General features: G+C 31.7%; 4 protein-coding genes and 1 long non-coding RNA gene across 5 annotated transcripts in view; 3 read left to right on the plus strand and 2 right to left on the minus strand.

Moving 5' to 3' along the window:
• Window positions 1–502: 502 nt before the first annotated feature.
• On the minus strand, window positions 503–7142 carry LOC134719820 (uncharacterized). The gene is made up of 3 exons (XM_063582772.1): window positions 7005–7142; window positions 4520–4702; window positions 503–3706 (listed from the first exon to the last, which is right to left on the minus strand). Exons 1-3 carry the CDS (start codon window positions 7039–7041, stop codon window positions 1569–1571), a joined length of 2358 nt encoding a protein of 785 aa, XP_063438842.1. The 5' UTR covers window positions 7042–7142; the 3' UTR covers window positions 503–1568.
• Window positions 7143–23291: 16149 nt separating this feature from the next.
• LOC134719821 (perlwapin-like) lies at window positions 23292–26725 on the plus strand. Its single transcript, XM_063582773.1, has 5 exons — window positions 23292–23407; window positions 24560–24674; window positions 25003–25053; window positions 25902–26051; window positions 26620–26725. The coding sequence occupies exons 1-5, from the start codon at window positions 23360–23362 to the stop codon at window positions 26652–26654; spliced, it is 399 nt and encodes a 132-aa protein (XP_063438843.1). The 5' UTR covers window positions 23292–23359; the 3' UTR covers window positions 26655–26725.
• Window positions 26726–30501: 3776 nt separating this feature from the next.
• On the plus strand, window positions 30502–34337 carry LOC134719822 (uncharacterized). The gene is made up of 4 exons (XR_010107711.1): window positions 30502–30554; window positions 31574–31592; window positions 33268–33381; window positions 33995–34337. It is a non-coding gene; the product is annotated as an uncharacterized LOC134719822 (long non-coding RNA).
• A 3765-nt stretch (window positions 34338–38102) lies between these two features.
• On the plus strand, window positions 38103–44710 carry LOC134719823 (whey acidic protein-like). Its single transcript, XM_063582774.1, has 7 exons — window positions 38103–38255; window positions 39295–39394; window positions 39852–39889; window positions 41043–41154; window positions 42194–42252; window positions 43954–44047; window positions 44646–44710. Exons 1-7 carry the CDS (start codon window positions 38109–38111, stop codon window positions 44702–44704), a joined length of 609 nt encoding a protein of 202 aa, XP_063438844.1. The 5' UTR covers window positions 38103–38108; the 3' UTR covers window positions 44705–44710.
• A 21113-nt stretch (window positions 44711–65823) lies between these two features.
• Window positions 65824–72089, minus strand: part of LOC134719824 (perlwapin-like) — a 15839-nt gene continuing 9573 nt past the window's right edge. The window contains exons 4-7 of the mRNA XM_063582775.1: window positions 71848–71937; window positions 69605–69715; window positions 68896–69021; window positions 65824–66236 (exon numbers count right to left, since the gene is read on the minus strand). Coding sequence (XP_063438845.1) covers window positions 66082–66236; window positions 68896–69021; window positions 69605–69715; window positions 71848–71887 — 432 coding nt within the window. The 5' untranslated portion in view covers window positions 71888–71937 and the 3' untranslated portion in view covers window positions 65824–66081. The remainder of the gene's footprint in view (window positions 66237–68895; window positions 69022–69604; window positions 69716–71847; window positions 71938–72089) is intronic.

Here is a 72089-nt window from a genome sequence, read left to right on the forward strand (position 1 = left end):
GATGGATTGTTTGATACTTGCATAATTATTCATCAAAGGTACCAGGCCTATTAGCAGACTTATCAGTGACGCTCAGATCAAAATAGTTAGACAACATAACAAGTACAAAGTTGAAGAACACTGGTGATAATAAATTCCAAAAAGTTGTTTATAAATGACTGCAATATTGGTACAAATGATTTAAACATTGTGTTTGTTTTAATGAAGAGTTCCAAAATTAATTTCTATACTTAAAATACTGAAATGACACTAAAAACAATAGTTTATATATCTAAGAATGATTCGTATAACAAAGTATGTTTCACATATCAATAAACATTCATCATATGTGTATGTCATATTAGAAAATACATTGTAGTTATATTCTTGCATCATACATGTCATGAATAAGTTAAATTTTGTCACTTTTAATTATTTAAATGATGAGACTTACATATTTTTAAAGAACACATCATCAAAACATACCAAATTAATCCTATTACTCCTGATAAAGCAGATATAACATATATAATGACACAACACAGCCGATATATATTGTAAATGTTGTTACTCTTTTATACCTGCTATGAAACAGAAAATATGAAACTAACACGCATTTTGATATATCCAAATCAGCCAAAGCACTTCTATATAGTATTATATAATCGTAGGATTTGCAATAAACAACATTTATAGCAAGTCATTATAAATCCCTAACACTGTCCACTGGTTACTTATTACATGAATATACATTGAAGACCTGTTGGTGACCTTCTGCTGTTGTCTGCTCTATGGTCGGGTTGTTGTCCCTTTGTCACATTCCTCATTTCCATTCTCAATTTTACAATTCATTAATTTTGTCATTAAAAAAAAGTTATCCGCCATCAAACACTCTTGACGGAAACCGGCTAAACATTTTTGTATAAGTGAGATTTTCAATGAAAAATAAAACCTTCATCAGAGTTGATGAAGGTAATTGATAGAGGAACACCATTTCAATTTGGTAACGAGGACATTATACTGAGTACATGAACAACTTATTTTGTATTCCTATTCGTCAAATTTTTATTTTTATTTTCGTAAGGTAACAGAATCAACTTTAATTTAATTAATTCATACTGTTTATAAAGTGAGAAACTGTAATGCAGAACTAGAATCTGCCAAGTTAGAAAAATACATTAGGAATGACACTCGGATATGAGATATGACAACTTTGATATACGACGTTCGTACAGTTTTCTGAATTTTCTATTGGTAAACGTGCAATAACTTTGAAAAAGTGTTGTTGTCAGTTATTTAGTGCATTTTAGGTCTATTGTAAAAATGTAAAAAAAGAAACGAGAGATTTAATACACAATAGTTTGGTTTGTGGAATTATTTGGGTTCTCTACTTCTTGTTGTAAAGATTAAACACTCAATACAATCCACATTTCATTTGAAGCTAGTTAATTTACATGGCTCTATATAGCTAAAACTCAGGAACTCCTTCAATTATATACAAAATTAAATTCGATACATGTTTGTAATTTTGTTCAAGCAAGATAACAATGTAGTCATGTTAGTTGTACATAGTAATATATATGCAAAAGTCAAACAGTATGGTACTTGCTCACTTCTTTACAAACAGCTTCATGAATCTTCCTGTTTATTTCTTGACATTTTTCGGAACAATATGTGGCTGTTTTGCATTTGCTACATGTTTTAAGGTTTATATTACTATACAAAAAACACTGAGAGCAGAAATTGAACCTGGATAACTTTCTGGTGAACCACGTGTTGTACAATATAACCAACGCATGCAAGTTTGCTGCATTTGATTGGTTATTTTTATAATTAATTTCACTGTTATTAACCTTCAAATATGCTATCAAATAACGCAACGGATTCCATGACATTGTTAATTTTTCTAGCGCTAAAGGTGTAAACCCAGCAGTGAAGTAACTCCAAGCCAACAGATTATAGGCTACTTCAGGATGTCTAACATTTCTTAAATCTTTAATTTGGAAAATATTATGTATATCGTTCGCGGACAAATTGACCCCACTAAATTTCAGTTTTATTAAGAATTTGAGCAGACAATAGTAAATATTCCTATCAACAACAGCTCCATAACTCCAAGGCGTTTTAGGAACTTCTCTTTCGCTTTTCGTTAATGAAATAGTAGAGTACTTGAACACTTCAAACTTTACAGCGTCAGGAATAATTGGTAGTTCAGTTGGCATAAACGAAACACATGAAGATTTACTTAATTGTGAAATGCCAATGCTATTTACAGCCATCGGAGATATTTCAGCGTAAATACTATCATAACTATGGCCAATACAGTGAGACCGACTATTTTTTATTGTTTCTTCGTCGAGTTGATCTAAAAACCATTCGCAATCTTTATAACAACCAAGAGCGTACAACACAGATACAAACTTCAGATATCCAGTTATTCCACCTTTCATGAAATATGTGTAAGATCCTAACAAAAGGAAATTACGACCCAGAATATTTGGTTGATAAATACACATTGCAGAAATATTACTAGCCAAGCTCATGTAGATGAAGGGTTTTAAGATGGATAGAGAAAATCGTGTTTCTTCTGTTGTGTGCTCAGTAATATGTTTTTTTTGTTGAATACGATCTAACATAAGCCAAAGAAGTTCTATTAAATTTGTGCGTTTTTCATAGGTTAGATATAGACAGAATTCACACATTGCAGCTTCGACAATTCGTATGTTCAGCTTGCATATTACGTTTTTATATGCATTAATGCTATCTATCCGAAGACTTTGAAACAGTTCGGGCGACCTCCGTGCTTCGAAATATTCCCACATATTGTCAGATTTTATATGCCTCAAAAAACTCCATCCGTCACGTAAAAGTATAACTAATTTGTTTTCTGACAATGTTCTCAAATCGTGAGGCAACTTTCCTTCAAACATATTTTCACTGAGAATAAAGTAGTTAGGGCAGAAACCTTGTCTAACCCAATCTAACATTCGCCTAATACACAGCTTAACACATTGAAAAAGATTTTCTTGTCGCCAAACATCCAAATTATTCTCTTCTATCACATAAAATAAACATGTCTTCCAATGGTATGAACTTATACATTCCACATTAATAATATCACGATTAAACATTTTAAGAACAACATAACATTTAAATTGGACATCTGTAAGATCGAATATTAGTTTCCGTTCTTGTAATGAGAGAGATATTCTCCATTCGAAATTTTGTTCGATAGACAAAACGTGACCTTTTCTCACAAGAAAATACCCAAGCGATTTCAGCTCATTGATCACATCTTTTGTTAACCATCCATTGCATCTTTGTCTGGTCAGCCATTCATTTGCCTCTACAGGCCACTGTTTGGACCTGTAACATGTGACTACATCAATACTTATACCATTATAATTTCCAATGGTTGCAGCAGGCTTGTTCTTGGGTCTTGGCATGTACGGTTGTTTATCTTTATGTTCACCTATAATCTCAGTCAGAAGTATTCGCTTACAATCATCAATTTCAAACAAACCTTTAAAATGACTGTCATAAAAAGACAAATTGGTAATTGTGCCAGGTTTTTTTCCCCTTACGATTTGTAATTTAACATACCCAGCAGGTGTATGAAGATCTCTTATGATTAATAAGGAATATCGGTTTAGAACAGCTTTTGATATGTCCTCGATGACACTAACATTGTCATCACACCAAATAACATCAAAGTCAGTCTTAACACCTGTCAAAATAATAAATATGATTGTAATACATTCTTAAACCTGTGAACTCAACCTCAAGTGTTTTTGAAAATACCTATAGATTAACACTTACACTTAATCAGTCACCGGGATATTTTTATTTTTTATTTTTATATCGAAAAGAAGTACAGTATCTATCTGAACTCCTAGCATAAGGTAAAAAAAACGAACTCCAATGAATATTAAAAAATGAAAGTCCCTTATCAAAAGGCTAAAATCAAATGTTCAAACATATTACACAAATGGAAAACAACTGTCATGCTCTCAACTTGGTGCATGTATTTCTATATTTCGACAATGGTGGATAAAACCTGGATGTACTTGCAGCTAGTTAAATCTCCCACCTGTAGAATAACATTGTATATGGGTTGCACTTATAATAGAATGAATTGTTGTCTTGTATGGCCCTATAGAACATAGGAATAAGGTTTGTAATTATATCAAAGAAACCAAATCATATTTAATGTAATATATGATATTCGCATGTCTAACCACCGTGTCGATACTATTGTTAATCGCTGATGTGTTGACCGGCATTATCATTGACATTGTCATTTTCTCGTTTTAATTGTTTTACATTGTCTTATCGGGGCCTTTTATAGCTGACTATGCAGTATGGGCTTTGCTCATTGTTGAAGGTCGTACGGTGACCTATAGGTGTTAATGTTTGAGTCATTTTGGTCTTTTGTGGATAGTTATCTCATTGGCAATCATACCACATCTTCTTTTTTATATATTAATAAATTTACTGATTATAAAACTGATCAGTTTTCGAAAAACAAAAGAATGTTTACCTGGTGTTAATGTACCTTCCCATTTACCGCCAACTTCATAATTGGCCATCTTTTTATTTTCGGATCCAAAAGTACAAATAATCTCAAACGTAATGCCACATTGTTGAATACTCTTCCTATACTCATCGTTCGCTCCAATACCATCAAGGACTTCGTATAACCAGGCGCTATCCTTTTCATCGTCTGAAAATATTTTGGTTGGTCAATGTATAATACAATGGTCATCACCTTAAGTTTGACTTTAAGATACCTTTTATATCAATAAATTGTTTATTCATGAATAGGATGATGCATACATTTTCAATTTTGGTTTTCAAGCGAGTTCGATGAAACTGTATAAATAAAGTGATAAACAAACTGTTGTGTACAAGCGAAATCAAAACTTAATTGTTACATACTTTACAAATAACACTTGGAGAGTGACATTTTTTAGGCAAAAATATTTGGACTCGAATTAAGTTCCGATGATTTTTCTCAACATTCTTACATTAATCATAGAAATGTATTCAATGCTTGTACAAAGGTAGGACTATGACAGTTATTGTCCTTTCGTTTTTATGTGTTTTTGTCATTTGATTTTGCCATATGATTATGGTCTTTCCGATTGGATTTCCTCTGAGTTGAGTATTTTTGTGATTTTACTTTTTTTGTAGGGCGTACCTTGAAAATCCCCTACTCGTGTCTTTGAAGGATAAAACAGCTCATATTACATATAAAGACTGGAATGTGTTCACTGGTTTTTTTCAAGTAAAACAAATAAACTTTGTAAAGTCTTTTTGGAGCTTTTTCCAACAAGAAATATTATTATACCTAACACAATGTCATCAATATACTGTTGTTTTTTTGTCATCAATATACATGTACTCGAGTTTTGACGAACATTATATGGATTGACACATTTCAATGATACGGTTCTTTTTTTTCTAATTTGCACTAATGTGGCAGCCTTTGCAATGTGTTCGTACACATATGCATAGAAACAGAATAAATACAAACCCTTTTTAAAAACTATATAAACAGTCATTTTCCTAAATCTTTAGATTTTATTAAATGTAAACATGTACCATCATTTGCAATTGTAATTAGTATGATTATCTATATGTGCCTTCTTTGTTTTGTTTACATAGTTAGGATGGGACCTATGTATGGATGTATCTGTTTGTTCCCCCAATAATAGTACCCTTTCACATAACAGAAGCTGTGTTGGCTTTGTCCGAGGAAACTTCTGTTGGTGTCTCGCAAAGGATGAATTGAGATTGATATACAAATTAAGGACGCTTAAACTCTATAAATAAGACATTAATGGTCTTGCCAATGACACCCTAGGCTGGATATACAGACTTGACGTAATATCTTGCAACATTTCTACTCGCAAAGACTTTTTGTTTTCAAAGTCTATACAGTCCGACTAGGATTCCTATTCCAGCATGTCGTTTACCAATTATTGATTACTCAGTAGAGGTAAAGTGCGTATCATCCAGAAACTCAAGGTGCCTAAGAACGTTTTCATCAAACATTATAAAAAACATGATTAGACCATTATCTCTTCAATTTGACAGGGACTAGAATGATGGTGTTTATGTTCTACTTGTTGCTGTCAAAGCGGCTGGTAAAGAAGTCTGTGGTTTTAAACTTTTTGAATTGATGTTTTGTCATAGTGTAAGGTTACCATTGAGATTTGTTAAATACATATGGCTTACTGAACCCACTGGGCAGAACTTTGCGTCTAGATTTTAAGAAAACATAATTATGTACAGCTTGTTGTATAGTTAGAATGTTTTTTTTAAACATTTCAGCTTAAGGGAATAATATTGTATGCTGAATATACAAGGAACAGTTTTTTTTAGTCTCGAGAAAAAGTACTTGCACTTGTAAGATGTCAATATAATAAGAATGTGACCTATTTATACTTGTTTTGAAAATGTGTATTTAAGAAATTACTGGAACAATCGTAGATACTGATGAATTTATTTTATCTTTATAGTTCACTTGATTATAATTCAATAATTATCTTAATTTATGGTGAGTAATTAACACTTCTACAGTGTTATAGAAGCTTACTTCTTAAATGTTTTAGAAGCTTTTCTTCTACAATTTCCCTTATGTTTTTCCTTCTTCACCGTTCTGAAGGTTTATGTGGTAACTATATATACAGACAACAAACTGAGACTTATTCAGAAATATAGAAGTATTCTCAGAAGATCTGTTTAAGTGTCGGATTGACACTTTTGATGAATCCTAGATAAAGCAAAAAAATATAGAATTATAAATTCAGATAGTGATCAGTTATGGTTATATGACTATTTGTAAGATATTTCTTACTTGTTATTTGACATTGCTTTTTTGTCTTTTGTAGGCTACAATTTAAAGATGATCTTTGACCGAAATACAGTTATTAAGGCATTTTGAAAAGACATCTTATGTATTGCTTCATATCAAATAGACAAATATTGACCATTTCAAACAGCTTCTATGGAAAACGTACCGATTTCAGTAGTACTTTTTCCATTTGCTTCTTCCATTTCTTCTTCTTTTTTTTCTTCTTTAACTTCTACCAAATATTGAACAGCTTCAAAAAGAGACAGATACGTTAACTCCACCAACAGTCATCCTTTTCAAAATATCTTATATCCTCTAGCCTGCAACAATAAAATGAACTTTAACTTATACAGCCTTGGATAACAGACATACATATTAACAATACTAGAATATATTACGTTTAAATTGTTTCATGTTGATTTAGCTAATTGTTTTTTGTTATACCTTTCAAAATACTTATCATACCTTAAAATCAAATTATAGATACACAGTTCTCAATTTATAAAATGTGGAATGAGTTTTAGACCCTACTAACAAAGCCCATTAGTACTCACGTTAAGTCATTATTTCCAAAGTGAACATTGAAACACATACACATGAACTTAGTAGTTTTTCTGTTCGTCAGCAGATATGAGCTGTATGTTCCCTTTTTATGAGATGTAAGCTAGTGTCATAGCTTGAACAATGTTTTAATTAGTCTTCCAAAATCTTTAAATGCAAGACTACTGAATGCCTTTTCTAACTATCTATAATTAACCTTATGCTTTACAATTGTACATTTCGTGTAAAGCACGATAAAGTTATGTTGTCCTTTAAACTATCTATAATCATCTGTATTCTTTATAAATGTATTGTGTTTCATTCACGTATACCATGAATAAATTATATTGTATTCTTATATACTTACCTGTTGATTGTTTTATTTATTAATTTAAAATCACTAATGGGGCATATCATAACTAAATTAAAAGAATTTTATGAGGGATAAAATACGATTTAGTTTGTCCTTCAGAAAGTACATATTGATTTACTATTATGCTAAGTCCTGTCATACTGCAGTCATTAGTAACAATGTCAGCGAAGATATGTGTAGCAAACATGTGTGTAGCATAATTATTTTTTAACGCTGATTTAAATCATAATGAATACAAAGCGAATTTAACCCATATGTATATGTTATTTGAATGATGAAGAACGCAATTAGACTAATTGTATACTTAGACGTGTCAACAATTTAAATTGACTACATTTGTAGTTTTTGTTATTACAAAAAATAAAAACGTTTTAGTAACATCACTAGAATTAATCAAGCGTAACTTAACTTCAAATGATCTACCATTAATTGAAATGTATAATTAACTTGTCTTATGTGTACATAATCATGATTCTTTCAAGTACATGTCATGGTTATTGTGGTTTTGAATGATTTTATATTTTGTTCTGTTTCAGGTGTCAAAAAGATAAATATATCAAAAACTGAATTAAAACTGGTCCACTACGAAATTAATTAAACTGTAATGTTCCGTATGGAAAAAATTCAAAACCTGAATGATCAAAATGAAATAAAAATATATAGAAAGCTAAATTCAACAAATTCTATTTGGTTGAAACATTATAATTATTTCCTGATCAATATATCCCAACTTACGGCGTTATTTATAAATATGTCCTTTAGTTATCATATTTGATAAACATAGGTTGGTGATAATATTAAAACTTAAAGCGATTTGAAATACTTTTAATATGGCCGGAAGGATGAATATGGAAATTAAAAAAAGTTGTGAAAGTCGTCAATATCTAATGGTATAACATTAAGTGATTGATCGATATAGCCCATACAAGAGTCAATTATTGATTAAAAGATGCAAAAGTTAATTGATGGTTTATTGTGTACTTTTTGTGAAAAGCAATATTCATATAGAAAAAGAAACACATACTACCTATAACACGTTATTAAGATGAAAAACAAAGTATGTACCAATAATATATACTTCATGACCAACGAGTAATATTTGTGAAGTTGTTACGGAATATTTATATGAAAAGCGTATTGGGACCTTCCGATGAACTTTTTAAAACCGGACTGTTTTTTAATTAATAATATAACACCCTAAAATAAATAATATATGAAATAGTTTCATGCCCACCTGGATATACAGAAATGACACCACCAATTTTTTAAATGGACGAAATTTAACAGTGCAGTAACTTCTACAGCAATAATAAGAAAGGAAACATGTTCACATTTTATCTGGCAAATTTTAAGTTGGAAACATAACGGTTATTTTTTCGGCTTCGTATATTTTGGCATACAAACAAAAACAAATTTTACTTAGCAAATGTACGACTCGGTCGATATTTGAAAAGTGAATAATTAAAAAGAAACGAAATAATTTTAAAAACAAGATTCATTTACAATGATTTGGTCATACTTTCGCTTTAAGGGTGTTACACAAATTTATTTTTGCTAAATCGAACTTATTCAGAAATAACATATTGACTTATTATGATGCTAAATCGTATGATGATTATTCAGCGATACTGTTACTTTTACTTGATTGAATCCGGCAAGAAATGAATACCGCAATATTTTTATTTATGAAATTTAATGTAGTTTTTACTTGAAATATGTTATGTTAACATCTTAATATATGGTTGCATTTGAAGTACACTGGTTGAAAAAAATCTAATAGTATACCTTTCTAATCTTTTCTGCTTGCATGTTGTTTAGCGTTGACTGCTCATTGATAGGTCTTTTATTAATGTTATGTATTCCTTCATAATACTAGATTCAGGTAATCTATGTTCTGTGCAATTACAATGCATAAGTATGAATGTGGTTTTACATATAATTCTATAGTTCCAAAGGTTAGAAGTAAAATCTAAAGCAAGAACAATTAACAACTTTTTTTTCGTTTTGACAGCTCTGCAATGTTTATAAACGGTTTTGAAATGCACTTAGATAGAATTATTGATCAACAAAACACAGTTGTACTTCCTTTATTGAAAATATATCCTTGTCGATCGTGCAGAACACTTTCAAATATTATTTCAAAATTTATTTTCTTTCGATGGTTGTTTGTTCTGAGTTATAATGCATAATCTATTAAATAACAGATAATTGAGCGGGGGCATATTTGTTTATAGCAACTTTAGAAATTTGTAAAATCGTAGCGAAAACAGGAAGGCATTGCAGAATATTTCAATAATGAAAATTAGCTGTCTGTGTATGTTTACTAACATAAAATAAAATGATCGAAACATGAGGAAGTTTCAGAACAATGAAATCATTCTTTTGAAATTTCAATGAAAAGTCAATTTCACAGTGAAATGGCATAACCGACAAACTGCATAAAATAACTAGCAAGATAAAATATATCCTCGAAAAATAATCTACAAATTAATTATTAAGAAAATTGTATAAAGACAACTTGAAGGAGTTTTTGGCCTATACACAAATTTTACAGAAACAATAACATAAAAAAAAAAATACATATTAAACAGTCGATAATGTGAAATCCTCAAATAATTCAAAATCGCAATTGATCTAAGGATTGATATTGTCCTAAAAATGTCCTTTACCACGTGTTGCTTATTCATGTTGGGTCATGTGTTCTATTGTTTGTCTTTTGTCTTCTTTCATTTTTTGCCAGGCGTTGTCAATTCTTTTTCGATTTATCAGTTTGACTGTCCCTCTTGTATCTTCCGTCCCTCTTTTTCAGAAACAGTCACCAGATAGTGAGAAATTGTAAAAAGCAAAGTTGCTGAGAAATCTGATTAACTAGAGGTGATTTAGCCTTGCAAGAATTACAAACTTATTCTTTATTTGCTGAATAATCCTTGTATAACATTTTTTCTCCGTTTAAAACAAATGTATCGACCTAAAATAAATATAGAGCAACAATAACATTAAAAAAACTACACAAAAAGTAAACTTCTCTTACAACATGAAAGTGAACGTCTAATTCGACTGGCAACTATACTAAGTCCTGGTAATATGAACACTGAAGGCGAGTACGACATGTCTTTGTATAAGTTATGTTCTACTTTGTTCTGTTTTGTCTACACATTGATATCGTCATGCAGAAAATGGTGTAAATTTTATGAACAGAATAGTTCCTATCTTTAAGGAGAATAATACATTTGGGCACGATCCTAATTGTAAAATTGTATAGGATAATCTATAAAGCAAAATAATATCGGCTACAAAATAAAGATTGTCAATGAAATGTATTCACAATAGCATATAAACCGACAGTACCTAAACAAAATTGATTGTCAAACAAAAATGTTATAATTTTAAGTATGGCAAAAGTCCCGAACCTTAAGGTAAATCAATAAAGACAAATCAATCAAAACAGGAAGGAGTTAACTAATGACGTGTTCCAAAATTTCACTCAATTACCAAAATGCAACACATATCTTCAGAGAGTTTCTGAGTAATAGCTATATTTATCCTACCAATCTGAACCGTTTAAATGAGTCAGTACTTTGTGTGGGAACAGACGTTTGAGAAAGACAGTGTACGAATTACAACCAGAAGCCATTCGTGTAGTTTAATCAGAAAACTTTCTTATTTTACACTTTTTTATACTGGTATAACCGACAGTTATTTCCAAAAAATTTGAACAATCTTTTATTTTTGATTTCATTAGATTGAATACAAAAAACAAAACAAAAACATTACCTTCCAGACTATATCTGTTTTCCGTTGACATACTCATTCATGTTGATCGGTGTCATGGTGGAAGCAAAATCCGCACAATTGTATGTAACACTACAAAACATCTAAAATATAGCAATATATACATGTTTCGCATTTTGACAATTTTTATCGTAATTCCGGTTAAATTGTTATTTTAAACATTGATAGGTTTTACAGGTAAATTACATAAAGTTTACACCTCAGAAGATTAAGTGTATTCATATTATTCAGCATTTAAATTACTTTATTGATCTCTAATACACGTTTACTCTTAACAAAACGTGTTATCTAGTAATTTTGTACAAACTTAAGGTAATATACTGAGCCAAACAAGTTTAGCAACACTTTTTTTTCATTTGTTTCTGCAAAAACAAAAATAAATATCATTGATATAATCCTAAGATCTACCTGTAATTTTAGACAGTCGTACTTTTTTCCGAGTGATTGATTTCGCGACCTTTCAGCGTTGCACTGGTAAATGATGTTTTTCCTTCTGTACCTGTACTTTAATATCGAAATTTTAAAATTATTATTTACTAACGATCAGTGACACACCATTGTTAAGAAAAACACATAAACTTTAGAAAAAATGGTGTGGGGCGTCAACCAGGTCTCCCCGAAAATGACCGTCAGAAAGATCTTGGAATGGTTGATGCCGGTATGAATGTTGTAGACATCAAGACTCGATTAAATGTGCATACGTCAAAAGTTAAAAGACTAACAAACAGATATCGCCAAATTGCAACTGCACAGGATTGGTCGAGATATGGTAGACCCGCATAAACTAACGTCAGGGTAAGAACGCCATCTCCGCTTAACGTCACCACGTGACAAATTTATTCTGGCTGCAAGAGTAGTGTAGAAACAAAGGGCAGCTGCTGGAGTGTTTGTCAATCCTCATTGATGCATGTGGAGTATTGACGAGAAAGTCATTTGGAATAAACATTATACGCATTTTCGAATTTTGACCCTACTGCGTTCTATACAAAGATATTCCTAGTGAATATGAGTGATAAACATGAATGTCGCTTCTGACATGTCATAATTCCATTGTGTTATTCTTAAAATTTTATGTTGTTATGATTTTGTTATAAATAAAATTTGTATTTTTGTTGATAAACTTTTTTAGCTCAGTATTTATACTGACTTTATGATAATATCAAGGTATGTTTGCAGGTTATTAAGATGTTTATTGAATTAATGATTTTTCTTTGACATATTTTTAACCTAGCATATATAATAAGTCAGGACAAATATGTCTTGCCTTACGCATTTATGATTTGCTGTTACTGATTTTTAGGTTCAACGCCTGCATTAAGTGTTAGTACAGTTAAATTGTGTGAGTAAATATTGGCTAGGACTAGATATCAGCACCTGCATGCGAGTACCTAAACTTTTTTATGTATAAGTTCCATTCCAAATCCTCTCTTTGTTGGGTGTTTGTCTGCATTGTATTGTTCTAATGTGCTAAGCCATTTTCACCTGGCTTTTATAGGTCAAATTGATCTTGTGCTTTGTACACGACTGATCGTTTATAAATGTGTGTTCCGGGGGGGGGGGGACGTCAAACTTGTTCCATCCCGACACATGTATGTGCCTGTCGCTAGTACGAGGCCTGCAGTTCGATGCATGTGGTTGTCATTGGTCAATGACTTTTAGTTTTGTTTTCGTAAATTGTTTGTTTAATTGTCAGATCGATAAATTTTTCTTGTCAGGGTCTTCAAAATCTAGTTTTAACCTGTTATGTATATTTGATTCATTCACACATTGTTGTCAATACAACGAAATTGACCGTCAAATGACGCAGAATATAATCATAGCATTCGTTCAGATTAACATCCTGCGATTTTTGTTTTTTTGTTTTCCGTTTTATCGATGTTGTCCTATCACTAAATATCCCATATCTCAGTCAGCTCTTGCATCTCATATATCCCAGTGAACTTGAAATTGAGAATTTTACTAGAAGTTCTGCTTCATACCTTGATATTTTCCTCAATAATGAAACTAATGAAGATTTCATACTAAAATCTGTGACAAACAGGAATATTTCAACTTCCCAAACTATCAATTTTCCGTTTTACAGCAGTAACATGCCCTCCTCTCTGTCGTATGGTGTTCACATATCTTAATTGAAATCTTATACACGTGCATCTTAACACTATCCAACTTTCATATATAGGAGTGTGATCATTACCTTCTGTACCTGTACTTTTATAACGAAATTTAAAAATTATTTTTCACTAACGATCAGTGACACATCGTTGTTAGGAAAAACACTTAAACTTTAGAAATAGTTGTATGTTGCGTCAACCAGGTCTCCCCGAAAATGACTTGGAATGATTAATGCTGGTATGAGTGTTACAGACATGAAGCATTTATGAAGCCACCTTATAATTCTTACAAAGTGCTCCATAGTGGTGATATGCCATTTTTTATTTATATTTCTGTAAAAATTACAGAAACCGTTGATGTTTGATGCTTCATCACTATTTCCCAACTATATCCATAGTAGATTTTAAAATAAATAATACATAATAATTGCATTTAACCTTATATGTTCTTTTTTTAGCCATGGCTGCCGGCTGTCATTGGACACATATTCTTAAAAGATAACCTATGATGTTTATGGAAATGTTTGGATAAATTTGTATTTTCAGAGGAGGATATATTTGTAAACGTTTACGACGACGGACGACGACAGCCGACGACGACGACGACGGAGAACGGACACCAAGTAAAGAGAAAGGACCATTTACCAAGACCTGTACCAAGTCAGGTATATGACAGTTCTTGTCCATTCGTTTTTTATGCGTTTTGTCATTTGATTTTGCAATGTGATTATGGACTTTCCGATTGGATTTTCCTCTGAATTAAGTTTTTTTCCTTTTGGCTCTTGGGCCAGTTGAACTAAAATTAGATATCTGATCCCAAGGTAAATAATAAAAGGGATAGGTCAATAAAAACTGACAAAATCGACGGGAATTGATCCTAACTGCTTTCATATTCCTGACTTGGTACAAACATGTTTCGAGCAAAAAACATGATGTTATATAAAAAAAAACGATGTGGTATTATTGTCAATGAGACAACTCTCTTCAGGAGACCAAATGAGACAGAAATTAATAACTATATGTCATCGTACGGACTTCAACAATTAGCAAAGTCCATACCGCATAGTCAGCCATAGAAGGCCCCGAAATGACAAATGTAAAACAGTTCAAAAGAGAAAACCTTCGACCTTATTTATGTTAGAAAAATGAAATAAAACCAAATATGTAGCACAGCGGCAAACGGCAACAACTGGCTTCTGATTTGGGACAGGCAAATATATACAGAATATTGCGCGGTTAAACATGTTGATGGGATCCCAACACTCCCCCTGTTCCCTTTTTAACAGTCCTAAATAGAGACCCTTACTGACATGACTAATGGATATATAAGAATTGGAAAATAAAAGGTAGACCGGAATACAAAGGGTTTTTTTTTTTCAGATAAAGAAGAAAACAAATGGTACAAAAGAGGACACGTAGATTCGGAAAAAACACCCGACGTCTCGAAAAAGCATGGATATTTGCCATTTGCTGTTGAGTCACCATTAGTAAATCAACACCCATTGTCTGTAATTTCCCTTAAATATTTTGCAACTGGACGCTATTAGTAATTTATATTTAATCAAAGAAACTTCAAACTTCCTCAATACCATAAAATGTATGCAAAACGAAATATTTAAATCGCGGCTTGTTAAACACGGAAGCGTAGTAACGTGAGACTGTTTTTTGTACATGAAGTATAAACATGAAAGACAGCTTACTTTCATGTTACATGAGTTACTACGTTTTATAAACAAATTGATTTATTAGTTGATCGATTCAATGATTGTCGTCTAGTGGTAAATATTTAAGGCATATTCAGGACTAAAATACTAATAATAATAAAAAAATAAATCAAAATAAAAGATTGTGGTCGGCACTGTTCATAGACGACCTTTTGAACAAAGTCATGATGAAAAAGAATAATATTCAGCCCATAGAATTGCAGAAAATTAACGTATGCCAAATCAACGACTAATGTTCGGGTTCTTAGCTACATGGTCCCAAATGTAATGATTATCAGTGGTATTGTGCTAGCTCGATTTAACTTTGATATTGAGACTTATAAATGTTTATTTGGCTTGGGTATACTTTATCTAGGATTTTTTTGGTTTTGCTCATAAAAATTGGACATTTTTAGACTTTCTGTTTTTCTTTACAAGTACTACTGATAATAAAGTACTGATCGAACTGCGCATACAAAACTGTCATTGAACATGAAAAAAATGGATCATAACAAATGATGCTTACCATGATAGTTAAGGTAGCACAATATAAAGAATTTTTAACTTCCAATCGCCAATCTTTAAAATGCTGTTACTTTCTTAAGACTGCATATAGATTAAAAAGAGAGGTATATATAAACAGATAAAAGAATAATCTTTTAAATGAATGAAATGTTTTTGTTATGCAATCATTATGTAATCAATTATTATGCAATGAATGGCAAAATCTTTCCAAAGTCAGTTCACTTGAATGTATTTAGCTCTATCATCTCTATAACTATACAGGAAATGTCAACGAAATCTTAATCAACACAACAGGAGTCTCAAAAGAGTGTCTCAAATTATCGCTATCATATTTCATTCTCTCATCAATCTTTAGTTAGGGTAAACATTCTTACAACATAAAAGTAGATAATGTTTAATTAGGTGATCAGTTTGACCTATACATTCTATCCAGAATCTGAGACACTCTTTTGCAGATAATTGCCTCAGGAACAACATGTGTAAGTTTATCTCTAGTTTTACCTGTCTAAAGAAAGGTTATTGACCCTGAGTTTCCCAATACGTATCAAAATAGTTAACAAAAGCTTGACGTGTGACTTTAAAACCTATTTTTTTTATCGCAACATAGATGATGATTTTATAAAATGAATAAAAAGATGTGAGGGCTTAACACCAATGATACAGACCTACAAATGCAAAACAACCCCCAAAAATGTAGAAGGCAACTAATGTTATGTTTCTTAGACACCATCTACATTTTACTGTTTTCTTTTATCTGACGAGCTTGGTGTTTTGTATAAAATTGATCATGACGGTTTTTTTATTGCTGTATAACGATTTCTCTAGAACTGACACTGAATGCTGACCCGAAAACCATTATATACTACCCAATAACTATATTTTATTTGATGTTATAATGCCTTTTATGTATAATAAAAATGTTATGGTATATTATTTGAGATACAAGACAGTTTTAATCAATGAAAGTACAATTTAACTTCAGGAATTCGATTTGTGTGTCTTGTTATAAGTTTCTTGTAACAATATGACCGACGTATTATTTAAATGATACATACATAAAAATTAAAAACATACAAGACTAACAAATGCGACTCAGGCACAAGATGAGACGAGTTTTAGCATTTTATCAGGAACAAATACGCATAGATCAAAGGTTTGAAAATCCTTAGATAACTTTGAAAACATTCGCACGACACATTTAATAGTAATTTTCAATAATTTTTTCAGACTTTTGAGATTAAAGGTTTTAAGCAATATTGGAGGAAACACTACTAATCCTTGTTACTTTAAGGGATACTGTGTAATATATCAGGAATACTTTTTGTGTTTTCAATACGCTATTTTCTGATCGCTTTTGTCATAAGTGTTTTGATTTTTCTCTCACTGTATAATGACTTCTTATTGATGTAAATTTAAAACTTTTCTCCTCAGTGATCTGATTTTTGTGTGTGTACCTGTAGGTCAATCATTTATCAGATCAATATGTTTTTGTTTACACATTTTTTGTGTAATGTGCGTTGCATTGTGCATCCGCATTGAATGAATAATTTGTCAAAATTTGATGAAATGTGTTAAAAACAACATGTATTCCATGAATCACACATCATTAATTTGATTGCGTTTCATTTATGTCTTGCACGTCAAAATGTTCATGTTTGGTTTCTTTTTAATGATACGAATAATTGGCATCACCCGAAAGAACTTGCTCATGTTGTTAATTGTAATGAGTGCATTAGAAATCGGAATGCCTGCTGACAAATTTTCATACATGCTTATGAATTCTCCAGTTCCTTCTTTGACATTGTTTTGAACAGTATGCAGATATGTTGCATCGGTTACATTTTTTTTAACATCTCTGCTACGCGCTAAACATAGAACGCAGAACTTGATGAAAGTTTGTTTCTTTGCAAACCACATCTTGTACAAACTAACCAAAGCGTGTATCTTTGCTGCATTGAATGGAAAGTGCTTCATTTTGTCTGTTAAAATAACAAAACAAAAATCCTGATAATTCATAAATTGCCATGACATTTTCAACCAACACAGCGCCATTTCTGTTCTCCCCTCAGAATTTAAACACCAAGCCAACAGGTTGCAAGCTACATCAAGATGTCTGATTTTTTTGCCCACGGTACAAGCTTAACATATTAGAAAAAGCATCCGTACACTCTTTAAATTTTCTTACCTTCTTTTTTATAACAAATTTGAGCAAAAAATGGTAAATACTACTGTCAACAACAGCCCTTGCATGCATTTGACAAATCATTTTCTCATCTTCGTTCTCATGTTAACAAATGTCGAAATTTTTGAACATTTCATACTGCATGGCATCAGGGGTAATTGAAACTTCAGATGGTAAAAACCAAATACATGTAGACACATTTGACTATGAAGTACTATAAATATGTTTTACTGTCGCCGTAATATCAGTATTCATATATCTACAAATACACCATGCTGGATTATGTTTTATATATTCTTCGTTTAGTTCGTCACTTTCTTTATACATCCCAATAGCGTATAATACAGATACGAACTTCAGGTATCCTGACAAACCACCTTTCATGAAATATGTATAAGCCCCAAATAAAAGGAAATCTCTAACTTGTAGACTCGGATGTTGGATAGCCATTGCCGTTATATTACTAGCTAAACATGTATATACATATGGGGTATAAGTAAATAGTAAATATAGAGACGTTTTTGTTTCTTCTACTGTGTGTTCAGTAATGTTATCAATTTGTTGGATACAAGTCAGGGTAAGCCATACTTTCTTAATGAGACTGAAAATGTATTGTTTGGCGCGATAATAATAAAGTTCGAGTATGTGGCGATTGAAAACGAAACATGCTTGTCCGATACTACCTACGTGTATCACTATTAATGCTTCTTTGAAAAGTTTCTTACTTTGTGTCTGAAGCCATTGAAACCATTGTGCAGATCTTCGTAATTTCAAATAGTAACATATATTGTCTGATTTTATGTTACTTAAACTATTAAATCCGACATTCAAAAGATCCCCTCAAATCTTTTCTCAAATGATTCTACAATCATTATCTAGCTTTCCATGAAACAAATTGTCTCCAGGAATAAAGTAGTTGGGGCAAAATCCACATTTTACCCACTTAAGCATTTTTTGTATACACAGTCTGACACAATAAAACAGACGTTCCCTTTTCCACACATGTTTGTTATTCTCTTCTATAGTATAAAATAAACACGTCTTCCAATGGTATGACACAATGCAGTCTAATTTTATGATATCTCGATTTAACATTTAAGAACCATGTAACATTTATGTTGCACATCTGTAAGACTGAACATAAGTTCTCGTTCTTGAAGAAAGAAAGATATTCTCCATTCTAAATTTATTTCTGATGAAAAAAGGGTGACCCTTTTTTATAACAAAGAATCCTAATGATTTCAGCTTTATCACCAAATCTTCTGTAGGCCATTAATAATGTCTACATCGGTCAAGCCATTCCTCCGCCATTGAAGGCCACGTTTTGCATCTGTAACAAAACCATATCAAAATCTCGTTGTTTACATTTTGAAGCAGGTTTATTTCTATATCTAGAAAATAAAAACATGTCATTGTATTTTTGCGGCAAATAAAACAAATCTACTCTTCCTGATCTATCAAGCGTGTAAATATCTGTTTTCCAAGGGTGGTCTATTAAAGTCCAGTGTTCATATGTGAATGGAATTTCTTTATAAACAACCTGCAGTTTAAGTAACCGGGAGATGTAAAGCATTCCATAACAATCAACAAAGAAGAATGGTTTTGGTCAGCTTTTTCTATGTCTTCGATGACGAATCCTTTTTCATCAAACTGAAGAATATCAAGATCATTTTGATGATCTGTAAGAAAAATGTAATGTGTAAATATATATGAAATGTAAATTTTACTTTTCAAATTTTAAAATCCTGTCATATTTCTATTAGTCATTTCACCTCCTATGTGATAGTCTTATTTATAAATGAGGTCAATTTCAACTTTATTTGCGTTTAGGTAATTACAAATGACTTGCTTGTTGTTGGTAAGAGATGTAGACACGGCCGATTTATATACCCTTTCGGATCACCGAGGCCATCTTTAGTTTTAGGTTTGGTTCGTGCTGCTCAGTTTCTAGTTTCCTATCCTGTTTACCAGAAATGATGTTCGGATGTTCGTTGTTGTTAGGTTATGCCATATCATGGCAAGTTTGTTTTCGTATTATTAAATTCAATATAATTTTGGCTACGTTTGCATCCGGTTAACGTTTTGAGAGTTCTTGATAGAATTAATTCACTAAGTTTGCTTCAATTTCAAATTAAAAAAAACATCAACACAGAGCCTATTTCGGTTAACAGAGAAATATTACGAGATGATTATGGATTCCCCAGTCACTATTTCAAGATGGCTGACCGTATTGCTGTTCTCAAATAATAAAGTAGTATACCGCTGTTGCCTTTATTTAATCATCATTAAAACTACATAAAACATTACCAATAACTTCAATAGTGTCTTAGTTGTGGTCCAAAATGTTACATAAAGTGTTAAATGTTTAAAAAACATAATTTCATAATAACTGGTTTTATCCACAATAGGGCTTTGATAACACATATATACTGTGACAGGCACTGTTGATTTAAACGTAACATAGCTTCTGAAACTATATCTTACTTAAACGGTAACTATATACCAGTAAGAGCCCTTTTTTACAGTTTTACAAAAGTGATAACATGTAAACTTTTAGTTATTTATTGAACAGTAGAGTGCTTTTGCTACATCAATATGGGCTATTTTTGACTATACAATGAACATATATCGGGTACTGGCACCTTAAAGTCATGCTAAATTACTGAATTCTTCATAATTCTAGCATTGTAGTTAAATTTTAGACGGTTTTCGTGTAAAACGAAAGTGGCCGCATTCGTGTTCATCCTTAAAATTGAAGTGGAAGTTGTATTTTATGGTAATGTATAACATATATAAAGATTGAGGATGAACACGGATGCGGCCACTTTCATTTTTGACAAAAACCATCCGAAAAGTGACATTTTCCGGCATATTTGGTTGATTTTTCATATTTGAGCTTGAATAGGATCATTTTTAATGACTAAATCTGTTCAAATCTTTCACATAAACTAATTGATTCAAATGAAATAGACACTTAAGTGTTTGAAAAGTGGTCAAAATCTTTTGTCAGATGAAACTGAAATTTGAGGCCAAAATCGGTCCTTACCGGACCTACTCCTTTAATGTAGTATGAGTGTCTTTCGCCATCTTTGATTATAATTAACCTTAAGTCGAAATTATCAAAATTTGATGAGCATTGCTGATAATTAGTGTGCATTGCTGATAATTGATGTTGTAATACAACATTTCATATGTATATGAAGTTACATAAATCTGTATTAAAAGCTTGTCTTCGGGGTATTGTTTTATCTACCCCTGCTACTGTATTGCACATCATTAAAGGGACTATGTATTGTTGGAATCACCTCAATATTCCATATTCAAAAGTTTAAATCCAACTGAGCCTCGAAGTAAGTTTGTTCCAACCTTATAATTCAAATCCCTTCTGAAACGTATAATATATTTTAAAATGCACTAGAACGTAAGATGTAGAATCGATTACACCACAACGACAGTTTAAAGAATCTACAATGTTTCGTCTGAGAAAATAAGTTAATTTGCATTCCTTTTTATACACACATGTACACTTTCAATTAAATAACAGGCAAAATTGGCTCTGGATTCATGTGATTTTAATGATGGCAACAAACGGTATGAAAGCTTCCTTTTGCATACTTTATCACAAAAAATCGTACTACAGTGCATTTTTACAATAAGGTATATGTAGAGGTTAGGTTTTAGAAGCAGAGCAGAACATGTGTTTCAACATTTCAAAATATTGTTTTCAAAGATAAACATTGAACATGCAATACTTTTCTTACAGATATGTATTCAAAAAGTAGTTATACGTTCTACAGTTAAAATTTTTCTTTTCTTTCAACACCTGTGTGTGTTAAGTGAGAATCTATATATGGATTTTCTTGTGGATTCTAATCCCGACACATAAAGCACCCAGTGGTTAAAAGAGGTAAACGTCAGAACAATAATGTTCAGACGTTGCAATATCAGGGGCGGATCCAGCCATTTTAAAAAGGGGGGTTCCCAACCCAGGATAAAGGCGGGGTTCCAGCTATATGTCCCCATTCAAATGCATTGATCGGCCAAAAAAGGGGGGTTCCAACTCCCGGAACCCTCCTCCTGGATCCGCCAATGAATATAATATACACACGATAAACAACGAACTGTATACATGTTTGACAGAAATATTCTTTTTGATTAGATTTATTTTATTGTTATCATTTCATTTGAAACCAAATGATGACTGCGAGTGTATTAAAAAAAATTATGACGATCCTGTTATTTTTATACAATACAATTTAATTAGATCAGCATTTGTGAGGTGCTATACCAAATATTAGACATATGTCTACCATGAAAGTTATTACTACTCAAATAGTAATTAGTTCTGTGAGAGATATAAGACATTTTTTATTTTGACACCGGTTTATATTTAGACAAAAGTTACTTATCAAAATAGAACATTAGATGGCTTGATTAAAACTTTCTTTTCGTGACAATAGTACTATTTGAAATTGGTGAAGCGAGGGAAAGGGTTAGGATCCCGCTAACAAACTGAACTCCTCCACATTCTGTCCCAAGTCAGGTGCCTGTAATTCAGTGGTTGTCTTTTGTTGATGTTTTACATATATGTGTTTCGTTCATGTTTTGTTCATTGTTGGGCGTTAGTTTTCACGTTTGAATTTTTTCACATTTATAATTTTTGGGGTCTTTTATAGCTGACTATGCAGTATGTGCTTTTCTAATTGTTGAAGGCCGAACGATGAAATATGGTTGTTAACTTCCTTGTCACTTTGTCTCTTGTGAAGATATGTCTAATTGGCAACCATACCCCAGCTTCTTTTTTATAATGAGGTCTCTATACAGAAGAAAAAAAATGCTGCAACTGTATTATATAAGGACCATTTTTTTGTGTTTTGGCTGTAGTAATTTCTGATCATACTCGTCACAAATGTCATGATTTTCTTTCACTGTAAAATAAAATTTTCAATGGTGTAAATTGTAATTGGAAAAATGTTCCCCTCAATAATTTGTTATTTGCCTGTAAGCCTATCATTTATCAGAAACATATGTATATAAAAAATTCGTGACACATTCCCCATTTCCTTTCTCAGTTTTATTGATGTACCATAAATGTACCATGCAGGGCAAATTACACAAAAATTAATGAAATACGTAAAAACAAATATCCTTCTTTAAGTGTAATGTGCACAGCATGGTACACCTACATAAGTTGATTTATTTGTTATAAATAGCGTTACACTTGACCATTTTTATTATTTGTACGCTTACGACGTACATGATTTGTTTTATTTACATTAACCTTATTAAATACGAATGTGGCAAGTTAGGATTTTAATACTTTGTATCATTCATTCTGTACATGTAAGTTGTTTAAGTGCTAACAAAAGTATATTAATATTTTGATTTTAATTATTTTTATGTTTTAAATTCACTTTTATTTCGTGGCGGTCAGTTTATTTGGTGAAGGAAGCCGGAGTACCACCGACCTTTGATAGGAAAACTGACAATCCTGGTCAATTACAATTGGAGTTCAGTGCACCGCACTAGTGGAGTTTGAACTAGCAACTTCAGTATATAACTACATATACCTCTTAGCCACCGAGGCCTCCAAAAGTATAATAATAAGAAAGTGTCTTCCTTGTTTTATCGATTACCGCGTTATTCAAATAGAATGATTGATTTTTAAATCAATGATTTTGATTTAAAGTAAGATCTACATGTTCCATTTTGTAAAATTATAAGTTAAATGAACAACAAGTTTTTAAAATCCCACCACATCACGTTTTTAAATAACATTGTATTGAATAAACAATATCTATCTTGAATTTATAATAATTTGATATGCTTTTCTTTAAACTTCTACCCTACATGAACGTTGTTGTAGCTTAATAGCTTAGTTTCATTAAAACATGAAGTTATATCCGATTGGACAATTGAGGTATAATAAAGAGCTTACAGCTGCTACTCAGACTTTGTAAATCCTATGTCTCGAAAACAATAAAACAATAAAAAGCCAAAGTTGTGTCAATCAAACAAAACATAACGTCTTGTCCATCTTTTAAAAAATCAATGGAAAGTACCAAGATTGAAAAAAAGTGGTTTTCTGCTACACCACAAATATAACAAAATGGTCGTGATTTATAGATTATAGGTGTAGAATCTGTGTATTTTTTTTTATCTATTATAAAATTCCCCGTTATTGACATCGTACTGTAACGTTTCTTTTCGCCATACTCATGATGTTCAACGTAACTCGGTATTTATGCACTGCGCAAAAGATTTATTAATGTGTTTCCTTTCATAATCGTGGTGTTAGTGGATCATGTGGTGCAATTTGGGCACAAAAGGTGTTTTGATATTTAGAAAAGCAATATAATTTCAATAACAAAAACAAATAAAATCTAACGGTATTAGTTGCTTGTTGACAGTTTCTGTTGTTTTCTCTTTTGAATTCTAAAAAAAACCATCTACTTCATTTATTGGTGTTTTGGTTTTCTTTTGATTACCAAACAGTGTGCACCTGATCGTCCAGGATGTCCAAAATGTACCAGTCACAAAGCTACACCAGCTTGTCCCGTGTGTGTCATGTACAGGCACCAGTGTAACTCAGATAAGGAGTGCAAACGAGGTTAGTGTACTGGGTTACCTAATACAGGAACCAGTATAACTCAGATAAGGAGTGCAAACGAGGTTAGTGTTCTGGTTTGCTTATTACAGTAACCAGTGTCATTCAGATTAGGTGTTATCAGATTATATAAACAACTGCGCTAGTTTGGATTGTGTTTGAATTTAACGCACATTAAAAAATCAACAAATTTTATTTTTTTCTGACTTTAAAATCTTCTAAAAGTACAATGTCGAATTTTGTAAAAGAAATCTTACATATATAAAGGTCAAAACAACCTTAGTTTTAATAGTGCTACATAATTTAAGAATAATTTATTATATATTTACAGGTCAAATATGTTGTCTTAATCCACAATGTGGAAGATCATGTCGAGAACCAGGTATGTCACTACATTATTTATTTTTTTAAATAACAGAATGTAACGATCGAAACACCAGACAATTATTATCTTGTCCATTTTAACATTTCATTCAAATACAAAAAAAAACACCCTTTTATGGGATTATTTCCGTCTGTTGCTACCCACCTAGAATTCCCTCATGAGGAAAACAATTTGAATACACCAATAAATTAAGATTATAACATGGTATTTTTTTAATATCGGATCCCTTATCAGATCGAGAGCCGACAGGCCCGAATGATGATGTTGACTAGGTGATGATAATTGGTATGAAACATGACATGTTATGTTCTTTTTATCATATACTTCAGCAGAAGATATACAGGAATTCTTGGTTCATTAAATATTATTTTTTCTGGAATTTGCCGAGACAGTTATGTCAAATTGATATGCGATTACGTTAGAGAAAAGAACGTGATAAATACCGGCAGCAGTTGGTGTAAGTTAAACGCAGTTGATAACAGAAGGCATATCACACGCCTAAAACTATTATTCAAATTCAGTTGATAAAATTGCAGTTTGATCAAGGGTACAATTATACCATTGTTTGTTTATAGGTTTATGATAAACATATATACTTATTAAAGTATTTTATATTTTTTTGATAACCATATATATATTTAAGTGTTTTGTAAGTTTATGATAAATATACATCTATTGTAGTAATTAAGTTTGTCAAGGGAAATTGTCCACGATAATAATATATTCAATATAAAAAAAAGTGAGGAAAATAAATCTATTGTATTTTTTTGTTATTTCAAACAAGTCTGGTACCTTTTGATAAATATGTGTTCACGTTGTTTCGTTCGTTATCTATTTTATTGTAGAACGTATAACAAAACCCGGTGTATGTCCAATTAACACTAGACCTGACCAGATGTGTGCAGCATTTGTTTTTAATTGTGTACACGATGGACGTTGTCCTGGTAACCAAAAGTGTTGTGTACAGGGATGTTACTTAAGTTGTGTTGAACCAGGTAAAGCTAATAACCTAAGTCTCTATTTGAGAGAAAATCCTATTCATAAAAAAATGAAAATATCTGATATCATTAACATTGAGCAAAGTTTAAAACAAAGCCTAAAGGACAATAACGTGATCAGCGCTAGCTGAAGATCATCATACGACCTTCAACTATGAGACAACTGCATACCATATGGTTAATTATAAAATGCACTGGGTGAACCGAAAGTGGAAAAAATAAACTGTAAGTTCATGACAGACAACTATCATTGATAGCCACTTCATTAAAGGTTCATTGCGTATGGCAGAAGATAGGGTAAAATATGTTAAAACTTTACAATATGTTATAAAATAATTGCATCAAGGTTTAAATGAACAGCAACAAAAGAGAAATCGAATATCTGATTAAATTTGAGAAGGGAAAAAAATGTTCAGCCAAAGTTAAGGGATATAATTGAAAAGGATGCACAATACCAAGCCTTTCAAGTAAAAAATACATCATTCTAATTTTAATGATTATTGAGATGAGTATTTTAAAATAAACCATTTATGATGACTAACATTAATCAATTTTTATATTTTAGTAAACTCCAGATATTATAAACATAAACTGGGTTGATGCTCTAGAGACAAATGTTGTCATTTGATGACGTGTTCATCCTGTTTATTGATAAATACTGCAGACGAGATAACAGTATTTTATGTTTCAAATATACATGTTTTGAAAATAAAGTATCAATTCAATGTGTTGCCGTGTTTCGTTTATTCTCTCCTTTTTTCAAGCTGCACAATAAAATCTCAGAATACTTTTACATACACATAACAGTAATCACAAAACTACTCTTGGTTGAATATTTTTTTACAGATATTTTTTTAAATTATACAACAATAGAGTGATATCTTCAACATATTTATATTAGAAAATAATGCGTGGTCATCTAAGCAATTCAGCTGTTGTCTTTTCTATGGTCGGGTTGTTGTCTCTTTGACACATTCCCCATTTCCATTTTCAATTTTACATATATGTCCTGCAGCGAAACGTATGCGTTAAAAGCATATATTATATTTAAGTAAAGACCTATGAGGAAAATTTAAAAAACCAAATAGTCAACCAATAACCAGACATTTTGTCTCTTCCAGATACACTTTAATAATTGATTAACGTTTGCTGAAATTTAGCGCAATATGAACATAAACAATATATGGTATGGGCTCTTATGAATGAGGTTATTATGCTGATACTAGAACAATGTTGATTCTCAAAATGCAACCTACATGTGTTCAGTAACGTACAGATAGTATGGCACTCACCATACACAAGTTTTAAAAAGGTACCTCCTAATTTCAACAGTCTGTGTTATTAAGCAATTTTTTACAAGTTTGAATGGATTATGTTGCTGAATTGGAATAATCCTGGTAAAAGCAGTTAAGTACCACTCTAATTTTATTATATACAATGTCCACGTGCTTTTTTGTTGCTATTTCTTTACTAGAAAAACACGTTTATACTAGGCATTATAAGAGATGTGAATACGCTTGTGTTTTCCAAATTCATACCATGTGTTAATGTAAGATTGAACTATATCATAGTATTACTGTATGGACTTTTCATATTGGCTAAGGGCGATTGTAATGGTCTCGATGCAACTGTCCGCGACCATTATCAATACCCCAAGCTTGTTACAGGGCCAATATGAAAAAGTCAATATAATGAGACTTTTATTAACCAACTATGAAATAGTCGAGTCCTGGATCCAAATACAGCTAACCACGAGTCTACATCAGGACCAATACAGGAAAAGCCAGGTCAACAAACTTTTATTAAATGATTGTTATTCTTAGATTTAACAAAGAATAAGAATCTTACCGTGAAGAAGATACAGGAATTCATAGCTGACTTGTCTTTTCGCATTCAATATGGATTTTGGTCAGCATTGTCAGCAATGGTCTGATATAATTTCTGATTTTTCATTCCAGTACTTAATTTTATGCTATTATAATTCATTTCATATAGCAAATATACAGTATTTGGTAAGAATAAATCAGACAGTTTAACTATTCTTACTCTTTGAGTAGTATGTGTTATGATTGATCAAAGGAAATGAAACAGTGATAATAATCGAAAGTCGTACTCGAAAAGGCTGTGCAATATTTCCCTTTCAAGTCGTTACAAAACACTGAACATTATTTAAACTTGTTTTAATGATATTAAGTTAAAAAAGAAGTTGTCAATGATTTAAAGAAATTAACGTCATTTTAATTAAATCGATGTCCCGTTTCATCTGTTAATAATGGGTGGCTGTAATTTCGTAATGCACGGATGTGATTTCGTAATGCATGACTAAGATTTGTTTATGACTGGCTGTAGCAATTTCTCGGTTCATAATGACCAGTTGGTGAAATTTTCCTTTTATAAAGCATGGACATGTCTATATATATCGTAGTAAATAAGCTCATCATAGATACCAGGACTAGATTTTTACACTAACGCCAGACGCGCGTTTCGTCTACAAAAGACCCATCAGTGAACCTCGAATAAAAAAAAGTTTAAAAGGCCAAATAAAGTACGTTGGTTAATAATAACAGACAATAAAATAATCACACATATGTTATAATGACATTCTCGTTATTTATTATTGTATTTTCTGTATCCTTATACATACATGACAAATTTTACAACATGATTTACGTTTTGTTGATTTTGTAGGTAAAACAACATTTCCTTATCTTAATTGTAGTAGCTTGCATACATGATATATTTTTAGTTATATATAGTTGTTGACAACTATAATGACACTGTTGTGGTTAATACAGATGTCACTAGATCCTGTTTAATTCCGTAAGTTTGGACAACTGATCAATTACGATTATTTATACTGCACTCGTTCTATTTGAGCAGTCAAAATGCGTTGACCGTATATTTCTTTGTCATATACAGTCACTGACCTGATATCACTTTTCCTCATGGATATTTAAATAGAAATTTGACGAAATTATAATTAATTATTCATACGACCTATTAAACCTGTTCGAGTTTCCAATGTATACAACAACTCAAACTTATTTCTTTTGTAGTTTTTAGAAAAAAAATTATTTCACTTGTTAATATTTTGGGTTTGCAACTGTAAATCATTATGTTGTATGCTTATTGTTGATAGTTTAGTTCATTCTGACACAAATTCGTTCACCATTGATTGCGGTTTTCAACAGGTTATGTACATTTCATTGTGTTGTATGTTTCTCAGTCTGCATGATATGAGGCCTTTTTATAAAAGGGTGAAGTTTTCAAATATTTAAATCAAATAACAAAATGAACACATTAAACAACAATTATCTATTGAAAATATATTTGTTTAGATTGCAGAATTAAGACAATAAAAATGCATTGACTTGACATATCAACAATATAAGGATTCGGCCCGAAACAGGGAAAAACCTAGGCAGAGCCTCGCATTTCCCCGTGTCTAAGCCTCATCTTTATATCGTTGATATGTCAAGTCAATGCACTTTTAATGTCTATAAATTTTGCACACCATCTCTTTCTTATCTAGCATAGCACATATATCATTTTATATGTGTTACTTTGTGTCAATTGAATTGACTACCATTGTCTGTTTTTCTATCGAAGGTTTGTTGTTTTCTCTGGACCTTCCGGCTTCCTTCACCAATAAAACTGGACACCACGGAATAGCCCAAATAGTGGTGTCTAAGTGTGGCGTTAAAACACAAAAAATACCAAATTAAATTGGACGACATTTCTACTTTATTCAAACGTTATTAATGATTTTGAGCTATAACGATATATTTCAGTCTGAAATGTCCATTATCTGTATAAATATTCAGCACGTTAAAAAATGATATAATATCATTAGACTTTTCTTTGAATTATATCAATTTGTTCTAGGTATATATATATCAGTTAATTAATGGCTCACGATAAACAGTCGAATTGTCACCTTGATCTAGCTATCTTTAGTTAATTTTCAAATCCTTCAACTAGAGTTAGATTACATATCAATTAGTTCAATGTGAATATGTTTGCAATGAAGGCACGAGTTTCACTGCATGAAATTTGTCTATACTAAAGAATTCTTATAGTAGGGATAATATATATACATATTAAAATAATGTGGTTGATTAATGTACATTGCCTGTGCATGCTTATCTATCGTTTATTTAAATATATCTTGTAATCTATTCAGTTATCCTCTCATTACTTTGATTGACAAATTCAAAACACATTAGTAGTTTATACAAAGTACTTGCATTTTTAACATTTTACGTGCAAGCTAATGATTTATTACAAGAATGAAATACTCAGTTTTCCTAATGTGTTTATTTGTTTGTGTGTATGATAAATTGCGATGATGAAATTTGTTATACTTTGAATAAACCACATGTTACAATAAAGTATTGTATAAATACAACGTTGTTTAAATATCATTAGTTATTTTTATCCTGACTGCTGAAAATGTTGAAATCTGTAATTTCGATCCTTTGTCTGATTAATCATGCTCAAGTAAGTTTTATTAACCTTTACTTCAACATGTTCAACAATCATTGATTTCAAAATTTCTTGTTTTTATAATTGACCTGTTAAACAAACATGTTTATGTATGAAATATTTCGTTTCTGGGTTTTTTGCAGAAAATAAAGTCGTCATAAGTACCTGGTTTAATCTTTTATATTTTCGCCAGACGCGCATTATGTCTATAAAAGTTTCAGTGACGCTAGATAAAAAAAATGTTAAAAAAAGCCAAATAAAGTTCGAATTTGAAGAGCATTGCGAACCCAAAATTCCTACAAGTTTTGCCAAATACAGCTAAGTTATCTTTTTCTAAGGTAGAAAGCCTAAATATTTCCAATATTCCACAGTACGACCTAGTCACATTTTTTTGTGCAAAGAAATTGTTAGGTTCCTTGACTAAACAACACGAATTCAATCGAAAACTAGATGTATTATCAAGTGCTCAGGTAACAAAACAGTTATACAGCCCAAAATCCTGTTCCACAGTAGTTATCACCCTTTGGCTTATGTAAATTAATTTTATCTCGCTTCAAAGTCAGAAGAATATGTATTGAATGTTCATAGGTTACTTTGATTTATACTAGTCTATGTAAGTAAAAGACATCATTCTTGGCAAAAAGGAACACTTATATAAAACTAAAACAACTTATTCAGATTATGTTTGTAGTACTTAGTATAACAATGGGACACATTTTTAAAGGAAATATAAAAATAAATGTGTTTCTTATACATGTCGTTTACTACTAACAACCACCGGAGCAATTTATTGTAAACAATTTTCATGAAAGACACAAAAAAACGGAAACCACTTAACGACAGGGTTCTAAAATGAGACCAGCAGAAAACTTATGTTACTACGTTAAATAGATGTGGTAGTGCTCAATCCTCTTCTTACATAAAAATCGATCGAAAATAGACATAAACAGCGTAATAAGCGAAATCGCAGTATCTGAAAGCCACTTAATGACTTGATTACATTTGTATGTATTTATTTGTTATTTTTGTTTCAGCCAACGCGATCCAAAACAAGTAAGAATACAATTTAATACTTATCTTAGTTTGTATATTATAAATTAACTTTATGAAAGACAATAGCTTATGATTGCAATTTATTTCCGCAAACATCGTTAAATACCAGTGTTGCAAATATTTAGTCCGAAAGATGCAAAATTAACGTTTAATCAAGCGTCAACCAAATACATTAACCATGAAAAGAGAGACAAAAGATACCAGTGGAACATTCAAGATCATAGATCGCAAACAATGACAACGCCATGTTTAAAAAAACAAAAACAAACAGAAAGACAAATAAGAGTATATAAGACACAACATAGAAAACTTTAAAAAGCTAAACAATCACCACAAACTGAAGTTTTTCTCAGGTGCCCCGGAAGGGTAAGCAGTACCATGCTCAAAATGTGGCACCCGTGGTGTTTCTCATGTTATACAAAACCCGGTAAATAGTAGGGTTGGGTTATACATTTTTTTGGTGCAAATTGTTATCAAAGGTACCAGGATTATAATTTAGTACGCCAGAAGCGCGTTTGGTCTACATAAGACTCATCAGTGACGCTCATATCAAAACATTTATAAAGTTAAACAAGTAAAAACTTGAAAAGCATTGAGGATTCAAAATTTCAAAAAGTTGTGCCAAATACGGCTAAGGTAATATATGCCTTAGATGATAAAATCCATAGTTTTTCGTAAAATTCAAAGTTTTGTAAGCAGGAAATTTATGAAAGACGATGTTGCATTCAGACATTTTTTCCAAATAAGTAGTATAAGAAAGGCAGATTAAAAGATGTTTCTTGTCTTTACTTTATAAAATTTACCAAATGATTTGAATTTTATTGTGTTTTTGGTCCATTTAGATTTATTTGATCGAGATTCATAGATGATTTATTTTGCATCCTTAACACTCATCCGGCATTCAACATAATTAGCCAGGCGTCTTTGGTGATATTGTTTACGACAGATCCAAAAACGGATAGAGTCGTTCAAAGATATACATGTTTTTAACTGACCAATATATATACTTTGAGTAGAGTAAAAAGACTAAAACATCTAAAGAAATATTAAAATGTTATAAGAATTAGAAAAAAAAATATCACTGTTTATGATCCTATAAAAGTTAACTTTTATATTTCGCATTAATAAGCATGGATTGGAAAATTTTGCTCGCCAACTGTTTAACAATTAAAACCAAATTAAAAGGTTGATTAACTTTTGTTATGTAGGAGATGAAATCAGCGGAATATTAACATTTAAAGATATGACTCAATTGCTTTTTAACATTGGTCGGTCATTAGATATCAGTAAAAGCATTCGTTGATACAAGTTAAATACTCTTTAAATAATCAATAACGAATTTGTGTGATCTCCTAATTTGACTGAAAAACATTTATACTAGCTGTATGACTCCGGTAAAGTAACCCTTTTATATCTATCTACACTCCATGCCTCCTGCGCCATGACATTCTACATAGATTGTGTCATAGTTTCTGAAGATGCCATGCCGTTCTCTTAAGATTCTATTTTATTTCCACACGATAGGTATATCGTTCCCTCAAGATACTATGTTGTTCCCCAATTTGACAGAAAAACAATCATACTAAACGTATGACTAAGGTAAAGTTACCATTTTACATCTGTATTCTTATAATCTTCATAATCTTAATAGTTTTGCATTTATCTTCAATTTTAGACCCCTGTCCACAATTCGTACCACCAGCGCCATGGTTCTGTACTGGTGAGGTTAAGGTATTCTACATAGGAAAAGTGAAATGTTATGGACCTCCTGAAATCATTCCATGCAATGGTAACTCAATGATAATTGCTGACAAACATTTTACAGCCGACGACACTGTTATGAATTTGATTCTAAGCAGTATGCAAGGGTAACATACTGTATTCTACATGTACTAGAAAAACTTCATCAGAAATGCATATTTCTTGAAAACAATTTGATTTTGAATTTTCCTCGCACAGTATTTTAATGATTTTACTTTTTGATGAGGTATTGTCATGCAGAAAAATATAATTGTGTAATTGTATACTCCATCTTTGTTTATGACAGAGAAACAGATACTACACAAGACACGTATAAGGTTGTGTAGGGCTACTACTCACCTTCAAATTCAAAGGCTGATATTTCATTGACTCATGTAAAACTTACCAAACATACGTATTCCGATTTAAGTTTTATGTCAAAATAATCCAAAACAAAATATACCTGTGAAAGATAATGTTAGTGTGTATTTGGTTGGACAGTAATATTTTAACATGCAAAATGTTGGGTAGGGTATCAGCATGACCTTTCGATGAAACCATAACAAATTGAGAAAAAAATAGCGAACATGTATGAATAGAAAGACAACATAATATTGTACACCTAAAATATAATCTTTTATTCGTTTTTTTTAATATTCCAGGTACTACGCCCTAACCAACTCAGCTTGTTAGTTATACAGAGGTTATAATCTAGTTTTGCGTGAAGTTCAACAGGATTAGCGCGAAACATTGTGTTATAATGTAATTATAGATTGTACAATAAAGTATAATTTCTTGTACTTTTGCTCCATATATCAGTGAATTCAGTTGAAGAAAGGTAAATTTACTATATTTTGCAAATTTTATAATTTAGGGTACATAAATTACAAATGTATGTCTTGTGCTTACTGACAAAAACACCTACATATAACTAAAAGAGATGTCTTCGTATTACTCTGTGTACACTTATTATTTTGTTTATTTTGTGTTAAAGAGGTGATACAATGTAATAGCATTTATATTAAACATTTATACCTATTATACCTTATTATGTTTTTTTCTCTATGAAAAATAATGAAATAGTTGTGCTACTTCATTCCAAAGACTAGTTGCCAGTCAATAGTTTCAAAGACTATTATCCCGGTTAATAGTTTTATAATCACCTTTCCCGTACTTATTCATGCTTATTTTTCATTGGACAATAATGATGTCATTGACTATTCTGCTTGGATTTCTGTGCTCGGCAACGTCAAACTCTAATATCGAAAACGATTTAATATGTGTGTGTCCATAGGAATATCACTTACACGAAGCAATTATAAAATAAAAGAAAGTATTCGCGCACATTTTTTAAAGTTCTAAAATATAGTACCGTATTAATAGTGTAGGTTTGGTTATTGTATGCCATAACCATATTTGCGTTTGGTATACTTTAGCTAGAATTAATTATATGCACGAAAGTTTAACACAAGTATTTCTAGTCTTGATTGCAATTAATGAACTATTTACAAATAAAATCCATATAGAACAATCTAGAACATTCCTAGTGATGTTTTGCGATCATATCATTTGTTCTTTTTATTTCAAAACTATTGTTATTAAATAGATCTTGTCTTAAATCAATTAACCGGTTTGACAAGACAACTGTCCTTTTGTTGATTTTTATGTATAATACATGCTAGGTTCACACTTTTCAAAGGACATTATGCTAAAATTTACCAAACTATGGAATGTTTGTTTTAGTATTTCTATTTCATATTTCAATAAAAACTTGGGTTTTGTCAAGAACGAAAAAGAATAATCGGTACATTAAATACGGTATATCGACGCAGTGCAGGAAGGTTAGCAGAATTTGAATTTTAACAATGATGGATTCTGGAACCTTGTTTAAAGTTTTAACTACAAAAATACAGTTTCAATCGAACACATTCTAAATTGCAGCTTTCCTGTTTCTCCGTCCAAATGCTAATGAAACCTTACGCAAGAAAATAAATTATGAATCTACCAATAAATGTGCATTTAATATAACACAAAACTATCCCATGATACACAAAGAATTTTGATTTTGACTTATTGTGCGTTTGACGGTCCCGGGATTTGATGAACCAGCATAAAAATCTTTCAAAATAAAATGTGATGCCTTATCAACATTTAATACAATACATACAAGAAGTATTTGTAACAGGATGCTGTTTCGAAGTCTCCCAAACAAACTCCTATAATTAGCCATTCCCATGGTCGCATATTTTATCACATTTTTTTATTATCCCATTCAAGAATATATAAGGATTAGAGTTTGGTGTCCTAATGGTTACAAGTTTTCAAACAGGCGGGTGTAGGGTGAAAGACTTCCCCTATATTTGGTTTGATTTGTTTTATCGTCCCATACAAGATTATATATGGTTTAGGGGTCGGGATCTCGACCGTTTACAAATTTTTAATCAGAAGAGGATGGGGTTGAATCCAAGGGACTTCCCTTTTATTTCACATGTTTCATTTGATTTGTGTTATTGTCCAATGCAAGAATATTTATGGTTAAGGGGTGGAATCTCGATCGTTTAAACGTTCTTCAACAAGAGGGGTTGAAGTAACCCCCAGGGACTTCCCTTGTATTGTCTCATACAAGAATATATATGGTTTAGGGATTGTGATCTAGACTGTTTACAAGATAATAGCACATTCTTAATTGGAAGGGAGTGGGTTACTCTCAGTGAGTCAACCTATATTTCATTTGATTATTTTTATTGTCCTGTGATCATTTCTGAAGACTGTGTGTGTTTATCACTTACAATTTCAAGTTAAAGTCATTTGATGTTTTTAAAATAAAATCCCATAGTTAACCCCTCCCCTCTTTATGCCCCTTAAAATACCCCTTAACAGACTCCAATGCACAAACAAAAGATTGATGGCTCCCCTAGACATGTTAGTCTAACAGATTATAAAATCCTTAGTAAATCTGACAAGCCATTTAGGAGAACCGTTGCGGACAAGTTTATCTTTAAATTAGCGAAAGAGGAAGAAGAGGAAGAAGGAGAATAATAAAAATAATAAGAACTGACCAAAAACAATAAGTCTCCAAACTTAAATATTAAACTACAGAAATAAAGCAGGTGCCTGTTCCTGTTACAGAATATTAAATTTAAGCGATATTATCTTATTTGACCAACTTAATTACCTCTCTCTTTGTTTTCAGGTTGCATGACATTTAAATTAAAACATTTTTTTTCTGAAGTTCTTATAAATATATCATTTGTAAACAGGATACAACTGACAATGAGAACGTGCATGTCACTGGGACTTAATAACAAAGTAAATAAGAAACATATGGTGTTCATTTATATCAATGTTTAGATCCGAAGCGTTTTGTGTACTCATGGCATCATTTGTTATGTGCAGGTTATAACAAATAAAGTACTCTAACAAATTAAGACGGTGTTTAATCGTTAGATACTGTATCAGTTGTTTTGTTTTAAATCTGCTCAATGGTATGAAATGTAACTTTCATTTGAAACTATAAAAACGTCGTTATGAAACATGCGAAATGAAAACGTAATTGTGCATTACTGACAAATATAACTCTCGGTGGGATTATGAAATAATATTATAATGCATCGCAAATTTAAGTTTTGGTAGATGATAGTTCGAAAGAAAAATTGCCATGTTCATGTTTTTGTTGCTTACTACTCAGCTAATATATGTATTAATAATGAATTAAGCCCATGTCATTTAATTTTCATAATTTGTTGTAATAGAGAAATAGGAATAATGTATGAGCGCCAGTGAGACAACTTTCCATCCAAGTCATAAGCTGTAAAAGTAAAACAATTATAGTTCAAAGTACGGCCTTAAATACGGTGCCGTAGTTCACAACGAACCACAATCTGTAAAGGGCTATACAATAGGATAGATATCATACAGCTAATTATACAGACACATACGTGCATCAGGAGAACTTAAATATTTAATCATTTCATTTGACGAACCCGATGTATCCTGGTTGTTTTCAGATAACCCAACAAACAAAAACAAAAATTTCATCATTTAATCTAACTGTCATAATAGTTTTCGTTCACAATGTGTAGGTTCTTGTTTACAATTATCTCAGGTTAATGGACTATTTCACAACAATATCATCCTATGCAATGCGTTAACAGGGTAAAATAGGGACAACAGATACCAGAGGCCCGGGGACAGTCAAACTAATAAGTTGAAAATAAACTGACAACTTTATGGCAAACAACATGTGAACCTATCTGTTGAAATAAATCGTCAGTACATAATATCAATATCTATCAGGAGTGTGTTTTGATAAACAAGTGATTGTCTGTCGAGGTTTAGTTTTGTCATCATTTCCATGACCACTCCTGTATCTGTATATCAACATATGTGTACTTGCTGTGCAAACTGTTTCCTATAGCTTAAATTTTTCGGGGATGCCTGTTTGATTGACGTTTATCCAACATCTTTCTTAAACCTACAGTATTAGCTGCTCCAATTGAATTACTTGAAAACGTCTGCTTGACAAATGATATATGTACTTGTTTGTTGTACGTGGTTTTATATGGTTTTCTTCTTCAAAATGCTTTTATTGTACCGGAATCTGGTTTTCTCGTTCGTTAAAAAAATATGTTGTTAATTGTTACAAGATTTAATTACGGAAAGGTTTAGCTGTAAAATTTACGGATTGTTTTCTCTTATGTCACATGCTGTAGTAGGTCATTAATCAGGTTAATATGATTAACTACGCCATTCAAGTGTGATGCGCATTACGGAATAATGACAATTCTGTTATATAAATATTTTCACACTGAAAACGTTTTTATTTCTTCTAGCTATAATTTTAAGACATTGTTTACATATCATACATCCGCAACGATGATGTGGTCAGCTATGATTTTGATACTTTGTGTAATTCATTCACATGTAAGTTATCTAAATACTTATATCTGTTTGTAAACGTAATGTTCTTCCTTTTATTACTGCACTGATGAAATTAACGTATTCCTGTATTTTTAGATCAGTACTTTGTTATACTATGAATTAAAGGCATGTACCAAAATAGATGTACGTATCAATTTAAAAAATGGGATTCTTTTATGAAAATAATTTACAATCATATATTTGTGCGTTCTTTTTCTTTCGTTTGTAGAGAATACAGATCATATTTGGTTGTAAAATCCATGCTTTTGCTCAATATTGGGCACATGCAGAGCAGAATTTGCTTACCTTACAGGATCACCTGAAATCACCCCTAGATTTTGGTGGGGTTCGTGTTGCGCAATCTTTAGTTTTCTATCTTGTTTCTTGTTAACTATTATTTTTCTGTTTGTCTTTTTCAAATTTAGCCATGATGTTGTCAGTTTATTTTCGATTTATAAGTTTGACTGTTCCTCTGATATCTTTTATTCCTCTTTTTTTAACTCTGTATTTTTCGTTAACTAGTCAGCGATACATTTACTTCCCGTTCTCCTTAGAATTGATGACTTGCCATTTTATTTGATTAACCTATATGTTAATATTGATACAGTTCTGAACAAATTCATCAATTTCAGCAATTAAGGTATGTTCTTAAAGTAACTACTTTGTTTTTATTTTGTTGGAATGAACCTTTCGGTATGGTTCTTATGCACTACTCGTTACCATTGTTTAAACAAACGTACGGTTATACTGAATACATAAAGAATAGAATATATGTTTTGTTAACTGGGAAAAAACAATGACATCTTCGTGGTACAAACATATTTCAAATAGTGTGTTGGGATGAACATTTTGTGTATACCTAACTAAGCCTCTAACCTGCATGACAGCAGTATTCTTTATGTTTTAATACAGTAATATTGTCTTTTTTTATACAGTAAGTAACTGATTCACCATATTTTAATTCAGTAATCTTGTCTTTATTTATACAGTCAGCAATCAATCCATCATGTTTTAATACTGTAATCTTGTCTTTTTTATACAGTCAACAACCAATCCACCATGTCCGAGAATAAAACAGACAGGGAAATGCCTTGGTTTGCCGAAAACAGATCAATGTCAGACAGATAGCGAATGTGGACACGGTAATTTTATTTATAAAGTTTGAAACCTTAAAGATGTATGTGACGCAAAGCCACAATTACTAACCGTGAAACCAACTCAACGTTATTATTACTTAGTGTCCAACTATAATAAATATTTGTTCATGTTTAATGCAGTATTCTTATCTTGATTTAACACAGTTAGAAATCGATAAATATAAACTGGTTAGATGTTTAAGTATTTTAAGTTAATCTAGAAGGTGAAACTGAGTAATGGTCAGGATTCTTACTCATATTTGATATCCAAACTAATTTCTATTAATTTGTAAGCCTTGCTTGACTATAACTTATATACCATTTGACAAAAAGTGTGTGGTTGGACAGCTATCAGCTCCATTAAATTATAATGAATAAGAATTAGTACATTCAGTATTTGAACAAGACATAGGTGTTTCCATTTTCTTTGATAATATTGTTTCTTACTGGTGTTTTGTTCTAGATTCGATGTGCTGCCCAAAAGAATGTGGCAAAGAATGTGTGAGTAATGTAATTTAAGGTAACAAAGAGTAAGAGTAAGTGTCTCATACAACTATTTGTCTGTTTGTCTTCCTCGTTTTAGGCTTGGAGTTTTCAGTTCATTTTTCGGCTTGAGTTTTGATGTACCTTTGTGCATATCTTCAAAAAAATTTTAAAAATCGTAAAGATAGACAGGGTTAAAATACCCTGACGATAAATTTGTAAGTTTGCTTAAAAAATGCAACAAAGTTTCCCGTCGTTGAATTAACAAGTGATAAAACTGTTTTATGTGAAGCATGTTTTGAGAACATGTCTAGTGTTGAAAGATATAGAATAAACTCGTGAACTCTCTAAAACGTTTGCTGTTCTACTATCTGTATAGAGTGGGCCATTTTATTTTACTTGTAATATATATCATACATGTGCTACTGCTTTAATGATCCCTATCCGTTATTATTCACTAAATAAAATTGAGAATGTAAATGGGGAATGTATCAAAGAGACAACAACCCGACCATAGAAAAAACAACAGCGGAAGGTCATCAACAGGTCTTCAATGTAACGAGAAATTCCCGCACCCGGAGGTGTCCTTCAGCTGGCCCATAAACAAATATATACTAGTTCAGTGATAATGAACGGCATTCTAATTTCCAAATTGTACACAAGAAACCAAAATTAAAATAATACAAGACTAACAAAGACCAGAAGCTCCTGACTTGGGACAGGCGAAAAAATTCGGCGGGGTTTAACATGTTTGTGAGATCTCAACCCTCCCCCTATACCTCTAGTCAAAGTAGAAAAGTAAACGCATAAAAAAAACGTACATTTAGAATTCAATTCCAATATTTCTCGACAGTTGATTGTTATAATTTGTCAAAGATATTTATAACTAGATATCTACATGTAACTTATTATAAAAAATACAATAATGTATTACAAATTAAGAGGGTTTGTATTTCTTTTGCTGTGTCTTCCAATTATTGTCATCCAATTCTAAACATGTTGATCATATACTTAGGAGCCATAGCTGCTTTTCAAATCGAGATAACTGTGGTTTATTTTGCTTTATGGATTGTAAAGAACAAAGATGAGTTGACAAAGCGCTTAAAGCGTTTCTTAATTCCAACTAATTTGTACTATTGAATAGATGTTTCTTTTTCAATTATAATTTAAGACAGTAAAGCGCAAATGGGGATTATGTCCCACTTTTACGGACAAGCCAGCGAGTGTTTGTGCGCAAGTACGCCTTGGTTTTCAGTGTGGAGGAAATGATGCAGACTGCGCAGGTATGTAACTTGTTTTTTCAGTGATTACTAAATGGGAATGAACATAATGTATAAATAAGAAAATAAACAGCATGTTCACAATTTGTGAAATAATAAAAGTAATTCAAATTTCAAATACAAAAACAAATCCATACGTTAACCACATAAGTATGGAACGCCAGCACTGTCTTATTATGCCCATTTTTCATTATATGTTGTGCATTTACCTTTATATGATGTGCACTTGTCATCATATGATGTGCAAATGTCCTTATATGATGTGCAAACATACTTATATGATGCGCATATATACTTATATAATGTGCAAATATACTTATGTGATGTGAAAATATACTATTATTATGTTGAAAGATCCTTATATGATGTGCAAATATACTTATATTGTGTTGAAAGATCCTGATATGATGTGCAAATATACTTATATGATGTGCAAAGATCCTTATATGGTGTGTACATATCCTTATATGCACATATAAGTATATTTGCACATCATATGAGTATATATGCACATCTTATAAGTATGTTTGCACATACTGTAATGATGTTTGCACATCATATAAGGATATTTTCACATCATATAAAGGTGTTTGCACATCATATAAAGGTGTTTGCACATCATATAATGACAAGTGCACATCATATAAAGGTAAAAGCACAGCATATAAAGGTAAATCCACGTCATATAAAGGTAAATGCACATCATATAATGAAAATGGTCATAACAAGACAGTGTTGGCGTTCCATACATAAGCTTCAGTCTAACTTATGATCTTCAACCCACTGCTGCATTACACGAGGACAGTGAAGAAAATTAATTTTAGATATATATATTTTGAAAATCATTGCATGTTCAATACCATGTGCCATTTAGTTTCAATACAAATGACGAAGGTCGGTGTTTTTTTTCTGGACAGTCCGGCTTCCTCCACCAATAAAAACTTGCCGCCACGAAATAGCGAAAAAAAAATGGGACTTAAGAGAAGCATTAAAACACCAACAATAAACCAATATTTTACAATTGTAAATCATTTTCCAACAGGAACTAAGAAATGCTGTCCAAATATGTGTGGATCTCGACAGTGTAAAGAACCCGCAACGGCAAGTAGCTTAAAAAAAATCGATGTGATGTTTAACTTTTTGTGTTCAGGTAATATTTTCACATCGTGATATAGCTGGCATAGGAGTTACAAAAGCAAAATAAAGAACAAAACATATAGCTTAACAAATAAGTACAAATAGAGAGTAGTGGGGTGTTAAATTATAATCAAAATATCAGACAATAATGTGATAAAGTAGACCGGTATCATGACTTCATTAAAAAAAGAAGTAAGACCATCTCCAATATCAGGGCATATTATTGTTTGTTCACCAATGAAAGGGGTAGGTCCGGTAAAGGCCGTTTTTGTCCTCAAATTTAAGATTCACATGTCGAAAGATTGTGTACACTCTTTAAACACTTACAAGTGTCTATTTCAGTTGATTCAGTTAGTTTATGTGAACAATTTTACTGATTTACGCATTAAAAACTCTCCGATTCAACCTTAAATATGAAAAATCTTTTAAATATGCCAAAAATGTAATTTTTCAGATGGTTTTGGTCAAAAATGAAAGTGGTCGCATCCGTGTTCATCCTAAAACATTGTATGTTATGTAGTAGCATCAAATACAACCAACATTTCAATATTATGAATAAGTACAAATGCGGCCACTTTTATTTGAGACGGAAACCGTCTAAAATTTAACGGAAATGCTTAAATTATGAAGATTTCAGTAATTAAGCATGACTTAATGATGATACTTCCCGATATATGTGCATTGTATTGTTGAAAAAACAGCCAATATTAATGTAGCAGAATCATTCAATTTTCCAATAAATAACAAAAAGTTAACATTTTAAAAGTTTTGTAAAACTTCTATATTTTGTGGCCAAAAAGGGGTCTTACTAGACCTACTCCTAACGTACCTCCTTTTAAGGAGCATATGGGATACTGATCCCTATATGAATGCAAATTTGAAAGAAAAAAACTCATGATACCTACCTCCTTCCAGAAAAATTCTTTATGAATATTTTAAATCTAATATATAGAACAGAATGTTGACGTTCTATACGAATCCTTTAGTGTTTGAGACGAGAAATGTTTGATATGATATAAGTCCTTCTTTACTGCAATATGTTTAATATCTTGTACATGTTCCTAGAGAGCCTTGGTTTATGCAATAAATACATGTTTTTGCAAACAAAAATATTTCAACATGCATCTTTTGAAAATATTGATTTCATAATGATTGCGAAACGACTGAGGGGCAAAGTAGATTTTTTTTTTGTTCTGTGCCATTTTGTCTCTTGAGGAGAGTTGTCTGATTGGCAATCATACCACATCTTCTTTTTTTATGTTTCTTGTATTTTGAGTATCATAAAACCTAAAACATAATAATATGAATTTATTATTATGCGTTCAATAGATATTTTGTGTATTTTGTAATAATAGACATGATAGATATAAAATCACAACAGTACTTAATTCCGAAGAAATAATTTAAAACGGAAAGTTTATAAACAAATGGCAAAATCAAAGCTCAAACTCATAAAATGAATTTATAACAACTGTCATATTCCTGACTCTAAACATAATTTGTCTTAGGAAGAAATGATGGATTGAACATGTTGTTTTTCGCTAGCTAAACTTCTCACTTGTATGACGAAATTGATCAATCTACAGCAATACTAATCTTCAAATAAGCCAATTGACATTTTTCTTTTTGATTTTTCTAATCTTTAAAAAAATATATATATTTTAGAAACCTCGACCAGAGTGTTCATCTAGATTTTCTCAAACCAAGGCCGCAGCCTGTCACTTTCACGAATGTAGTCACGATAAGGAATGTACCAAAGGTGAGTACATTCAGATATTGAATACAAATTTGATATTGAGACATGAATTCCAAACAACAAACATTAGAGGATTAAGTATTTGATTGAAAATCTGATTCAAACTAATTCCAATGTGGTTTTGAGTTAATCATTTGTGAAAAGTAAAACCACAAAAATACTCAACTCAACGCAAAATTAAAAATGGAAAGTAGGGATTCAAATGAAAAGAAAAAAAATTAAACATATCAAACAAATGGACAACAACTGTAATATTCCTGATTTGGAACAGGCGTTTTCTTTTGTAAACAATGGTAGAATAAAGCTGGTTGTATAGCTAGCTAAACATATGCATTACCTCATCTGGTAATTAAAATCATTCGTTATTTTTCCCCAAGATTGGGGTCACAGAAAAACATGTCAGTCTATATAAAAAAAAGAATACAAAGTGCGTCTCATTTCACGTTAATTATTTATATCTTGGCATCATTAATTTGTTTACGATGCTCATGACGACATCTGTTTTATCATGCTTAGTTTTTTTGGCGTCTCAATTTTTAAGTTGCGAAGTCCCATCGCTATAATCGTCTGTGAATCAATAGAATTAATCATATTGTTTCAGGTAAAATATGTTGTGATGTTACTTGTGGAATAGGATGTACAGAACCAAATGTGAGTTGAAATAAGGTAACGAATCCGCCCAATTTGTCGTCGGTGGCCGAGTTGTCTATGTAGGTAATACTGTATCCACTAGCCAGTCAACACTATCGTTGTGAGTACGAACCCCACTCGTGGGGTTGAACTCGACTCAAATCTTTATTGACAGTTTTCCTATCGAAGGTCAGTGATTATCCCCGGGCACTTCGGTGTCCTCTATCAATAAAAATAGCCTTATTGCGGTGCTTACCAAAGTTAAAAACAATTTAAATCAATTTATAACTTGTTTTGCAAAAAATCGGATATTAATTGTACTATTAAATGATTGATTAATTCATGGTTACGAATTATATTGTTCTTCCACTAACACTGCATGAAATGATGCATTTAATGTAAAATAAATGCATATGTTTTGCATATTAAATTTCAAATTACCAAAAAAATTATGCATTTACTTCGCTGGAAAATTTCTAAGAAAATATATATTTAAACTAAATTTAATTTTGCATATACAATTCCCAAATTTCAACATAGTTGAAAGGTATTTTAAATAAATTTCAAATTCAAAGAATTTACAAATAGACTAAATTTGAATGAATTTCTAATTTAAAGAATTTTTAATATAAATTAAATGTAATAAGACAGTGGTAGCGTAATACAATTTGCATGAAGGGGAATCATGTAAAACCATAAGTTAACCCTATTTTCACATTTGAAATAAATAATTTGTAAATTTCAAATCTGAAATTAACCTTATTTAAGAATTGTGTAAACACAGTAAATGAATTGACCGTACAGTTTAGTTTTATATCCAATGCAAAAATATAAAATGGTCGCTCTTTGACATCGTGGATATGTTGTCAGATTATGTATGTGATACTTTACTTATATAAATACATGTTCTGTTTGTGATGACGTATCTAAGCAAAGTTATTGTTGTTTCAACTCATTCCACTTGTTAAAGGTCACAGTGGCCGAAACGTGAGTAAAATTGTGTTGTATTTTACAACCAACCAAGGAGTATGTATACATATAAACGTTTTTGCATATTTTAGTTTTAACTGACCTTTTGTTTGTTTTCCTTTTGCAGTGAATTCATCAGAATGATAAGATACATTTTGACGAAGCTGAAACCAACAGGCTGATTATAAAATACTTGCTCCAAATTGCTTGTTTTGTATAGCTTATAGATACTTTTGAACAATTTAATTTATATATACTTGTATTATTCTATAAAAAAATATAAGACTAAATGTAAATTAAAATAAACTGACCTCTTTTCTGTATCCTGCATGCCTCGCATCAGGGGTACCTAATTGGGTTTTCTTATTTATTTATTTTTGTGTACCAAATGTAAGTGAAAAACCTTTTTGATTTGAAACAAAGGGTATTAATCATATTGTTTCAGGTAAAACCTTACATGCACTGACATGATGCATGCCACCACCTCTTTATATCGTGTTGCTTAGTCATTTGGGTTTCTATGTTGTTGTTTTTTTTAAATATTGGTTGTATGCTGGTCTTTTTTTTATTTTTTAGGCGGTGTAAATAGATGCATTAAGATATGTGATATAACTGCCAATGAGACAACTCTCCAATCCAAGTCACAAATAGTATTTTGTTTTACCTTTGTATGAGTTTTAATATCCCTTTTATCTTTTTTCGCCACTCAATGTAAATAAAACTTCTAAAACAAGACAGTGGCATGATCGAATAGTCTTTTATATAGATAAAGAAAGATGTGATATGTGTGCCAATGAGACAACTCTCCATCCAAGTGACAATTTATAAAAGTACAATATTGTAGGTCAAGGTACGATCTTTAACACGGAGCCTTTGCTCACACAGAACAGCAAGCTATAAAGGGTGTAAAATTGTCTAGTGTAAAACTATTCAAACGGGAAAAATAAAAGTATAATCTTTATTAAAACTAAAAACGAGAAACATGTATGAACAGTATAAACAAACGACAACTTCTGTACATCAAATTATTGAATAAGGACAGAGAATTATTCGGCTGGCATCCTCTATAAGTTAACCATGTGAATGTATAATTATAATAATTCCTTTTGGCGGCAACAATCACAATAATTGAAAGAATACATTAAGGCTCCATGCACATAGTTATCCAAGGTATCAGTATTATAATTTAATACGCAAGATGCGCGTTTCGTCTACATAAGTCTCATCAGTGACGCTAAGATCTAAAAAGTTATAAAACCAAACAAATACAAAATTGAAGAGCATTGAGGACCCACAATAAAAAAAAAAAACTCCATAAACGCAAGATGTGGTTTCTCTGAACAAACAAAGAAACATTCGGCTAGAGATATGATTTTTATTTTTAGTTCATTGATATATTTCGGAGTTTAGTATGACTTCCATTATCAATGAACTAGTACATATTCTACATATTGTCCAGCTGAAGACGACTCCGGAAGAGGAATTTTCTCGCTGGATTGAAAATTATTGGTGGCGTTCTGCCGTTTTTTATTCTTTAATCGGATTTCCCAGATTTCCGTTCTCAATTTAATGTTTCGAGTTTGATAAAGAAATATGATTCGACTATAGTTAAACAATTATTGTTTAATGTAAACTCTGATTATAGCCAGGCTTACTTGATTAATTGGGGCTTCGATGGCCGAGTGGTCTAAGTAGTTACTACTGTAATCACTAGCCAGTCAACACTAAGGTTGTGAGTTCGAACCCCGCTCGTGTGGGTGCACTCGACTCCAATCTTAATTAACTAGGAATGTCAGTTTTTTTTATCGGGGGTCGGTGGTTTTCTTCGGGCACTCCGGTTTCCTTCGCCATAAAAGACCGTCCGCCACGAAATAGCCTAAATGCGGTGCTTAAAAGTGGCGTAAAAACACCAAAAATAAATAATAATTAATTGAGTAATTACATATACTTGTGTTGGAGAAATATTTATAAGTTATAAAATCAGAGGGAGGAAAATAATTTTCGAAATATTCATTGCTCCTTTTGTATATTTTAGTTTAACTATAATTAGATTGTATCCCAAGCGGATCAAATTGATCCTGATATGTATTTTAGTCTATCTGAGTGGTATATCATATCATACACAAGTTCAGTCGGTTTTGTTTTTGTTTTTTTTTGTTTTTTGTTGGTTTTTTTGGGGGAGATGGGTTGTTAACGGATTCATTTGGCTTCTGTCACAAAGAAATGTAGTATTATTGACAATGCAACCATTTTACAACAGCAATAGAATGATACAGTTAACTAGTTTCCTCTGATGTATTCAAACGTTTGCATTATTTCATTTCAATTGTGTTTCTATTAATCATGATGCTCTTGTCCAGTCTTGTTACAAACAAGTACATTTGTATAACGAACTTTTACATTCGGACATGTATTAGGATGTTATGCATCAAAAAGTACGCTCTTTCACCAATTGGTTAATTTAAGAGTATAATAATAATTCATAAGAAGCATTCTTTTTTTTAAATCAATCTAGGATATATATTACAATACATGATTTAAACTGAAATGATATATAGCATATAAGGTAAACATAAATGAAGAGACAAGGTGAAATTACTATTTTTCGAATAGCCAAGAGTAAATATTCCAATAAACCTTAGGAATCAAGCAAGACGATAGAACATGCATGCAGTCAGAAACAATTTGCTTTTTTGTAATTTTATGCAAAATAGAATAAGAGTATGACAATCTCTCTGCCTAACATATACTTATACTGTTTTATAATAGTTGGCTATTTATATGCAGGTTTGCAAATGTCAAATATTAAATAAAGTGTATCGAATTAATGAATCTCTTTATGTCACTGCGTAATGTAACACATTTCATAATTTTTACCTAGTATAAACTGGGCGTTATTTACACAAAATATGCACGTAAAGTACATATAATATAAAACAATTTATATATGTTTATCGAAAATAACACGAATAATTCACATTAAGCGGACTATAAAATCAGATTTAATTTATCATTTTCTGCATATGGAAATGCATGTACTAAGTCAGGATTATGATAGTTATTTTCCATACGCCTGATGTGTTTGAACTTTTAAATATGCCATTTGATTATAGACAGTGTTGAAGTTTTCTTGGAGTTAAGTATGTATCTGCTAATTTACTTTTGCTTCTACAAAGGATGTAGAACAGTTACAGTATAATTATCACTGAACTAGTATATATTTGTTTAGGGGCCAGCTGAAGGACGCCTCCGGGTGCGGGCATTTTTCGCTACATTGAGGACCTGTTGGTGACCTTCTGCTGTTGTTTTTTTATTTGGTCGGGTTGTTCTCTTTGACACATTCCCCATTTCCATTCTCAATTTTACAGTATATACCATCAATTTTCTATTAATCTTGTCTATAAATATAAAGAAATAAAAAAAATTGAGACGCTTTTTTTAACACTTCGCAATCGACAAACATGGTTTGGTTTTGATTTTCCCTAAAATGTTTAGGCAGTGTTGCACCCACAATATAGGTCAACATAAAACAATAATCAAAATGTCATATGTAGAAATCTGACAAGCTGCAAATCCTTTGTATATGCCATCAATTCAATTTAAAAGTATAAGCTTTAAAATTTGATGTCATATGAACACAGTCGTATAGCACCGAGGTTAAGTGTCAGGCTGACTGTCGAACGGACACGCGTAAATACACATTCTCCCATCCTTAGGATCGTCATGTGTATGTCATGCTTTAACAATGTAGACAGTAAGTAGGGTCTGCAACATGAGACGATTTTGACAATAAGGAACGTTTGATTTAGGCAGACATGTTGGATTGCAATAGACCCTTATACAGACCCATCAGAGTTGTAACAAAGATATATATTTTTTATCGTACTGAGAACGTGTCACTTACTTAATGCGAGGCACGGAATTAACATTCTTTATCCTTGTTGTTATCAGATACATGTAACCTGACAATTTAAAAGAAAATATTTCCTGATTTAGATAGGTGTACATTTTCGGTAACAATAGCATCATTTATAATAAAATGTGTCCTTAATTTCATTTATCGTCAATATATATGAGGTGCAATCGTAGCACCATTGATCATTGTATATTTTTATTAAGAACATGATTGCAAGATTAACCACCATTCTTTATTTTTGTCATAATGTCTATTACAACTTTTGTCCGACTCTTTCAATAATTGAACTTTGGATGTAACGCGTCTTCTGATTGGCTGACGTCTTTTTGTGCATCAACTCATAGATATACACGATAATAGTTATGTCACCATGACGTCATTGACGTTTTTGCATGATTTACGCCGGTTTAAAATGGAATTTCGAATTAGATTATAAGAAATGACTGTAATATATTGTTTCTGTTTTGTTTTTTTCTGTTATTTCTTCATAGTCAGAAAAAAATATTACACATGTTACAGTCATTCTAAATAAACGTATGTGTTCTTCTATGCAAATGTTTCTTTTGGCTTGTATTTTTTTTCGGTGGAAGCCTGTCTCATTGTCCCACTCTATATCTTTTATAATACTTCAATATTAGCCTCTACGTTTAGATTAATTGTATCCATAAAATTCTACTTTTGATTGTTTTAACATTCTATTACTGAAATGTTAAGCTGCATGAGACTGATGCCGGTAACATACTGTAGCAGGTCTTAAATCAGGTTAATATGATTTACTAAGACATGTACTATGCATTCAAGTGTTATGCGCATTATGAAATAATGTCGAATGTCGTTATATAAATGATATCACACTTCGTTTCTCTTTTTGCTCGTAACACGTATTAGTTGGAGTTTAAATATCATTCGAAAATGTGGCCAGCCGTGATTTTTTTACTTTGTGTAATTCATTCACATGTAAGTTATATACATACTTATATCTGTTTTTAAACGTAATGTTCTCCATTTATTTCTGCATATACTTATTTTTATTTAGATCATTACTTTGTTATATTAGAGATGACCAGGATAATGACGAACGAACGTACGAAAGCGTAACTTGACGAATCGTACGAAGCGGGAGCGGTAGTTTATACATATTAATGAATTAGTCAAACATAAAATCGTCCAAGTGAAGAAATTACATGGTTCACTTCGGTGTTGACATGAATATCAATTACATGGTCATTTTTATAAATTTTCTGTTTACAAAACTTTGAATTATTCGAAAAACTAAGGATTTTCTTACCCCAGGAGTAGATTACCTTAGCCGTATTTGGCACAACTTTTTGGAATTTTTGGTCCTCAATGCTCTTCAACTTTGTATTTGTTTGGCTTTTTAACTATTTTGATCTGAGCGTCACTGATGAGTCTTATGTAGACGAAACGCGCGTCTGGCGTATAAAATTATAATCCTGGTACTTTTGATAACTATCTGCATGTAGTTTAAAGAAATATTAACTGTGTATAAGCTTACTCCGATCATAAATAGCTTAATGTTTGCTACAATAGAAAAAGGTGCACTCGATATTTTAGACTCTGTTTTAAAATTCGATGTCCCAAAAGTGTTTTAAGGGTATAAAATGGTGAAAGCATAGATATCAAATTTTACCATATTGATATGATTTATTTTTAATTTTAAATCTTGTTTTCTTTTCCGAAATTTATTTGTCTTCGTTGGCTTATGCCCCCAGACAAGCCAGATAAGGCTAATTACAAGGAACCCAGATCAAATCAAAGAAATTAGTTCCTAAATTTAGTTTTTTGAAATATTTTGCATGTCGTAAAAGGGGATGCTATAAAAATATATATTGAAGTTTATAACCACTGTATTGATGCTTTTGCTAATCAAAGTGCAGTTGCGTCTCTTATGGTTATTATATTTTCCGCTCATTTGATTAGCTTATTCATTATAATTGCAAACTTATGTATATACGAATACTATTATCCAATTTACCACGTCATAGAAGGCGCATACGGGTGAGGGTCAAACCTTTGAGCACACAGATGGACCTAAAGTACATTTCAACTGGTTAAGTATCACATTATGGCATAAAAAAAAAATAATCAGACAATATTATTAAAACATCATTTTGAAATGTTGGTTAAGACATTCTTGAGACAAATACATTTGTTTGTGTGACATTTGTCCGATTGCTATATGGCTTCATGTGAAAATCGACAATTGAGGACAAAGCTCTTATTTTAATTATAGTAAACATGTAATTACCGGAAATTAAGTTATTTTGTACCTATTTATCTACACTAAATCAATGGATATATTACTAAATAAAATCCTTTCACATTTCAAACGTCGAAAATAATGACCTATAGACTTGAAAGGCTTTTATTGGGAAGAAGCAAAATACATTATTTTCTCGCCGAAACACCAAAGTGACAACCAACTTTACAATTTACGAATGACATACATTTGTTCTCCATGCCCCAACAGCACTTTCTGGGTTTGAATCGTTTATTGTATTTCCGTTACTTATACCATTGGTGTCTAGGATCATAACTAAAACTCTTAAACTAAATTTCCTTCCACGAGGACCAAAACTGCATTGGCTAGAGGTATAAGGTATGATTGAGATCTCACAAAACACGTTTAACCTAGCCGCATGTTTGCTTTTATCCCAAGTCTCTGGCCTTTGTTAGTCGTGTATGCATTTTTTAATTTAAGTTCGTTTATATGTGTTGGAGTCTAGTATGACGTCCATTTTCACTGAACTAGTGCATACTTTTATTGAGGGGTCAGCTGAGGCCCATCTCCGAATGCGTGATTTCTCGCGGAGTTGAAGACCTTAAGTAGCCTTCGCCTGTTATCTGATCTTTGGTCGGGTTGTTGTCTTATTGACATATTCCCCATTTCCATTCTGAATTATATTTAGAAATATTGTTTGCTGATTTTATTTTGTAACAGCGGTCCAAGTTTTTGCCTAATTGTGAAAGGAGAATATGTCAGGAGATCACAATAAGGCTTGCAATTTCAAGGGACCATTTTGATTATTTGTTCTATTGTTATTTTGTGATAATTTAACAGAATTACAGCCAATTGCATTGAGTGTGTAGGTAGCTAAACAATGAAGTAAATATTATATAAGGTATACTACCCTCCTTTTATTATGGGTCAAAGAACGGCCTTCAACACGAAGCCTTGGCTATAATGTATGTTTTATTTTCATAAGCTTGGGTGGGGGTGGGGTGTTCTACCTCACACTACCCCACAACCGCTATTGGTATTTTTTATACACATTAGCATCTACATTTATCTTATAAATTTGTTGTGAGGTTCCAATGTCGTCATTTGCATTTTTGAAGGACCAAGTAAGCCTTGTATGAAATCTCATGACCAGTTTAACACTAAAAAGATTGCTCCATCAGATGTTGACAGGTATGATAAAAGACTACCATATGAGTGTTGGGGGTTAAAGGGGGGTGGTGGCTAGGATGAAATTTGAAAAAGCAGGACATGAATGTGGTGTAAAATAAATGACAATTTATGTAATAAAAAAGTCAGGATAAACCTATATAAAAATGCAGGACCGAATAGGGTGAAAAATAAAAAGGACAGAGATCACAAAGAGTGCAGGACAACATTTAACAAACTGCCCCACCCCCTCCTCATTTAGAATTTTTTTTTGAACGGGCTTAAAAAAAAACGACATATTTTTTAAATATAAACTGATCGATGAGATTACATATCATAAAAATTGAATACCCAATTAAAAAGACAGATAAAGAAACGATCCCACAGCATCACATTTACATATTGTTTGAGATAATCAAAATTATGCCTTCATATCTGTACGAGTATAGTAAAAGTTGTCGGTGCACTCGAATACTCCTGAGCGTGATGTTTATTTCATCATTGGTCCAACGATTATGAAAAGTACATGTATACTATGATATCGTAACATACGTAACACTTGTATACGTCTTTTATCGATAAATCATGAAAACCATTTAAAATTGGTATATTTAATGCATTTCTCTCTATTATCTTGATTGTATCCGAATACAATTCAAACAAATAAATCATTACATAACAACACTTTTTTTTAGGTACGTTTGTAAACATACAATTACCGCTCCTTATACGTTCGTTCGTCGAGATAGGTTCGTTCGTCAATATCCTGGTCATCTCTAATATGAGATATTGTCTTCATGTAACGAAACATATGTACGAATCAATTCAAAAATGATTATTTAACATATATACAAAAAAACATATTAATTTACAATTATATATTGGTGCGTTCTTTTTAAAACTTTCGTTTGTATCGTTTACCATGAATATGGAACATATTATGGTTGTAAAATCTTTTTATTTTTGCTTTACAGTCAGCAATACATTTACATCTCCTCCTTTATATTTTTTTTCTATAAATTCACTTTTTGCAAACGTAAGAATTGTTCTAAATACTAAAGTTTGTTCTTATTAAAGGCATAGTAAACCTAAGTCGATTTCGGCAAAACTTTTTGAATTTTTGGTCATCAATGCTCTTCAATTTTGTACTTGTTTGGCTTTCTTTACTTTTTTGATCTGAGAGTCTTTAGTGAGCCTTATGTAGAAAATACTTATCAAAGGTACCAGGATTATAATTTAGTACGCCAGACGCGCGTTTCGTCTACATAAGACTCATCAGTGACGCTCATATAACTCATAGAGATAAACCGCACGTATGGTGTATTAAATTATAGAACTCCTTTATAAATGAATCATAAAAAGAAACACATAATCATTGTTATTGACATCGTTTGAAACCTTATATAAGTGGGTCTTACTAGCAAACAAACAATATGTTTGTCTTATATAAACAGTCACCAATACATAATATAAAGAAATCATGGTCTGGCTTAAAGAAGAAAAGGAAAATGAAAATGAATGTATTTCCCGTAGGCCGTTAGAAATCTAATATAATCAGACAATCGTTAGAAATATCTTATTTTAGTGCAAAAGTTGATCCACCAAACGTGTTACCACTGCTTTTAAATAATTATGATAATTTCCTCCTTAAAAAATGTATCTATTGATTATTTATGTTTAAATATTGAAAGCAGCGACAATAAAAGTACATTTCAGATTTTGATACTGATCATAACGCACTTTTGTTAAATATAGGATTTATCGAATGTTATATGATATACTTTACTTACTGTAACGATATTTTCTTATATGTAAGTGGGTGGCACACTTGTGTATCATTTCGGTTGAAGAAAAAAATTTTTTTTAGCTACGAATAGTTGGTTCAGACTAGAAAAATATTGGTTTTTTTTATGAAATTGTCAAACATTTACACATATCGTCCACGGTTGCTATATTTTATAACACAGAAATGGAAGCAATACCGTTACAGATTTATTGAAGGGCAGTCTTTAAGCAGCAGACAGGTTCAAATTGTCTTACTCATGGCTTACGTGATATCTTATCATGACAAACAATAAAAAATATTCTTATATGTATTCACATAAAACAATTATGATAGAAATATGATAATCTGACGTGGACTTTTTTGTATGTTTTCTCTTACTTTTATCTAGTATTCAGATTTAACAACTTTAAAAATCAATATTTTGAAGAAAAAAAAGAAAAAAGGAGAGGCGAAAGATACCAAAGGGACATTCAAACTCATAGATCGTTAATAATCTGGAAACGCAATTGCTAAAAACAAACAAACAGTCAAATAATAGTATACAATAATTCAATACACAACATAGATAACGAAAGACAAAAACTTGGGGATCGACAACATCATAAAAGGATGTGTGGGTGTTTGAAGGATTTCACATGTACTTTGATTGAGTTGATTTAATAATGAAAAAAAGAAGTTTCAACTATCCTGTGTTAAACTTCTACTATACAGAAAGTGTCCGACAAACATATTGAGGTTGAGTCCAGACTTGTTAAAATATTGCATACACCTTTAGAAATAAAAAATCAAAATCTGAGCTGAGAAATCGACATGTGATTCAACTTTCAAATCTTGAACATAAAAAGATGTTTTTCTAATCTTATAAAATGAACATCATGAACTAGAGATATAGGACTATTCTCATGAGTCAAAATGCTGCAAACTATAATTGTCAAACACATTTAGAGTAGACGGAACACAAGAATGTGTCCATAGTACATGTATGCATTATACGCACTGTCATTTCTATATTTAGTTGACCGCGAAAATGGGATAAAAACTCTAATGTGGCAATAGATTTGGAAAGATTATTGCATGTGGAACACGGAATCAGTTAAAAATTGATTGTACTTCAACTTCTTTAGAAACTACCTGGACCAAAAACTTACACCTGAAGCGGGATTTTCGGACGAACGAACGGACGAACGAACGAACGCACAGACTACAACATATGAAGCCCAAAATATAGGCCGAAAAAATTGTCGATAAAGAAATACTGTTAAAAACATTGACATTACAAACTAGACCGTTAACTTATGAGCATCAAGTAATATGCAGTTACGTCTGAACCTGTGACAACTCAAATACAGATATTCTACATCAGATTACCAGTGCTGGTGATACAAGGCTAGAAACACATTCTGGGTATATACTTCGTCTAAAAAACAGCAGGACAATGCTAGATCCGTAAATTTGCGGAAGAACATTTTTGTTCTAAAAATGTTCTTCCCTTGCTTGGATTCGAAATCAGGCTTCTATTATATATTGGCACCAAATAGCCTTGAACTATGCCCGGCACGCACTATATATACACTACAATTATAATATTATTTGTACATTAACAACAAATAACAAAGATTAGGATCTCAAACGTCAGTTGTATCTCAGAACAATATTATTAGATCCTACTGGTAACGAAGAAACTGATATTATTGTGATAGTACACAATATAGGGTAAACTATGATATCATATGATTGATATTTTTTCCGTACGTTGTTGAAACAGTAATTTTATCTTTATTTATACAGTCAGCAATCGATCCACCATGCCCAAAGATAAAACAGACAGGAAAATGTATCGGTTTACCCAAAACGGATAAATGTCAGACAAATAGTGACTGTAACCACGGTAGGATTACAATTTGAAATCTTTAAGATATATTTGCCAAAAAATAAAAGTATTAACCGTACAAACAACTCACCCTACACGATTTTATCACCACATTTAGTGATAACAACGCGTAGGGTTGGTTTGCCTGTATCCTGCTCGGTCTCCGCATATTATAATTAAAAGAAAATGTATAAAATAAAAAATCATTTTAAGAGCTGATACAAAAAGTAAAATCACCAAAATACTGAACTCCGAGGAAAATCCAATCGGAAAGTCCCTAATCACATGGCAAAATCAAATGACAAAACACTAAACAAATAGACAACAACTGTCATATTCCGAACGTGGTACAGGCATTTTCAAATGTAGAAAATGGTGGATTGAACCTGGTTTTATAGCGCTAAACTTCTCACTTGTACGACAGTCTCATCAAATTCTTTTATATTTTCTACGATGCGTGAACAAAATACATAATAAGTAAATTAGTCAAAATATGGGTACAGCAGTCATCACTGTGTTACAATCGTAAAACAAAATATCTGTCAAAAAAGCACAAAAGCATCTATCAAATTAAAAACAAATTAAAATGACTGAGAAAAAGTTTCACGTTATGGTCCTTATCAAACCAACGGAACTGTCTCGTGAAAAAACGGGTATAAAAGCCCTGTATAATAATTTTGGTTAACCAATTCAAATTAAGAACTCACAAGGTTTTTTATATAGAGTTTTAGTTGTTTGTGTGTGGACAGGGATAACATTTAAATAATATTACGTTGATAAGTATTAACGAAATGCATTTTTTTTTAATTTTTTCTATATACCGTATTTTTTCTCTTTTTACACAAATCTGACAAATGTTTTGCAAATATTCGTAGCGATACCTAAAATTAAAATTTTTGACATATTTACTCTTTACACACATGAAGGTTCATTTAATTCACTGAGCCATTGATTGCCAATTAAACAAATATCTTGAAATATACGATTCCATTTTCTTCGATTCCGTAATATTATATTGTTTCTTTTTGGTTTTTATATTTTTAGACTCGATGTGCTGCCCAAAGGAATGCGGAAAAGAATGTGTAAGTACTTTTTGTTTAATTAACAAGAACAGAGTCATTGTCTCGTTCGTTTTAAATATTTTCATACAACATCCATGTAACAATTCGAAATCCATAATTGATCCCGCCCGTATCCCAGAATGTGACCTACGGAATATGACGTATTACCGGATGCATACTTACATGAGCAACGCGATCGATAGTACATGTCACGAAGGATATGTAAAGATAAACATTCCACTCAAATCAGGTTTCATTAGGTTAGTGCTGAACTTTATTAGTGTTCTGTGAGTGTGGGTGAATCTTTCATATGTTTGGCTTCTTTTCCAAAAAAGGCTAAAATAAGACAACAAATTATACAGGAAAGACAGTGTTGTAACATTTAAACGATAAGTTTGCTTCAATAAAGGCAACATAGTTTTTCGATGTTCAAATACATACTGTTAAACGTGAAAGTAAAAAAACAGTTGGCGAAGTTTCCGATTTGTCTTACTGAAAGTGAGCAATTCACGATTCAAAAGTGACGTGGAAGTCTTTGTAATGTTTAAAAACGAAACCTATACTTTGGAACCTCATCATCTTTTCATATTTGCGATAGAGCACAAACTCGTGAAATCACTAAGACTTTTGCTGTACTAGTGCTATTTTACTCTTTATATATTGTAATGACTTTAAAGAAAACCCTTATGACGTATTAAATTTAAATTTTGATTAATAAGCAATTCTATAAAACAAAAGAGATAAAGTAAGGAGTAGTTGTAAGTGGAATGTCCACCAAAGATGAGTTAATAAAGTGTTAAAAAGCTCTACTAAAGTCGAACTAATCTGTAATATCAAAAGTGATATATATGTACATGCATATAGAAATTCCCTTTTCAATTATAATTTCAGACAGTAAAGCGTAAATATGGACTATGTCCCACTTTTACTGACAAACCATTGAGTTATTGTATGGTAGCTTTCCTTATTTCAAATTGTGGAGGTAATGACGCAGACTGTTCGGGTATGTACCTTGTATAATAGTGATTTCAAAACAGAATAAAAATGCAAAAAAACGAAAACAACAAATTTAGAACTACATTGTATTTTAAGCTCCGACGGCATCAATTGGTGATTTAATGGTCGCAAGTTAAATGTACTGGCAATGCGTAAGCAAAAACATAGGGTTTTGCGACCATCAAATCATCAATTGACGCCGTCGGAGCTTAGAATGCAATATTGTTATCTCCATTCTAATCAAACTGGGATAAAACAACGTCTATTGATACATTAAAAATCTGCAATACGTTGTCTGCGCTTGTGCGAATGTTTTCATAGCATCAATTGTGAATTGCTGCCAAAATGATTGTGACGTTATCCAATCAAATTTAACGTTACAAACAGTGTTGCATTATAATGATGTATAACGAAGAAAAGAAGAAGGTAAGCAGCGTGTTCACAAGTTATGAATTAATAAAAGTATTTCAAATTTCAAATGCAATTACAAATTAAGTATTAATACTTACAAGATTACATTAAGTGTAAATTATGATCAGATGAGCTTTAGTTTAACTTATGATCAACAACCGCTGTGACTTTTTAACGAGGACCATTGAAAAGAAATTGCAAAAAAAGCCTTAAATGAATCCTGATAATTCTTCACTTTACTTTAAAAAAAAAAAAGGTTCCTGTTCAGTTTAAACACGATTGAAAAAGGTTGGTGGTTTTTAACGGCAACTTCTTAACTTCTTCCAACAATTATAAATAGCCGCCACGAAATAGCCTAAAAAATGGCGTTGACAACAACAGTCAATCAATTGTATTCCGGATTTTTTCAGGTACTAAGAAATGCTGTCCAAATATATGTGGATCTCGACAGTGTAAAGAACCAGCAACAGCAAGTAGCTTAACACAAATTATATTTCACAAGTTTGTGTTTTGATATTCAGGTTATATTTTCCAAATAGCTGTTACAGAAGTTATGAGTGATGGATAAAAAGGGCAAAATAAAGAACAAAATAAGAATATATTTTTTTTAATTTGATGTTAATCCATCTGCATCATTGTACATCGTGTACATGGTCTCAGAAAGCCGCGGTTTAAACAAATTTTGAATATATTGGTTCTTAGATTGAAAGCAGAACGACTGGTAGGTAAAGTAGACTCTCTAATATTCTTAGTATTATAGAACTTAAAACACCATACTGTGAATTCATTATTATTCGTTTGATACATTTGTGGATGCAATTTGTCGATACAGATAAACCATAAATTGAAATAATCAACAATTTAAGAATTGTCTTATTGCTAGTATGCACCCTTTTTCGATACAAAAAATAATACATTGTATCTACGAAATTAATCAATCTACAACAATATATTTATAATTCAAATTTTCCAATCTACATTTGTCTTTTTTGATTTTTCTAATCTTTAAAAACTAAAAAAATTGTAGAAGCCCCGACCAGAGTGTCCTTCTAGATCTTCTCAAACCAAGGCCGCCGCCTGTCACTTGCACCAATGTAGTCATGATAAGGAATGTACCCAAGGTTAGTACATTCAGCTATTAAATACAAATTAGTTATTGAAATATAAATTCAAAACAACGAACATTTGAGGATTATGTATTTGATTGAAAACCTGATTGAAATCGTCCCTGATCGTCATTATCAGGACATTTAAACATCGTCCCTGATCGTCATTATCAGGACATTTAAACATCGTCCCTGATCGTCATTATCAGGACATTTAAACATCGTCCCTGATCGTCATTATCAGGACATTTAAACATCGTCCCTGATCGTCATTATCAGGACATTTAAACATCGTCCCTGATCGTCATTATCAGGACATTTAAACCGATTCCAATGTACTGTTAAGGTAATCCTTTGTGAATTAATTCTTGCTGTGGATTCAACTCAATCATTATGTGTCGCGAGATTTGGGAAACAGAAAAGCATGCTTGGTATTAGTGCTTAGAACACAAGAATAAATAGTACATCCATACCATGCAATCATTCATCTTTATATTTTGCATCATTTTTTTTACGATGACCAGGACGATATCTGTTAAGTCATACTTTGTCTAAGCGTCTCTTTTTTTAGTTGCGATGAAACATTCAATCGTCTTATTCATCTTTGAATCAGTTATATTAATTATATTGTTTCAGATAAAATATGTTGTGGCGTTACTTGTGGAATAGGATGTACAGAACCAGTAAAACCGAATGTTAGTTAATATAATCCAAACGTAGTTTTCATCGTAAAGTATTTTAATCAGTTGTTTTGTTGAAAATCGGATGTTAATTGTACGTTTATGGTTTAATATGGTTTGCTTAACGATAATCGTCTACCATCAAGACATCGGTTGCCTTACAGTTGGTAAAACTTTACATGACGTGGGATGTTTGGTTTTTAATCTCCCGTTACTCCGTTGGTAATTTTATTAAAAGCTGCGTGAGTCAAACGTTTACGCTATTGACATGTCTAGGTAAACGATATGTACATTCACCATCACATTATATTTCTATAGCGTTAACCATGTTGAAGATAACAAATTCATTTAGGCATTGAAAGGATGGAATTACTTTAAAATATTTAAAATTTTAAAACTGGTTATCTATTTTCTTTTTGAATTTTGTTTTAAATGAATGTTGTGGTTAAGCTATTTTAAGGGTATATGTGGTCTTATCAATTCGTCTACTGTCATTATGATACGAAACTATGTGGTGGATTCGATCTTAACTTGGAATAAACTAGGATTGACAGTTGTATATCCAATTATGGTGGTTATTTTCGATCACCTACATCAAATCAAAATAGTATCATATTATATTCCCACGATCGTTAGGAAGTTATTCATGTAGATTCACTGTAAACGTCACCTTGGAAAGTTAAGAAGCATACAATCGGTATGTTGTTTTGCTCACATATGTCATGTATGTTAACTTTAAGACAGGTTTGCCCATACGTATGATTTGAGAAGTGAGTAGCAATGTCGGAACTATAGCTCTATCATTTGTTCTTTTTAATAAATGTAGATCATACATCATGCATATCTGATTTAACTATTTTAGCCACCAAAACCAAGACAAGGAGTTTGTCCGCCAATTCCTAAAGGGGGTGATCCCAACTTTTGTAACCTTGTAGATGTAAAATATGACTGTGACACGGATTCAGATTGTACGGAAAGTGGGTATACATATCACAATATTTCATGATAATTCGAGCAAAAAAGCACCTATATTTGAGGCACCATCACTCAAAAAAAAAATCAAAAATAATTACAAACATGATATAATTTCAATTAAAATCATAAATACATGTTTTTTGTACATTGTACATATAGAGGGAGGGTTGACATTTCAACAAACAGGTTTAATCTTTCCGTAGTTTACCCTGTACTAATTCAGGAGCCTCTGGTCTTATTAAGTCTTGAATGATTTTAAATTTTAATTTCATTTTATATATTTCGAAGTTTAGTATGACGTCCATTATCACTGAACTAGAGCACATTTTTGTTTGGGGCCAGATAAAGCACGCCCCCGGGTGTGGGCTATTCTCGCTGCATTGATGACCCATTACTGTGGACACAATGTATTTGTCAAATGATATCCAAAAACAAACTATCTATGGAAAGTCAACAAAATAATTCAATCGAATGGATAGTAAACACAATGTAAACTTAAAATATTTTATATTTCAAAATGTTTAGGTTTTTTTTATAATGGCATTTTAACAATTGGTAGCGCACGTATCTTACTTATCTGTTATTTTTATTTAAGAGAATAAAAAATGTTGTGGGACACCATGTGGAGGACGAGCATGCACTAATCCCATAAAGGTATGTTATTTTTTATAAGGTAAACAGTCATTCCATTTTATAATTAATAATTAAAAATACAGACTATTTAAAAATTTAAAGAGTATTGAAATAATATAGTAAACATATTTCATACATACACACACGGTTGGTATTGTATAAACAGGCAATTATTCCAAACGTTATGAATTAAGTGTTCAAGAACAGAAAGAAACATAATCTTCAGAAATTAACAAAAAAAGACAATGGGAGATGTGGTATGATTACCAATGAGACAAATGTTCCAATGATTTGAATATAAGCAACAAAAAAGACAATTGTACGGCCTTCAGCAATGAGAAAAATCAATACAGTAAGAGGTGTAAAGTTTGCTATTATATGCCTGACATGTTAAATATGAACAAATCAATTAACACAACTCATTACCTATAGCAAAACAATGAACGAAAAAAAAATATGACATACATGATCCAACGGCAATTACTTATCTACAGATTCCGGTTTTGAGAAAGGCATTTACAAGGTATGGCGGTAGTTTCCGAGCTCCCAAACCTTTACCTTACTGAGGACAGTTGTTAAACCGCACAGCATATGAACTAAATATATAAATAAGATCGATACAAAGATAAAAAAAAAAAAAAAAAAAAATGTAACAAAACCAAAGACCAGACATTGCCTGATACCTTTAATATATATTGCAAAGTTTTAATCCCTACAGCAAAAAAGACACTATGTACATATTTGAAAGTACTCAAGATTACTGCCAGCTAGTTTTAAATCAATTAAAAGTAACACAATTATTCATCTAATAATAAAATAGCCAAGGCTCCGTGTTGAAAGCCGTACTTTAACCTATAATGGTTTAATTTTTAAATTGTTATTATATTGCAAAGTTTTAATCCCTACAGCAAAAAAGACACTCACACCACATCTTCCTATATCTATCAGTACACATCCAATATTCAAAAGATTTAGTATAAATACGTCATTAACTGGCAGGAAAAAAACATGTCCTTACGCAATATTAAAGCCAAATCAAATTCGAGTTTGCTTGAGGATGTTTGAATATACGTTCCTTTATAGTATAATAGATAATGGGAATGGGATCATTCCATAATCACGATGTTTATTTCTTTTGTTTTTTATTGACAGGGTGATCGTACTGGATGTCCATCGTGTAAAATCCAACCGAGTTTAGGTTGTCCCGTGTGTTTCCAATATCTGCAGCTGTGCAACTCAGACAGGGAGTGTGGTCGAGGTCAGTAAAGTGTTCTAAGAATGTCATCCATACACTTGTAAAATAAACAGCAATTTTTCAGTTACGCCTTCTATTTAAGAGTTTGCAAGTAATCTTTTTCCCTGAAATTATATCCGTTATACTGTCAAGAAAAACTTTCTGAGTTGGTAAAGGTCGACAACTTTTACTTGTTTTAATTTCTGTAAATGTGTTCTTTTATATAAACAGCCAGGTCAGGAAAATGGCCATTGTTATATTATAGTTTGTTTCTGTGTGTGTTACATTTTAATGTTGTGTTATTTTTGTGCCGTAGTTCCCCTAATATATTTGATATGTTTCCCTCAGTTGTAGTTTGTAACCCGGATTTGTTTTTTTTTCTCAAACGATTAAGAATTTCGAACAGCGGTAAACTACTGTTGCTTTTATTCATGACAATATTGATGACCTTTATCGTTGAGCACAAGGACATTTGTTACTTTTGCAAGTAAACTTTTAAACCTAAAATTATGATATTCAGTAACAAAAAGTATCCCTATTAGGACAAGTGTTAACAACATATGGAATGCATACTGTTAGTTAAATTTAAACAAAAACAATATAAAAAATCTTCATAGCTTCCAAATCAAAAACAAACACATAGTTTTGAACTTATTTTATTTGTATATTGTAATTTTTCAGGTCATCTTTGTTGTTTCAACCCTTCATGTGGTACATCATGTAAAAGAACATATGGTCGATGAAACATTCTGTATTGGATATCCAAAGAACTCATGAAGAACCTCATAATAGTTGTGATTAGCTTTTCTTTTCTTTATGACATAATTATTTTTTTTAAATTATAGAAATAAAAAGAAATATTCAACCAGAATAGTTATTTTATGAATACTTTACAGTCACTTACGACATACACATTATACAATTACCCCATACCCATTACTAGTAACTTAAAAAAATATAACACAATTGCACCATACTATTTATACATAAAACAATACACTATTCAATTGATACAATTACACCAAACACTTTATACAAATACATCCTACAACATACACTTAATACGGCAAACCAATACACCATTCGCTTGATACAATTAAATAATACACCATACACGATTTTCATTTTCACCATACTCCATACCCTTTCGGAGTACATGAGATCACCGCCAGTTTTTAGGTGGGTTCGTGTTGCTTATTCGTTAGTTTTATATTTTTTGTCATGTGTACTATTGTTTGTCTGTTTGTCTTTTCAATTTTAAACCATGGCGTTGTCAGATTTTTTTCGATTGATGAGTTTGACTGTCCCGCTGGTATCTTTCATCCCTCTTTTATTACATAACACCATACGCCTTATACGCCTGATACAATTACACCATACACTATACACATTATACAGTTACCTCATATAGTGCAAAACAACAACTTGGAAATCAACGCCGAAACCAGAAAATTGTAAAAACTATTGTTGTCCCCTAGTTTATGAAGCAAGTTCTAGATTTGAACACAGGATGAGGTAAAGCTGTTCGTGATCCTTGTTTTGTGTCTTGATCTATCAAACCTTAAAAGCATAACTTTATTGGTGGTTTGTTTTCTTAATCTTAATTGCAGCTGAAAATGAAGTTTGAAAAATAACATCATCACCAAAGTCATGTTTGATAACCAAAGATAGACGAGGATATTCATTTTGAAAAGAGCAATGCATGAAAGTAACAAAAACAAGGCTTACAACGGGCGTTATCAACCAATTGAATTAGTGCGAAAGGAGACAACCCAAAAAAATGTGACAAAAAGCTGTGTATAAGTTTTGATAGGAAACCGTTTTGATGAGCGACAAAACTATTGTATTAGAAGGTGACTTAAATAAAATGTTTATTTTTGTTATTGTCCTTTGTTCTTTGGTTGATATTGATATTGATATTTTTTTCAGTAATTAAACTATCATTTACCTGTAAGAATTAGTTATACTACCTTCAATTGACCAATATTTTTCTTTGAAATATTGGACATTTAAAGGTAACATAATGTTTTTTTACAGATAGATGACTATCAAATAACAAGAATAAAGAACGAGTACAACAATAGAATAACGATGTTTTACATATATCACGTGGTTACTAAAACGAAAAGATGTCAAAATGACATCGCTCAGAGAATTGAAAATCTAAATTTAAAATCGATGTTGATATCTCATATAGCAGAAAAAAACTTTAATATTATTGAATTTTTCTTTTTCAAACAGAATGAACATTTGATCACTTTTTCCCTTTAAGCCAAGATAGAAACTACTGAAATATATGTAAAATATATTTTAAACAGAAGCAAACAACACGTTTTTTTTTATGCAAAACTGTTTAATTAATCAGTCCACAGGATATACACATTTGTAACGACAGCCTTGCTTGCAACATTTCTTTGTTCCAGGGCACGATGCGTCATTTTTACAGTTTCTTTGAACGTTACAATTAGTCCGTGGATATTTGTCTCTTGGACAACGGCCTATTTTCGTTGTTTTGGCTACAATGGTGAGAAAAATATAGACATCAGTATACAGTTTACTATCACGTATATATTCGCGTAGAATACCATTATTAAAAGTAATTTAAACTTGAATATTAAATAATCAAATATAATGAATACAAAATTCGATTTGATGTTTCCTTTTTATATTCATTATATTTAGTTCTTGAAGTAATATACCGCAATAAATAATATTTCTCTGTAGAAATACATGTATGTAATGTATAGAAAATTAAAATGTAATATGGTTGAAAAAAAACAACAATCTACCTGAAGACGTAGACGTACGCAACAAAAGTGCACCGTTAAGCCTTCAAAACCCAACAAAACACATACTGTAAGTTAACATTGAAAGTCGCCGATTTGACGAAATGTAAAACAATTGAAACAATTTAAATAACGGCCTTGTTTGTGAACAAATCAAGTTACGAAAAATAAACAATACAGAAAGCAATCAACGCCAACATTTATTACAGGCAAATAAAACGGGTAAATGCTCATACCAAACGTTGCTACTATAACTAAAGGAGATTTGGACTAGAACGAAACTAAATAGGCGTCCTTCATCTTTAACATTTGAAAGGATAAAAAAAATACAACCTATAAATCGCTATCCACTACCTGTTACAGTGACGAAACAGCATAACATTTAAAAAAACATACCCTTGTATAAAAACCAGCTAAATATACCTCAGCTCCACTTATCAGCACAAAAAATCAACAATCATCAAAATAAGTGACATAGTTCCAATGTAAGTCTATTCTTGTTAAAGAAAGTCGATAACAAGTACAGTTAATTATGATTTCCAAACTAAACAAAAAGTATTAATAACTGAATATAAATCTTCATATTGACATATACAATAAACAATCATTTTCAACATGTTAAGTCTTATACTTAAACTATAATAAAAGACTCAAACTGTAAATTGTACATCAATTAAAACGGGAAAACTAAGATCTTAAGATTAACAAAACATTATGGAAAACAAATGGACTAGACAGGAACCAATGATAACCACTGACTGCAGGATCCTTACTTGGAGCAGACGCACAGAAAATGTGGGTAGGAGTGGGGGTAAGGAGTAGGACATCGAGGTATAGAACTTTACACTGATGGAATCGTGGAAAATGAACTCATCATAGATACCAGGACTTAATTTAGTATATACGCCAGACGCGCGTTTCGTCTACAAAAGACTCATCAGTGACGCTTGAATCCAAAAAAGTTAAAAAGGCCAAATAAAGTACGAAGTTGAAGAGCATTGAGGATCAAAATTCATAAAAGTGTTGCCAAATACAATGCAAATAATGAAAATGATTGTGAATGTTATAGTCTTATATCTCTAAAGACTAATATTCAGTTGTTAACATTTTTAATCAGAGCTTTATTTGTGAATTCATACTTGGCATGTTTGCGCATCTTTGTTGTTTGTTGGTATTTGTTGAAAAAATAGTGATCTGAATTAAAATGTGAATTTGGAAGTAATAAATGTCAATTACTTAGTGTAACACGTGATATTAGAAGTGGGAAATGCCAACTTAGAGTTTTACAACCAAATGTTACTGTTGCTCTCGTAAAATTCATCAAACATAATTCAGATGACGGTCATATCAGACAAGTATTGGTCTTTACTTACCTCGTAACCATTACAATTATAACAGTTGTTGTTACACATGTACTTATGAAATCAAAACACATTGCTTATCTATAAGCAATAGCTAAAGGTTAATAGTTAACTACATTGCACTTTCAGGAGATTCGCTACTCAGTTTCAGAATAAAAAGCTTTTCATAACACTAGTATATATTGATAGGGACTTATTACAGTAACCAATTTTTGGGGGAAAATGTTCTCTCTTGCTATTTATAGCTTTATCATTTTTTAAAAATAACAAATATTTATTTTATTCTTAGATGCATGACTTTTTTATTAGTTGTAAGTGGTTTTAAACTAGCTGGAAGATAACTGCGAGTATTCTCAGATGTGTTCATTGTGTCTATTTGTGTCGGGATGTATAAGTACCCGGCCACGTCCACTTGTATTTTTTGTCTATATGATGGGTTAAGCCTTTTTCAACTGATTTTTATAGTTCATTCTTATGTTGTACTGTTATACCACTGTCCCAGGTTAGGGGGAGGGTTGGGATCCCGCTAACATGTTTAACCCCGCCACATTATTTATGTGTGTGTCTGTCCCAAGTCAGGAACCTGTAATTCAGTGGTTGTCGTTTGTTTATGTGTTACATATTTGAATTGCGTTCATTTTTTTACATAAATAAGGCCGTTAGTTTTTTCGTTTGAATTGTTTTACATTGTCTTATCGGGGCTTCTATAGGTGACTGTGCGGTATGGGCTTTGCTCATTGTTGAAGGTCGTCGGATACCTATAGTTGTAAATGTTTGTGTCATTTTGGTCTTTTGTGGATACAATGTAGTTGGCTTATTGGCAATTATACCACATCTTCTTTTTTATATATAAGACTCTTACAGATGGCTTATATTTATACGTGTTAAAGATTTATAAAAAGAAAAAAGGGGGTCAATGGGCAAAATATTTTAAGGCATTAAAATGGATAAAACCAGAGGATTCTAAAATTCGGATAAAATTTCAAAAACTTGACAAGCGAACATCCTTAAGACAAAATTATCCTTACCATTCGGACAACAAGTATGGTATTCATCAGCCGGTCCACCTTTACAATGATATCCAGTAGGACATTTGTTAGAACTAACAACCATTCCACAGAAACGTGTTGGATGAGGATCACCATAATCACAAGCTTTATTTACATAAACATATAAAAATATCACTAATACGTATTCTAGGTATATAACATATAGTTTCAACAGCTCTTTGAAGTAATAGACTAGGTCTTTTTCGATATATATTTTTTAGAAGATGGCAATCAAGCGACTATGGCAGATGTAATACACAAACATAGTCGTCGCTGCATTAAACACAAACATTTGTCTTCTCTGAATTGATAACAAATTATGGTCATATCTGAATCACACTACGTGGTAGTAACGTAGGCAGTGATCACGTGATTTGTACTGTCTAATTTGAGTGCAAACACTTTTTTTTTAATCTTGTCTTCTTTACCTAATATTACTTGAAGTCATTCATACCATTACAAATATATAATTTAAAAGTACAGATTGCATCAGGCACTGTAATTGTAACACTACTGATATTGTTTCATTTTAAAACCTTCTGACCAGAAATATATTTCGTTTTTCGAATACTGGTCGTTGTAAACTTTTTTCAATACTAAATAAGCACTACATGGATGGCGCATGTATAATATCTGTAAAATACAGTTATGTCACATAGTAAATGTTCTCTTCAATGATAAAACTTACGGATTTGACAGCAGACAGAGTTTATGCAGTAGGTTCCCGATGGGCACGGTTTACCGGTAAATGGTCCTATTTCACATGTACCTTGAGGCGTTCCCTTTTCACAGACTGAATCTATAATACAAAAGTTTAAATTAAATAGCCCGTGATAGTTATTTTTAAGAAAAAATCATTCTGCTGACAAACTTCCGTAAAGCACAATCTTCAGTGCCGCCTGTCTAGGTGTGATCAGTTGATTTACGCATAAAGATAAAGAATAAGTATTTGCACGGACTCAACAAAATATAATTTGAATCTGTCAAAAAATTTAAAATGCTTAGTGAAACATTTAACACAATACGTCATTTAAAACGATAAACACACATAACTCACGAACACAGACAAATGTCAGGCTCTTCACCTAGGACAGAATCACTCAGAATTTGGTGGATTAAACATGTATGTTAGCCATGAACACTTCCCTAATTCTGGGAAAGTGAGGAAAAGCATAAAGTCAGACTGTAAAAATCATTTGAAGCATCATTAAAAAGACAGTGATTGGCGAAATGAACTGATGTAAAGAATCACGTAGAGCATCAATAGGAGGCATTTACTGTTTGCATCAACTTTTTGTTAAAGACAAGGAATCGGTCATGTAATTGTAGTAGGAGTTTGAGTCGTAAAAGTCGTTAGATCTTGAACATGAAGGATTTTTAAAAGAAAAGATCACAGTTGGAATTGTAAGGGTACTTAATTCTAGTTTAAGGTAAATTATATATGAGTGGGAGGTTTAGCTAGTTATGAAACAAACTTTATCATCATCTGTCATTTCTTCAGAAGGAAATGTGTCTACCAATTCCGGAATATGATAGTCGTGTTATGGATATGCGTTTTGTTTTGATATTTGGTTAGGGACTTTCCGTTTTGAATTTTCCTTGGTATTTTTGAATATATGTATCATGATCTTTTTGTTTAGTTTCTTTTGTTACCTATTCTGATATCGAACTCGGACTTCTTTTTAACTATGTTTTACTACGCGCATTATTGTGTTGCAGGTATAGGAGGGGGGGGTTGAGATCTTAATACATATGTTTAACCCCGCAGCATTGTTTGTGCTTATTCCAAGTCTGGAACCTGTGTCCTTTGCTAGTCTTGTATTTAGGAGTTAAACATGACATCCATTATCACGGAACTAATCTACATTTTTCTTTCAAGACCAGCTAAAACACGCCTCCGGGTGCGGAAATTGCTCTCTCTAGTCAACAATTGGTTGTATTCGGCTGTTATATATTACCTATTCTAAACGACAGCAAACTCAGTCGTTACCGGGGCATTCTTGTTTACCTGCGCAACAGGTAATCAATAATGGTTCATTCTAATGTGATGTGCTTCTCTTGTATTGTGAATAAGCCCAATGCACTAAATCCAATAAAATTTGTTTGCACATGCGTATATTGACTACTGCAGAATAATGACTTTGATCAACTTGACATGCCTTTAGCATATTTCTTTAACTTAAAACACTTCCAAACTCCAATGATGCACTTGTAATACTAATTAAATTATCATGACTGTAATGTGATGCAATTCGAAATTGACATATTTGACCTAGATACGATAACTGTTCATGCTGGCTGTTAAAAAATCTTCCCTCTGAAAAAATCGCATTGCCAGTCGTTTGCTGGTTTACACATAAAAAAGAGGTTCATGTAAGAACCCACACAAACGTTATACACTTATACACATCGGACATAGATATTAACCTAATTGTCCTAATCAGAATCGAAATAATTGATGCAAACTTTACTTTATTGTAGTTTGGACATGAGTAGGCATTATATTCGTGTTATTTTAGCCCTCACTTTTGCTCGGGTAAAAAAAAATACGAATACAATGGCTACACATGTTAAAACTACAATAAAGTCTAACTTGCATCAATTATTTCTTAACATTACCGGCATATCCTACAAAGGAACACAATCTCGATATGTGACATGATAATTGCAACGGATCAAGACGTAAATTCGACTAGGCTCAGTGATTTCTTATTTTTTTTGTTTGCAGCTGACACTAGAACTGAAATAGTTTGACATGTAGAGGTATTCTCGATTTACGATTTTGTTATCAGGAAGAAAAGGGAAAAAACACTGTGTGATAATCGAATTTGATTCTTTTTATCTAAACTATTATACTAATATATATATATATAGAACAATATAATCACGTACTTTCCTTTCATATTGAAATAAATAACAGAACATCCTTACCTGTTTTGCATGCACAAGTTGGACAATTGTTTGCATCCATAACATTACCGAAGGGACATGCTATAGCACAAACAGGGCCACATCTTGGTACTGTAAAACAAAGTATATTTAATATAAATTAAACAAATTGCATATGGGAGGTTTTTCCATGCCACAAACCAGGTTCAACCAACCATTTTTTTTTTATTAAAATTGTCTGTACCAAGTCAGGAAAATGGCCATTGTTATATTGTACTTCGTTT

The sequence above is a fragment of the Mytilus trossulus genome, chromosome 5 (assembly GCF_036588685.1).
Source record: "Mytilus trossulus isolate FHL-02 chromosome 5, PNRI_Mtr1.1.1.hap1, whole genome shotgun sequence".
NCBI lineage: Eukaryota > Metazoa > Mollusca > Bivalvia > Mytilida > Mytilidae > Mytilus > Mytilus trossulus.

Bases quoted from the DNA above. Each gene is read 5' to 3' on its own strand.
- LOC134719820 (XM_063582772.1), bottom strand. From the start codon at position 7,041: ATGGAAGAAGCAAATGGAAAAAGTACTACTGAAATCG. The intron at 4,703-7,004 runs GTACGTTTTCCA...AAATATTTTCAG, and splicing joins AAAAAGTACTACTGAAATCG to ACGATGAAAAGGATAGCGCC. The intron at 3,707-4,519 runs GTAAACATTCTT...TTATTTTGACAG, and splicing joins GGAAGGTACATTAACACCAG to GTGTTAAGACTGACTTTGAT.
- LOC134719823 (XM_063582774.1), top strand. From the start codon at position 38,109: ATGACAATTCTGTTATATAAATATTTTCACACTGAAAACGTTTTTATT. The intron at 39,890-41,042 runs GTGAGTAATGTA...TTATAATTTAAG, and splicing joins AAGAATGTGGCAAAGAATGT to ACAGTAAAGCGCAAATGGGG. The intron at 41,155-42,193 runs GTATGTAACTTG...ATTTTCCAACAG, and splicing joins AAATGATGCAGACTGCGCAG to GAACTAAGAAATGCTGTCCA.
- LOC134719821 (XM_063582773.1), top strand. From the start codon at position 23,360: ATGTGGCAAGTTAGGATTTTAATACTTTGTATCATTCATTCTGTACAT. The intron at 23,408-24,559 runs GTAAGTTGTTTA...ATTACCAAACAG, and splicing joins GTATCATTCATTCTGTACAT to TGTGCACCTGATCGTCCAGG. The intron at 26,052-26,619 runs GTAAAGCTAATA...TTTATATTTTAG, and splicing joins CTTAAGTTGTGTTGAACCAG to TAAACTCCAGATATTATAAA.